At 46.1% G+C, this 72,089-nt stretch overlaps 1 protein-coding gene across 1 annotated transcript; it reads right to left on the reverse strand.

Moving 5' to 3' along the window:
• Positions 1-12,657: 12,657 nt before the first annotated feature.
• LOC138674828 (olfactory receptor 10C1-like) lies at positions 12,658-51,397 on the reverse strand. Its single transcript, XM_069762644.1, has 4 exons — positions 51,207-51,397; positions 50,353-50,551; positions 49,300-49,387; positions 12,658-13,601 (listed from the first exon to the last, which is right to left on the reverse strand). Exons 1-4 carry the CDS (start codon positions 51,395-51,397, stop codon positions 12,658-12,660), a joined length of 1,422 nt encoding a protein of 473 aa, XP_069618745.1.
• Positions 51,398-72,089: the final 20,692 nt, after the last annotated feature.

Consider the following 72,089-nt stretch of genomic DNA (forward strand, 5'->3'; position numbering starts at 1 on the left):
TACCCCCACATATGGGGTACCAGCATACTCAAGACAAACTGCGCAACAATTACTGGGGTCCAATTTCTCCTGTTACCCTTGTGAATCTAAAAAAATGCTTGCTAAAACATAATTTTTGAGGAAAGAAAAATGATTTTTTATTTTCACGGCTCTGCATTGTAAACGTCTGTGAAGCACTTGGGGGTTCAAAGTGCTCACCACATATCTAGATAAGTTCCTTGGGGGGTCTAGTTTCTAAAATGGTGTCATTTCTGGGGGTTTCTACTGTTTAGGCACACCAGGGGCTCTGCAAACGCAACGTGACACCCGTAGACCATTCCATCAAAGTCTGCATTTCAAAAGTCACTACTTCCCTTCTGAGCCCCGACGTGTGCCCAAACAGTGGTTTACCCCCACTCATGGGGTATCAGCGTACTCAGGAGAAACTGGACAACAACTTTTGGGGTCCAATTTCTCCTGTAACCCTTGGGAAAATAAAAAATTCTGGGCTAAATAATTATTTTTGAGGAAAGAAAACGTATTTATTATTTTCACGGCTCTGCATTATAAACTTCTATGAAGCACTTGGGGGTTCAAAGTGCTCACCACACATCTAGATAAGTTCCTTTCGGGGTCTAGTTTCCAAAATGGGGTCACTTGTGGGGGGTTTCTACTGTTTAGGCACATCAGGGGCTCTGCAAACGCAACGTGACGCCCGCAGAGCATTCCATCAAAGTCTGCATTTCAAAACGTCACTACTTCAATTCCAAGCCCCGGCATGTGCCCAAACAGTAGTTTACCCCCACATATGGGGTATCACCGTACTCAGGAGAAACTGGACAACAAATATTGGGGTCAAATTTCTCCTGTTACCCTTGGGAAAATTAAAAAATTCTGGGCTAAATAATTATTTTTGAGGAAAGAAAACGTATTTATTATTTTCACGGCTCTGCATTATAAACTTCTATGAAGCGCTTGGGGGTCCAAAGTGCTCACCACACATCTAGATAAGTTCCATTCTGGGTCTAGTTTCCAAAATGGGGTCACTTGTGGGGGGTTTCTACTGTTAAGCCACATCAGGGGCTCTGCAAACGCAACGTGACGCCCACAGAGCATTCCATCAAAGTCTGCTTTTCCAAACGTCACTACTTCACTTCCGAGCCTCGGCATGTGCCCAAACAGTGGTTTACCCCCACATATGGGGTATCACCGTACTCAGGAGAAACTGGACAACAAATATTGGGGTCAAATTTCTCCTGTTACCCTTGGGAAAATTAAAAAATTCTGGGCTAAATAATTATTTTTGAGGAAAGAAAACGTATTTATTATTTTCACGGCTCTGCATTATAAACTTCTATGAAGCACTTGGGGGTTCAAAGTGCTCACCACACATCTAGATAAGTTCCTTTGGGGGTCTAGTTTCCAAAATGGGGTCACTTGTGGGGGGTTTCTACTGTTAAGCCACATCAGGGGCTCTGCAAACGCAACGTGACGCCCACAGAGCATTCCATCAAAGTCTGCATTTCAAAACGTCACTACTTCACTTCCGAGCCCCGGCATGTGCCCAAACAGTGGTTTACCCCCACATATGGGGTATCAGCGTACTCAGGAGAAACTGGACAACAACTTTTGGGGTCAAATTTCTCCTGTTACCCTTGGGAAAATAAAAAATTGCAGGCTAAAAGATCATTTTTGAGAAAATAATTTTTTTTTTTTATTTTCATGGCTCTGCGTTATAAACTTCTGTGAAGCACTTGGGGGTTCAAAGTCCTCACCACACATCTAGATTAGTTCCTTTGGGGGTCTAGTTTCCAAAATGGTGTCATTTCTGGGGGATCTCCAATGTTTAGGCACACAGGGGCTCTCCAAACGTGACATGGTGTCCGCTAATGATTGGAGCTAATTTTCCATTTAAAAAGCCAAATGGCGTGCCATCCCTTCCGAGCCCTGCCGTGCGCCCAAACAGTGGTTTACCCCCACATATGGGGTATCAGCATACTCAGGACAAACTGGACAACAATATTTGGGGTCCAATTTCTCCTATTATCCTTGGCAAAATAGGAAATTCCAGGCTAAAAAATCATTTTTGAGGAAAGAAAAATTATTTTTTATTTTCATGGCTCTGCGTTATAAACTTCTGTGAAGCACCTAGGGGTTTAAAGTGCTCAATATGCATCTAGATAAGTCCCTTGGGGGGTCTAGTTTCCAAAATGGGGTCATTTGTGGGGGAGCTCCAATGTTTAGGCACACAGGGGCTCTCCAAACGCGACATGGTGTCCGCTAACAATTGGAGCTAATTTTCCATTCAAAAAGTCAAATGGCGCGCCTTCCCTTCCGAGCCCTGCCGAGTGCCCAAACAGTGGTTTACCCCCACATATGAGGTATCGACGTACTCGGGAGAAATTGCCCAACAAATTTTATGATCCATTTTATCCTACTGCCCATGTGAAAATGAAAAAATTGAGGCGAAAAGAATTTTTTTGTGAAAAAAAAGTACTTTTTCATTTTTACAGATCAATTTGTGAAGCACCTGAGGGTTTAAAGTGCTCACTAGGCATCTAAATAAGTTCCTTGGGGGGGTCTAGTTTCCAAAATGGGGTCACTTGTGGGGGAGCGCCAATGTTTAGGCACACAGGAGCTATCCAAACGCGACATGGTGTCCGCTAACGATGGAAATAATTTTTCATTCAAAAAGTCAAATGGCGCTCCTTCCCTTCCGAGCCTTACCATGTGCCCAAACAGTGGTTTTCCCCCACATGTGAGGTATTGGTGTACTCAGGAGAAATTGCCCAACACATTTTAGGATCCATTTTATCCTGTTGCCCATGTGAAAATGAAAAAATTGAGGCTAAAAGAATTTTTTTGTGAAAAAAAAGTACTTTTTCATTTTTACGGATCAATTTGTGAAGCACCTGGGGGTTCAAAGTGCTCACTATGCATCTAGATAAGTTCCTTGGGATGTCTAGTTTCCAAAATGGGGTCACTTGTGGAAGAGCTCCAATTTTTAGGCACACGGGGGCTCTCCAAACGTGACATGGTGTCCGCTAAAGAGTGGAGCCAATTTTTGATTCAAAAAGTCAAATGGCGCTCCTTCCCTTCCAAGCCCTGCCGTGCGCCCAAACAGTGGTTTACCCCCACATATTAGGTATCAGCGTACTCAGGACAAATTGGACAACAACTTTCGTGGTTCAGTTTCTCCTTTTACCATTGGGAAAATAAAAAAATTGTTGCTAAAAGATAATTTTTGTGACTAAAAAGTTAAATGTTCATTTTTTCCTTCCATGTTGCTTCTGCTGCTGTGAAGCACCTGAAGGGTTAATAAACTTCTTGAATGTGGTTTTGAGTACCTTGAGGGGTGCAGTTTTTAGAATGGTGTCACTTTTGGGTATTTTCAGCCATATAGACCCCTCAAACTGACTTCAAATGTGAGGTGGTCCCTAAAAAAAATGGTTTTGTAAATTTCGTTGTAAAAATGAGAAATCGCTGGTCAAATTTTAACCCTTATAACTTCCTAACAAAAAAAAATTTTGTTTCCAAAATTGTGCTGATGTAAAGTAAACATGTGGGAAATGTTATTTATTAACTATTTTGTGTCACATATCTCTCTGGTTTAACAGAATAAAAATTCAAAATGTGAAAATTGCGAAATTTTCAAAAATTTCGCCAAATTTCCGTTTTTATCACAAATAAACGCAGAATTTATTGACCTAAATTTACCACTAACATGAAGCCCAATATGTCATGAAAAAACATTCTCAGAACCGCTAGGATCCGTTGAAGCGTTCCTGAGTTATTACCTCATAAAGGGACACTGGTCAGAATTGCAAAAAACGGCAAGGTCTTTAAGGTCAAAATAGGCTGGGTCATGAAGGGGTTAAGGGAAAAAAATCTTTCCCCCAAAAAGTATTTTTTAGCCCCCAGTTTTGTATTTTCCCAAAGGTAACAGGAGAAATTGGACCCCAACAGTTGTTGTCCTATTTGTCCTGAGTACGCTGATACCCCATATATTGGGGTAAACCCCTGTTTGGGCACACGGGAGAGCTCGGAAGGGAAGAAGCACTGTTTTACTTTTTCAACGCAGAATTGGCTGGAATTGAGATCGGACGCCATGTTGTTTTTGGAGAGCCCCTGATGTGCCTGAACAGTGGAAACCCCCCAATTATAACTGAAACCCTAATCCAAACACTCCCCTAACCCTAATTCCAAAGATAACCCTAACCACACCTCTAACCCTGATACACCCCTAACCCTAATCCCAACCCTATTCCCAACTGTAAATGTAATCTAAACCCTAACCCTAACTTTAGCCCCAATGCAAACTGTAGCCCTAGCCCTAACCCTAGCCCTAACCCTAGCCCTAACCCTAGCCCTAACCCTAGCCCTAGCCCTAACCCTAGCCCTAACCCTAACCCTAGCCCTAACCCTAGCCCTAACCCTAGCCCTAACCCTAGCCCTAACCCTAACCCTAGCCCTAGCCCTAACCCTAACCCTAACCCTAGCCTTAACCCTAACCCTTGCCCTAACCCTAACTCTAGCCCTAACCCCAACCCTAACCCTAGCCCTAACCCTAACCCTAGCCCTAACCCTAGCCCTAACCCTAACCCTAGCCCTAACCCTAGCCCTAACCCTAACCCTAACCCTAGCCCTAACCCTAGCCCTAACCCTAACCCTAGCCCTAACCCTAACCCTAGCCCTAGCCCTAACCCTAACCCTAGCCCTAACCCTAACCCTTGCCCTAACCCTAATCTTAGCCCTAACCCTAGCCCTAACCCTAGCCCTAACCCTAACCCTAGCCCTAACCCTAGCCCTAACCCTAACCCTAGCCCTAACCCTAGCCCTAATGGGAAAATGGAAATAAATACATTTTTTTAATTTTTCCCTATCTAAGGGGGTGATGAAGGGGGGTTTGATTTACTTTTATAGTGGGTTTTTTAGCAGATTTTTATGATTGGCAGCCGTCACACACTGAAAGACGCTTTTTATTGCAAAAAATATTTTTTGCGTTACCACATTTTGAGAGCTATAATTTTTCCATATTTTGGTCCAAAGAGTCATGTGAGGTCTTGTTTTTTGCGGGACGAGATGACATTTTTATTGGTAACATTTTCGGGCATGTGACATTTTTTTATCGCTTTTTATTCCGATTTTTGTGAGACAGAATGACCAAAAACCAGCTATTCATGAATTTCTTTTGGGCGGAGGCGTTTATACCGTTCTGCATTTGGTAAAATTGATATAGCAGTTTTATTCTTCAGGTCAGTATGATTACAGCGACACCTCATTTATATCATTTTTTTATGTTTTGGTGCTTTTATACGATAAAAACTATTTTATAGAAAAAATAATTATTTTGGCATCGCTTTATTCTCAGGACTATAACTTTTTTATTTTTTTGCTGATGATGCTTTATGGCAGCTTGTTTTTTGCGGGACAAGATGATGCTTTCAGCGGTACCATGGTTATTTATATCTGTCCTTTTGATCGCGTGTTATTCCACTTTTTGTTCGGTGGTATGATAATAAAGCGTAGTTTTTTGCCTCGTTTTTTTTTTTTTTCTTACGGTGTTTACTGAAGGGGTTAACTAGTGGGCCAGTTTTATAGGTCAGGCCGTTACGGACGCGGCGATACTAAATATATGTACTTTCATTGTTTTTTTTATTTATTTAGATAAAGAAATGTATTTATGGGAATAATATTTTTTTTTTTCATTATTTAGGAATATTTTTTTTTTATTTTTTTTTACACATTTGGAAAAATTTTTTTTTACTTTTTTACTTTGTCCCGGGGGGGACATCACAGATCGATGATCTGACAGTTTGTACAGCACTCTGTCAGATCACCAATCTGATAGCAGTGCAGGCTGCTTCACAGTGCCTGCTCTGAGCAGGCTCTGTGAAGCCACCTCCCTCCCTGCAGGAACCGGATCTGCGGCCATCTTGGATCCGGGCTTGGAGCAAGCAGGGAGGGAGGTAAGACCCTCGCAGCAAGGCGATCACATCGCGTTGCTGCGGGGGGCTCAGGGAAGCCCACAGGGAGCCCCCTCCCTGCGCGATGCTTCCCTGCACCGCCGGCACATCGCGATCATCTTTGATCGCGGTGTGCCAGGGGTTAATGTGCCGGGGGCGGTCCGTGACCGCTCCTGGCACATAGTGCCGGATGTCAGCTGCGATAGGCAGCTGACACCTGGCCGTGATTGGCCGCGCTCCCCCCGTGAGCGCCGCCAATCGCGCTGGACGTACTATCCCGTCCGTGGTCATGGGGGCCCACCCGACCTCAACGGGATAGTACATCCGATGTCAGAAAGGGGTTAAGGAGTCTTTTGAGAAAGGGCATATTCGGCCATCTTCTTCACCGTTGGGAGCGGGGTTCTTTTTTGTTGCCAAGAAGGATGGATCCTTGAGACCCTGTATTGATTATCGCCTCTTGAATAAGATCACGGTTAAATTTCAATACCCCTTGCCTTTGCTTACTGATTTGTTTGCTAGGATTAAGGGGTCTAGCTGGTTTACTAAGATTGACCTTCGAGGGGCATATAATCTTATTCGTATCAAGCAGGGTGACGAATGGAAAACTGCATTTAATACGCCTGAAGGCCATTTTGAATACCTTGTGATGCCATTTGGACTCTCTAATGCCCCATCTGTGTTCCAATCCTTCATGCACGATATCTTTTGGAGTTATCTTGATAAATTCATGGTTGTATATTTGGATGATATTTTGATTTTTTCCAATGATTGGGAGTCTCATGTGAAACAGGTCAGGATGGTATTTCAGATCCTCCGTAATAATGCTTGTTTGTGAAGGGGTCAAAGTGTCTCTTTGGAGTGCAGAAGGTTTCTTTTTTGGGTTTCATTTTTTCTCCCTCATCTATAGAAATGGATCCGGTTAAGGTTCAGGCCATTCATGATTGGATTCAGCCCACATCTGTGAAGAGCCTTCAGAAATTCTTGGGCTTTGCTAATTTTTATCGTCGTTTCATTGCCAACTTTTCCAGTGTGGTTAAACCTCTAACCGATTTGACCAAGAAAGGCACTGATGTGATGAATTGGTCCTCCGCGGCTGTTTCTGCCTTTCAGGAGCTTAAACGCCGATTTACTCCTGCCCCTGTGTTGCGTCAGCCAGATGTTTCTCTTCCATTTCAGGTTGAGGTTGACGCGTCTGAGATTGGGGCAGGGGCCGTTTTGTCTCAGAGGAATTCTTGATGAAACCGTGTGCCTTCTTTTCTCGGAAGTTTTTGCCTGCGGAACGCAATTATGATGTCGGCAATCGGGAGTTGTTGGCTATGAAGTGGGCATTTGAGGAGTGGCGACATTGGCTTGAGGGGGCCAAGCACCGTATTGTGATCCTGACCGATCATAAGAATCTGATTTACCTCGAGTCTGCCAAACGGCTGAATCCTAGACAGGCTCGATGGTCCCTGTTTTTCTCCCATTTTGATTTTGTGGTCTCGTACATTCCTGGTACTAAGAATGTTAAGGCGGATGCCCTCTCTAGGAGTTTTTTTCCTGATTCCCCTGGGGTTCTTGAGCCGGTCGGCATTTTGAAGGAAGGGGTGATTCTTTCTGCCATCTCCCCTGATTTGCGATGGGTTCTTCAGGAATTTCAGGCTGATAAGCCTGACCGCTGTCCTTTGGGGAAACTGTTTGTTCCTGATAGATGGACTACTAAAGTGATTTCTGAGGTTCTGTGTTGGCTGGCCATCCTGGGATTTTTGGTACCAGAGATTTGGTTAGTAGGTCCTTTTGGTGGCCTTCTTTGTCGCGGGATGTGCGTTCTTTTGTGCAGTCCTGTGGGACTTGTGCGCGGGCCAAGCCTTGCTGTTCCCACGCTAGTGGGTTGCTTTTGCCATTACCGGTCCCCGAGAGGCCCTGGACACATATTTCTATGGATTTTATTTCCGATCGTCCTGTTTCCCAAAGAATGTCGGTTATCTGGGTTGTCTGTGACCGATTTTCTAAGATGGTTCATTTGGTGCCTTTGCCTAAATTGCCTTCTTCTTCTGATTTGGTTCTGTTGTTTTTTCAGCATGTGGTGCTTTTGCATGGTATTCCGGAGAATATTGTGTCCGACAGAGGTTCCCAGTTTGTTTCTAGGTTTTGGAGGGCCTTTTAGGCCAAGCTGGGCATTGATTTGTCTTTTTCTTCTGCATTTCATCCTCAGACAAATGGCCAGACTAAGCGAACTAATCAGACCTTGGAGACCTATTTAAGATGCTTTGTGTCTGCTGATCAGGATGATTGGGTGGCTTTTTTGCCATTGGCCGAGTTTGCCCTTAATAATCGGGCCAGTTCGGCTACTTTGGTTTCGCCTTTTTTTTGTAATTTTGGTTTTCATCCTCGTTTTTCTTCTGGGCAGGTTGAGCCTTCTGACCTTCCTGGTGTGGATTCTGTGGTCGACAGGTTGCAGCAGATTTGGGCTTATGTGGTGGACAATTTGGTGTTGTCTCAGGAGGAGGCTCAACGTTTTGCTAACCGTCGTCGGTGTGTTGGTTCCCGGCTTCGGGTTGGGGATCTGGTCTGGTTGTCTTCCCGTCATGTTCCTATGAAGGTTTCTTCCCCTAAGTTTAAGCCTCGATTTATTGGTCCTTATAGGATTTCTGAGATGATTAATCCGGTGTCCTTTCGCCTGGCGCTTCCGGCCTCATTTGCTATTCATAATGCCTTCCATAAATCTTTGTTGCGGAAATATGTGGAGCCCGTTGTTCCCTCTGTTGATCCTCCGGCCCCTGTATTGGTCGATGGGGAGTTGGAATATGTTGTTGAGAAGATTTTGGATTCTCGTTTTTTGAGGCGGAAGCTTCAGTACCTTGTCAAGTGGAAGGGTTATGGCCAGGAGGATAATTCTTGGGTTTCTGCCTCTGATGTCAATGCCGTTGATTTGGTTCGTGCCTTTCAACGGGCTCATCCTGATCGGCCTGGGGGTCTGGTGAGGGTTCGGTGACCCCTCCTCAAGGGGGGGGGTACTGTTGTGAATTCAGCTTTTGGGCTCCCTCCGGTGGTTGTAGAGGGTAATGCAGTTGTGCCTGGATTGCAGGAGTGGACATGTATATCTATATCTACTAATTTCAGGACTGACTGGGGTATGTAGCTTTGCAGGATCCTTTAGTCAGTGCCAGTTGTCCATTGTTCTTGAAGGATTCACTTCTCTGCTGGTCTTTCCAGTTTGCTGTGTTTTTCTACAAAGATAAGTCCTGGCTTTGTTTTTGCTGTCCACCTGCAGTGGACCTTATAGTTCTGTGCATTTTCATGTTTTTGTCTTGTCCAGCTTGGTCTGTGAAGGATTTTTTGCAGCCTAGCTATTTCTCTGGAGATGCAGATATACCCCCCATGTCTTTAGTCAGATGTGGTGATCCGTATTTACTGCGGTGGATATTTTCTAGTGTTTTTATACTGACCGCATAGTACTCTGTTCTATCCTTTCTTTTTAGCTAGTATGGCCTCCTATGCTAAAATCTGATTTCATATCTGCGTATGTTATTTCCCTCTCCTCTCACAGTCAATATTTGTGGGGGGCTATCTATCCTTTGGGGATTTTCTCTGAGGCAAGATAGGTTTCCTGTTTCTGTCTTTAGGGGTAGTTAGATCTTAGGCTGTGCCGAGGGGTCTAGGGAGTGTTAGTTACCCCCCACGGCTGCTTTTAGTTGCGCTGCTAGGTTCAGGGTTTGCGGTCAGTACAGGGACCACCTTCTCCAGAGTACGTCTCATGCTGCTCCAAGGCCACCAGATCATAACACAGGAGCACGCTTGCCCTGCTTCTAGTGTGCTATCAGAAAGAGTCTTCAATGCTGCTGGTTCAATACTGACCGAAAAAAGGTCATGTCTGGCTACCCAGAATGTTGATGATCTAACCTTCATTAAAATGAACCAATCATGGATTTCCAAATATTTTGCCCCACCTTCCCCTGCTGACACGTAGCTTGCCTGAAAAATATCTTGCTTTTGGCCTCCTCTTACTGCCTTCTCCAATTCCTCCATTTGCAGCTGCTGAATGTCCACCATTGGCCATATTTATACCTCCCTAAATGGGCTGACTCCCCCCACAGGGCCATGGTCACCACCTGGTGCAAGCACCCGTTCGAGCGCCGTTTGACTGTACAGGTGGGTGGGCCCACTCTTGGGCAACGGCACTGGCACAGGGTCCCTCAGAGTACAATGAAGTGTCTCTGACGGTGGTGGTGCACAACTAATGTCAGACACACCGTCGTAATATGAGGGGCCTGTGCCAGTACCACCGCCCACGAGAGAGTGTTCCCCCCAGCTCGAACAGTGCTCTACCACTTGCAATACTTACCTCTCCCTGCTCCACCACTGTGTAGTCTGTGCTGTTAAATGCTTCAATGGTACTCCCAATACAAATTTGTTGAAATGATAGATGATAATTAAAATATACAGGGGCCCTGGCCTCCATTTAGACCAGTTAATACTGTGCGCCTACTACCACTGTCTGCTACTCAGCAGAGGAGCCCACCCCTGTACCTAGCTATGCCGCCTGTTTATTTATGAACAATTATTTGGCAGACATTTAGCCCAATTTTTTGGGGGGGCTACTATCTGTGTCTGCGCCACTCATTATAGTTGTCCTCCACTGAACAAAGCAATGCCGCCTGTTTAGTCCTGTTACCAAGTTTGATCTGCATTTAGCCTACTTTTTTATTTGGGCCTACTAACTGTGTCTGCGCCACTCATTACAGTTGTCCTACACTGAACAAAGCTATGCTGCCTGTTCAGTCCTGTTACCAATTTTGAACTGCATTGAGCCTACTTTTTTATTTAGGCCTGCTAACTGTGTCTGCCACTCATTAGAGTTGTCCTCTACTGAACAAAGCTATGCCGCCTGCCTACCAATTTTGAACTGCATTTAGCCTACTTTATTCTTTAAGCCTATATCTGTGTTTCCTCCTCATCCTGCCCATTGCCCAGCCACTGCTAAATGAGTCTGCTGGTACATTGACCCAGACCACTACATTCCCTTTGCACTCTACACAGCCTGAATCTGACCCGGCTGAAAGTCAGGTTCCCCTTCCCGCATACTACACCACCTTACATGGGGACAAAGAGGAAGGTGCAGATGAAAGTGCAGGTTGCTTCATCAGGTGGGCGGTTTACTCGTTGGCGACGTCACTGGCACAGGGCCCCTCATAGTACGCAAAAGTGTCTCTGGCAGTGGGAGTCGCCACCTACCATAAAACATACCACCGTACTTTGAGGGGCCCTGTGCCAGTGCCAGTGCCAACGAGTGGGACCCCCCTGCTTGCTCTGGATCACAGCACTTGCAAAGTTGAAATACTTACCTCTCCCTGCTCCACTGCCGTGACGTATTCCGCGTTTCTTGGGCCCACGAAAATTTTGAGCCAGCCCTACCCCCCCACAACTTTAACCAAGTGACCCCTGTTTTCAATGCGTAACTATTATTATAAAGTAAATTAAGATTGACAAGCTTAAGAAACAAGAATTGATGTTTTTTGGCATCAAAATGGGCACTGTAGGTGTTTTCCTGTCCTCCACTCACTGCCGACTTTGATGCCCCATTGACTTGCATTGGGTTTCGTGTTTCGGTCGGCCCCCGACTTTTTGAAATAATCAGCCAATTTCACTTGACCCGACTTTTGACAAAGTCGGGTTTTGCGAAACCCGACTCGATCTGAAAAAAGTAAAAGTCGCTCAACTCTAGTGAGAGGCAAAGAAGGGCATGTATTTTCCTTCCTGACACAAACGCCTCCCAGCCATCAGTCAGGGCCCCCGTGCGCCGGGCGCCGCCTCCACTTCCTTCTTGAGCATCCCCGACGCCTGCGCTGTAAGTTTTTTTTCGGGCATGCAGCAGTTTGCGCTGCCCTTCGACTCCCATCACATGATGGGAACTTACAGCGCAAGCGCCAGGGATGTTAATGAAGGAGGTGGAGGCTGCGCCCGGTGCACGGGGCCCTGACTGATGGCTGGGAGGCGTTTGTGTCAGGGGGGAAAAGACATGCCCCCTGACAAACTACAGATATGAAAGGTAAATTCTAAAAACAAATAGTTCAGCATTAGCAGGGACCCCAAGTAAAAGAGCCACCTTGACAGAATGCAGCATTAGTGCTGCACAAGAAGGCTCTTTTAGTTAAAAATGCCGGGAGGAGGTGACAAGTACCCTTTAAGATAAAATGTTGTCATCACAGGTACTAATAAAAATGTTGTCTCACCCTCAAAAAAATAAGCCATTCCACAGCTTCGTGGAAGAAAAATAAAAATGTTACGGGTCTTGTAAAATGGTTTCACAGCTCTAAAAAACACCAAAATATAAAAGAATAGCTGGACATGCTTGATATTGTCATAGTCATATTGATAAGGAGAATCATATTACATGGTCATTTTTACCACAAAATGTTCACCATAAAAACAATTCCCAAAAAAACAATGTCTGAATTGTGTTTCTTTTTTTCACAATTTCACCAGACTTGGATTTTTTTCACCCATTTTTGAGTACACTGTGTGGTAAAATTAATGGTGTCACCAAAAAGTACAGCTCAGCCCTCAAAAAACAAACACTCATATGAGTTATGACTCACAGAAGAAGGGGATGAAAAAGACGGAAATGCAAAGACAGAAATTTGCTACAGGGCAAAGGGGTTAATAAAATTATTTAATTAACCATAGTGTTTATAACAATTTTAAAAAGTATCCAGTATCTATCATGACCAAATTAGAAAGCAAGTTTGAGTTTATGAAAAACTTTTTTAAAGTCTTTGTTCCTAAGGGTGTATATAATAGGATTAAGCAGTGGAGTCAGCACGGTATAAATTAGAGATAAGGCCTTGCTCATGGTCATGAATTTTCCTTTTGTTGGAAACATGTAAACAGTGATTAATGTCCCATAGAATAAGGAAACCACAATGAGGTGGGAGCTGCAGGTGGAGAAGGCTTTATGTCTACCGCTGTGGGATGGGATCTTCAGAATGGTGATAGCAATGCACACATAGGACATCAAAATTATTGCAAAAGGTCCTACAACAACAAAAAATCCTAATATAAGAACCTGGTTATGAATTCTGGATGTATCAGAGCAGGAGAGCTGCAGTATGGGCTCTAGGTCACAGTAGAAATGGTCGATAACGTGTGGTCCACAGAAATACAAATTAGGAATAGAAATGACGTCTGTCAGTGCCATGATAAAACCAATTAACCAAGTTATATTTACCAACCTTTCACAAAACCTGTGATTCATTATAGAGTTATATCGGAGGGGATTACAGATGGCCAGATAACGATCATAAGACATCACCGACAGTAGAAGACATTCCGAGGACTCTAAAGTAACAAAGAAACACAACTGGAATACGCAGGAGTTAAAAGACACAGCAACTTCTCCATCTAATATGGTGTGAAGAAGAGTGGGGACTACATCTGTAATCACCAGGAGGTCACACAATGACAGATGTGTGATGAAGAAGTACATGGGAGACCGGAGGGCTTTACTGACTGAAAACAAAGATATGATGAGAAGGTTTCCAAAAATGGTCCCAAAATACACAATAATAAGTAGAGGAAAAAATATAAATTTTGGGCAATGAACATTTGGAAATCCCAGAAGGATGATGGAGGTGATATTACTTGGCATCCCTTCTTGAAGACAAGGTGTTGAGAATACTTAATGCTATAAATATCAAAGATCTACTTAGTTTTTATGATCTACCATGTAAAAAAAAAACTAATATTGCATTTTTGTGGCCATAAGTTAGGTTCTGATAATGGTCAATAAAACTTTGAAGAAACATCTTTCTTGATAGTAAAAATTATATCCTAGATATAATTTGCATATTTAAGATATAAGTTTTCATATTTAATGTACATGTATACAGATTGAAAAATGTATAATAAAGGTGAGTGCCTTTTTTTTTAATTCAAAGTCACCAATTGTGCCCAGTTTTCCCCCAAAAGTTTATTTGCAATTAATACATTTGCGTGAATCTCAATATTGGAAATCCTGTAAATGGTCAGAAAATACACATTGGCGAGAAGAGAGAGAAAGAAAGGACCATGTTAAAAATCAGAACTTACACTTTATAAAAGAGAGAGAGATGATGTACAATAACAAATTGTATTGTGGTACCGTGTTAGCCAGAAAAATCGATATGAATACTTTTCTGCCCAATGATGACAGAAGTATTCTAGGAGTGATACCTTTATTGGCTAACCAGAAAGAGAGAGAAAGGGAACACTTCTAACCATAAAATCTTACTCTCTACAGGAGAGAATTGTGATGAGCATAAGAGATTACACTCTTTCAAAGAGTGGCAGAGAGGACCTTGCTGACCATAAGAACTTACATTCTACAGGAAAGAGAGAGACAGGACTCCACTGATAATAAGAGCTTACACTCTACAGGAGAGAGAGAGGACCCCACTGACCATAAGAGCTTACACTCTACAGGAGAGAGAGGGCCCCACTGACCATAAGAGCTTACACTCTACAGGAGAGAGAGGACCTCATTGACTATAAGAGCTTACACTCTACAGGAGAGAGAGGACCCCACTGATCATAAGAGCTTACACTCTACAGGAGAGAGAGGACCCCACTGACCATAAGAGCTTACACTCTACAGGAGAGAGAGGACCCCACTGACCATAAGAGCTTACACTCTACAGGAGAGAGGACCCCACTGACCATAAGAGCTTACACTCTACAGAAGAGAGAGGACCCCACTGACCATAAGAGCTTACACTCTACAGGAGAGAGAGGACCTCACTGACCATAAGAGCTTACACTCTACAGGAGAGATAGGACCTCATTGACTATAAGAGCTTACACTCTACAGGAGAGAGAGGACCCCACTGATCATAAGAGGTTACAATCTACAGGAGAGAGAAGACCCCACTGACCATAAGAGCGTACACTCTACAGGAGAGAGAGGACCCCACTGACCATAAGAGCTTACACTCTACAGGAGAGAGAGGACCCCACTGACCATAAGAGCTTACACTCTACAGGAGAGAGAGGACCCCACTGATCATAAGAGGTTACAATCTACAGGAGAGAGAAGACCCCACTGACCATAAGAGCGTACACTCTACAGGAGAGAGAGGACCTCACTGACCATAAGAGCTTACACTCTACAGGAGAGATAGGACCTCATTGACTATAAGAGCTTACACTCTACAGGAGAGAGAGGACCCCACTGATCATAAGAGGTTACACTCTACAGGAGAGAGAGGACCCCACTGACCATAAGAGCTTACACTCTACAGGAGAGAGAGGACCCCACTGACCATAAGAGCTTACACTCTACAGGAGAGAGAGAGACCCCACTGATCATAAGAGCATACACTCTACAGGAGAGAGCGGACCCCACTGACCATAAGAGCTTACACTCTACAGGAGAGAGAGAGACAGGACTCCACTGATAATAAGAGCTTACACTCTACAGGAGAGAGAGAGGACCCCACTGACCATAAGAGCTTACACTCTACAGGAAAGAGAGGACCCCACTGACCATAAGAGCTTACACTCTACAGGAGAGAGAGGACCCCACTGACCATAAGAGGTTACACTCTACAGGAGAGAGAGGACCTCACTGATCATAAGAGCTTACACTCTACAGGAGAGAGAGGACCCCACTGACCATAAGAGCTTACACTCTACAGGAGAGAGAGAGGACCCCACTGACCATAAGAGGTTACACTCTACAGGAGAGAGAGGACCTCACTGATCATAAGAGCTTACACTCTACAGGAGAGAGAGGACCCCACTGATCATAAGAGCTTACACTCTACAGGAGAGAGAGGACCTCACTGACTATAAGAGCTTACACTCTACAGGAGAGAGGACCTCACTGATCATAAGAGCTTACACTCTACAGGAGAGAGAGGACCCCACTGACCATAAGAGCTTACACTCTACAGGAGAGAGAGGACTCCACTGACCATAAGAGCTTACACTCTACAGGAGAGAGGACCCCACTGACCATAAGAGCTTACACTCTACAGGAGAGAGGACCCCACTGACCATAAGAACTTACATTCTACAGGAAAGAGAGAGACAGGACTCCACTGATAATAAGAGCTTACACTCTACAGGAGAGAGAGGACCCCACTGACCATAAGATCTTACACTCTACAGGAGAGAGAGGAGACCGCTGACCATAAGAGCTTACACTCTACAGAAGAGAGAGGACCCCACTGACCATAAGATCTTACACTCTACAGGAGAGAGAGGAGACCGCTGACCATAAGAGCTTACACTCTACAGGAGAGAGGACCCCACTGACCATAAGAGCTTACACTCTACAGGAGAGAGAGGACCCCACTGACCATAAGAGCTTACACTCTACAGGAGAGAGAGGACCTCACTGACTATAAGAGCTTACACTCTACAGGAGAGAGAGGACCCCACTGACCATAAGAGCTTACACTCTACAGGAGAGAGAGGACCTCACTGACCATAAGAGCTTACACTCTACAGAAGAGAGAGGACCCCACTGACCATAAGAGCTTACACTCTACAGAAGAGAGAGGACCCCACTGATCATAAGAGCTTACACTCTACAGGAGAGAGAGAAGACCTCACTGACCGTAAGAGCTTACACTCTACAGTAGATAGAGGACACCACTGACCATAAGAGCTTACACTCTACAGGAGACAGAGGACCCCACTGACCATAAGAGCTTATACACTACAGAAGAGAGAGGACCCCACTGACCATAAGAGCTTACACTCTACAGGAGAGAGAGGACCCCACTGACCATAAGAGCCTACACTCTACAGGAGAGAGAGGACCCCACTGACCATAAGAGCTTACACTCTACAGGAGAGAGGACCCCACTGACCATAAGAGCTTACACTCTACAGGAGAGAGAGAGGACCCCACTGACCATAAGAGCTTACACTCTACAGGAGAGAGAGGACCCCACTGACCATAAGAGCTTACATTCTACAGGAGAGAGAGGACCCCACTGACCATAAGAGCTTACACTCTACAGGAGACAGAGGACCCCACTGACCATAAGAGCTTATACACTACAGAAGAGAGAGGACCCCACTGACCATAATAATTTACTCTTTACAAAAAGAAAACTTTATCCAGTGACTCTGATGATGGAAAATGAGTCTCACATAAAAACTGTGCTCCACTGAAAACTTCTGATCTGCCATGTCCCAAGTACTGACCACCACTGTACAAGATATGGCCATCCATAATATTTCATAAATGCGTGGCATGATGATGAGGGCCATGCGGCAACACAAAATTGTTATACCACTCTTTTCCTTTTTCAGTTTTTTCGCTTAGCAAATCGAATCTCAAAATGTTTAAATTACCAAATTTTAGGAAATTAGTTTCAAACTTGATCCTTCGCAATCCAATCCAGTCATCTCTATTCTTTAACCTAACACATGACATGTTCATTAGATGGTGAGAAAGAAAAATACATTGATGAAGAAATCAGTAACTAGACACTTAACGAAGCACATGCTAATGAACACGTCGCGTTAGGTCATGTGTTCTGCTTCACGATATCTTGAAACATCTTGGTTTGAGCAATCCAAAAAAGTTCTCTATCTGTAAAAAGAAAATAAACAATTTTGTAACCATTGCAAGTTATTTTGAAGGAAAAATATTTCTGTTTGCTATTATTATTATTAGCTTTTGCAGCTAAAACTTGGTATTTGCGAATTTTGTATGATTTTTAAAGAAAGGCAATTATTTAATATTGGGATTGATCACTCATGCTTAGTATATAATTAAGGATAAATTCACTCTAAAATCTCTCATTCCAACATACTCATAGACTTAATGGAGTTGTTCTGTTGCTCCATAGACATACATTGTAAAAGTCACTTCAAGCTCACTCATAAACTACAGCGTCAGCCGGCACATTGGAAAAGCTATATCCTTCTCACACTATGAGAAACTTTTGCAACCCCTCACACTTAAAACCTGTGCCACTGACCCCCATCACCCTGCTTCCCTTCTCTGGGGCACTTTGGAATGCCCACTCTGTCTGCAACAAGCTCCACATGGTCCATGATCTCTTCACTTCCTGCAACCTTCCCTTCCTGGCCCTCACTGAGACCTGGCTGACGCCCCCTGACACGGCCTTGCCGGCAGCACTGAGTTACGGTGGCCTTCAATTTACCCACACTCCTCGCTCTGGCAACAGATAAGGTGGAGGAGTGGGTATCCTTTTTAAAAACTGCTCCTTCAAACCTATCCAACCCCCACCCTCCTTTATCCTCCCTTCTTTCGAGGTTCACTCTGTCCGTATTTACGCTCCCTCCAATCTCCAAATGACTGTCATATACCGACCACCTGGCTCAGCCACTGCCCACATCGACAAATTCTCCACCTGGCTCCTTCAATTCTTCTCTGCCGACCTCCCCACCATCATCATGGGCGACTTTAAAATCCCTACTGACACCCACCAGCCAGCAGCCTCCAAACTACTGGCCCTTACTTCATCCTTTGGACTTTGTCAGTGGTCCTCCACAGCTACCCACACAGATGGACATACACTAGACCTCATCTTCACCCACCTTTTTTCCTTATCTAATCTCACAACCTCTCCCTTCTCCCTACCTGACCACCACCTACTCTCCTTCTCATCCTTTTCCTCCTCACCTGCCCCCCAGGTCCAGCCATTACCACATCCTCGCAGAATCCTCACAAACCTAGACATTCACAGACTCTCAGACTCTCTCCTACCCCTGTCCTTCATATCTTCACTCCATGACACGGACAGCGCCACCACTTTCTATAACACAACCCTCACATCAGCCATAGACTCAGTCGCCCTTCTCATGCATGGCAAAGTGCGACGAACCAATAGGCAACCCTGGCATAACAATGTCACAAAAACTTCGACAAGCATCCAGGGTCACAGAGCGGCGTTTGAAGAAAACACGCCTGCCAGACGACTTCACTGCTTTCAAACAAGCTACACTTGACTTCAAATCAGCCCTCACCTCTGCTAAACAGACCTATTTCACTAACCTTGTATCTTCACTATCCTACAACCCAAAAACAACTGTTCAGCACATTTAACTCTCTCCTCCACCCACCACTGCCACCTCCAACTCCCTTCATCTCCTCCGAGGACTTTGCCACCTACTTCAAAAACAAGATCGACCAAATAAGGCAAACCTTTACTTGTCCACCACCCCAACCACTCCATATACCAGACCTCTGCCCTTCCCTAATAACCTCCCTCTCCAACATCACTGAAGGAGAGCTTACTGGCCTCTTTTCCAAATCTCACCTCACAACCTGTGCACTTGACCCCATCCCTTCCCACCTGCTCCCCAACCTCACTAACACGCTCATTCCAGCCCTAACCCATCTCTTCAACCTATCGCTCTCTTCTGGTACCTTCCCCTCTGCCTTCAAACAAGCCACCATCACACCCATCCTCAAAAAAACTAACCTTGACCCAACTGCTATGCCCAGCTACCGCCCCATATCACTGCTCCCGTTTGCTTCAAAACACCTTGAGCAGCATGTCCATGCTCAACTTTCCTCCCACCTCTCATCTAACTCTCTCCTTGACAACCTCCAATCTGGCTTCGGCCCCCACCACTCCACCGAAACTGCCCTGCCAAAAATTACTAATGACTTAGTCAAAGCCAAAGCTAACAGACAGTTCTCCATCCTCCTCCTTCTTGACCTGTACTCTGCTTTTGACAGTCAATCACTGCCTACTGCTACAAATTCTTTCTTCCCTTGGCATCAAAGACCTTTCCCTGTCCTGGATTGCCTCATACCTATCCAACCGCACATTTAGCGTTCCCACTCCATCCTCATCCCGCCCTCTCTCTGTTGGAGTCCCTCAAGGCTCTGTCCTAGGGCCCCTACTTTTTTCCATCTACACCCTTGTGGACAATTCATAAAGTCCCATGGCTTCCAGTACCACCTGTATGCGGATGACACTCAGATCTACCTCTCTGGCCCAGTTGTCACCTCTCTGCTGTCCAGAATCCTGAAGTGTCTATCAGCCATATCCTCCTTCTTCACCTCTCGCTTCCTAAAACTCAATGTAGACAAAACCGAATTCATCATCTTTCCCCCACCTCATGTATCCCCCCTACCCGATCTATCTATTATGGTAAACTGCATCACATTCTCTCCCGCACCTGAAATCCGCTGCCTCGTGGTAACTCTCGACTCTGCCCTGCCCTTCACACCTCACGTCCAAGCTCTTGCCACCTCCTGTCGCCTCCAACTCAAAAAAATTGCCAGAATCCGTTCCTTCCTCAGCCCACAATCTACCAAAACTCTTGTGAATGCTCTCATCATCTCCTGCCTCGATTACTGCAACAACCTCCTGTGTGGCCTCCCCGCTAACTCTCTTGCACCACTCCAGTCTGTCCTCAACTCTGCTGTCCGGCTAATCCACCACTCTCCTCGCTACTCCCCTGCTTCTCTCCTCTGCAAATCCCTCCACTAGCTCCCAATTCCCCAACGAATCCAGTTCAAACTGCTAACACTGATCTACAAAGCCATCCACAACCTGTCCCCTCCCTATATCTCTGAACTAATCTCCCAATATCTTCCCTCACGTAATCTCCGATCCTCCCAAGACCTCCTACTCTCCTCCACACTTATTCGTTCCTCACACAACCGCCTCCAAGATTTCTCCCGAATATCTCCCATCCTCTGGAATTCCATGCCTCAACACGTCCGATTATCCACCACCCTCAGATCCTTCAGACGGAACCTGAAAACCTATCTCTTCAGGAAAGCCTACAGCCTACAATAACCGAGCCGCCGCCAGAGCCGCCGCCTCACTGCTGCCGCCAGAGCTGCCACCTCACCACCGCCAGAGCCGCCTCCTCGCCCCTACCTTCTGTCTCTTCCCTACTATCCCATAGAATGTAAGTCCTCAAGAACAGGGTCCTCTCCCCTCTGTACCAGTCTGTCACTGTAAATCTGTTTACTGTAAAAAATATCTACAACCCTGTATGTAACCCCTTTCTCATGTACAGCACCAAGGAATTAATGGTGCTATATAAATAAATAAAAATAATAATAATAAGAGGACCACAACAGCGCTGTAAACTGGGATAGATGGTGATTGGTGAGTATATTAACACATCTACCTTACACTACATAAACATTTACACAAGTTTAAGGAATAAAAAAATAATACCGCTAAGTCTTCACCACTGCTCCCCGTGTCTGATGTTGTCTGCAGTGCTAGTCTCACATCAGTAGTGCTGAATGCAATATCAGAACTCAGCAGCTCTGCAGATGTAGACAGTAGGGTTGAGCGACCTTTACATTTATAGGATCGGGTCGGGTTTCACGAAACCCGACTTTTTCAAATGTCGGGTCGAGTGAAATCGGCCGATCCTATAAAAAAGTCGGGGTCGGGGTCGGCCGAGACCCGAAACCAAATGCAGTGCATTGGGTTTCCATGGTTCCCAGGGTCTGAAGGAGAGGAAACTCTCCTTCAGGCCCTGCGATCCATATTTTAGTGTAAAATAAAGAATTAAAATAAAAAATATCGCTATACTTATCCTCTGACGCGCCCTGGTACTAACCGGGAACCTTCCTCCTTCGAATCAGCGCTTCCAGGACCTTGAGGTGACGTCGCGGTGACGTCGCGGCTTGTGATTGGTCGTGCGACTGCCCATGTGACCGCTCACGCGACTAATCAGAAGCCGTGACATCACCGAAGGTCCTTCAAGCGCTGATTCTTAGGAAGGAAGGCTGTCGGAAAGAAGCAGGGCGTGTCCGAGGGTGAGTATATTCCTATTAGGTATATACTCACCCTCGGACGCGCCTTGCTTCTTTCCGACAGCCTTCCTTCCTAAGAAACAGCGCTTGAAGGACTTTCGGTGATGTCACGGCTTCTGATTGGTCGCGCGAGCGGTCACATGGGCGGTCGCTCAACCAATCACAAGCCGCGACGTCACCGCAAGGTCCTGGAAGCGCTGATTCGAAGGAGGAAGGTTCCCGGTTAGTACCAGGGCGCGTCAGAGTGTAAGTATAGAGATATTTTTTATTTTAATTCTTTATTTTACACTTAAATCTGAATTCCGATACCAATTCCCGATATCTTAAACATATCGGGAATCGGTATCGGAATTCCGATTCCAGATTCAGAAGATCGCCGACTTCATGGCCGACCCCACACTGGGGTCGGGTCGGGTTTCATGAAACCCGACCTTGCCAAAAGTCGGCGACTTCTGAATATTACCGACCCGTTTCGCTCAACCCTAGTAGACAGCTTGAGCCAAACTCAAGCAAACAGCTGCTAAACTCATTGACTTTTGTACAGGACTTTATTTGATCAAATTCTGAACTGGCCCAATGTGATCATATTGCTAATGTGCAAACAAACCAATTCCACATTTTTTATTTTTTTATTTTCTCACTTTGAAAATCAAAAGATTTTTTATTAGGATTAGAGATGGGAGGACACATGAATGTTCGAGTTTGGCCGAATAATTACATAAAGTTCAGGTTAGGGTGTCGTGCATATACCAGGGTGACAAACACCTGGTTTTCGGGCAGCTGAACCCAAACAGTAACACTGACTTCCTGATGAAGTCCATATTTGGTGCCCGTGGCCGAACAGTAGGTGTTCGTAACAGACTCTGAACTTTACTCTTCAGGTTCGCCCATCTCAAACTAAGATCTCTTTAAGTTTATTTTTATCAATTTACCCTTCATGGTTACCCTACTGACCAGATTTTCACTCATATATACAACTTTGGACTCACAATCTCTGAATATAGATACATTTATTTATTGTTATATATATATATATATATATATATATATATACAGATAGATATAGATATAAATATATATATGTGTATATTTATATAATACTTTTTTCAAAATCCAGAAATAAATATAAGTATAATTGCCAACATTGAAGTTTCCATGTGTTTGTTCATAATGCTTGAATATTTTGTTTAGCCTCAATCTTATTTACAAATTTTCCACCTAGTTTTCTCTTTTTAGTTTCCTGACATTTCCAAAAATACTTTTATATATTTCACGTATTGAAACAATTAGGCTTATTGTTTTTTTTCCAATTTAAATGAGTTTTTGATCATAGTCCACATTCCCAAATATCATCTAATCAACCAATGTACCATTATTGAGGTAAAACTTTCCCAAACATATTATTATTGATATGATAATCAATATCCAAATTATCCAAATCTAGTTTCCTACACTTTCAAAAAATAGAAAATTGCTTACAAATTGAATTTCCCCAATTTTTCTTTTTCTATGATTTCTTGTTGTAATTGAAGTTGAACTTTTTAATTTGAGTGTAATTGAATTTTACAAAAATGTACAAAAATCTGTCATATTCACTTGATGATTGATATTGTAAGGGGTCGAGTTCCCGCTTCTGCACAGTGGGAATCTCGAGCCATCTCCGCTGCGGTCTCTCATTCCTGTCCAGCCGCAGTGGAGTCTGCTCAGCAAGGACGTCTGTCCCAGCGTCTTGCTCAGTCTCACTCTGTTCTGAGAGTTACAGCTGCTTCTCCAGTCTCTGCCATTAAAGCCAGTACTGGTCAGCAGCGAGTGGACTTCTCTGGGACTAAGTCCTTATTTGCACACACTGAGCATGCCCAGGGCAAGATCTCCCGTTGGAGATCGAGGGTCATGTGCTCAGGCTCTGCGGCACATTCCATTGGTCCTCTTGGCAGGTCTTGGAAGGGCAAAAGTTCTGTGGCCACTTCCTGTGCTGCAACTATATAACCTGGGCATGACCGCACGGCCATGCGCTAGTATTGTCTCATAATGATATATGTGTGTGTGTAGATGAATGTATGTCGATGGATGAAAGCTCCTAAATATCCCTCCCTAGAGTTGTTGACTGCTCGCGGATGTTGGTAGCTATCTAGCGCCCGACTAACCATCTGCACGATACACACATTACAGCGTCCTCTTGCTGTGTCCGCCTGTACGGCGCCGTGCGCTTGCCTTGCGCTTTCCATACCCAAGCCTGTGTGGTTGGTGGCGTCCGTCAGTGCGGCATTGCTCGCACTCCTGTGCATTTATATATTTATATTTAGTTTCCTTTCACACCCAGTTGTGGTGTAGTGCCAGCGAGGGTCTAATCGGACTTCAATCCCAGTTGGGGTTAAGTACGCTGACTACTCGCTCGCGCTTTAGGTGCGGTACCGCGATCCTGTGACGCAACAGGATTGCTCCCTTCACGCTGGGTGAGGTTGAACCCACGTGTATACTTTAGTGTACCGCCATATAGTCTGTATTTACTAGCAGCAGGTTTTCACCTGCACGGTGGACCCCGGACTGCGAACGCATCTATATCACCTATCTTGGTGCGTTCCGCCAGTCCTAACATAATACTAGCGCCAGGGTCTGGCTAGTAAATGACGGACGACCAGCGTTTACAGAGGCACATCCAGCATCTGGAGGGAAGGTTGGCGGCTCTTGAGCGTACAACCTCAGCTGTGGATGTCACTGCTGTAGCTGATCAGGCTGCTAGCGTAGCCGCAGCCAGTTTGTCCGCTGCCACCCCTGCTCCGACTTTATCCCGTCTCCCGCTTCCTGACAAGTTTGCTGGCGACAGTAAACATTGTCGCGGATTCGTGAGCCAGTGCTCCATACATCTTGAGCTCCTGGCGTCACGTTTCCCTACGGAACGGGCAAGAGTGGGATTTATCCTATCTCTCTTGTCGGGCAGGGCGTTGGAGTGGGCAACGCCACTCTGGGAGCGAGATGATCGTGTGGTACAGAGTGCTCCTCTCTTCTTGGACACTCTGAAGCAGGTCTTTTTAGGACCTCGTGTTACCCACGACACCGCACTCCAGTTATTGTCTATTACACAGGGTTCGTCCGTGGTCAGCCAGTTTGCCATCCAGTTCCGGACTCTAGCGTCTGAGTTAGAGTGGCCAGACAAAGTTCTTATTCCGGTGTTCTGGAGGGGACTGGCAGACCATGTGAAGGACGCCTTGGCCACTAAGGAGATACCTGCCACACTGGAGGAACTTATTACCGTATCTACCCGCATCGATCTCCGTTTTCACGAGCGGAGGTTGGAGCGGACCCAGTGTAGGCAGAGGTTTCGGCTGGCTCCAACTTTCGCCAGACCTCTTGAATCCCTTGTCTTGGCGTCAGATTCCCATGAGGCCATGGAGGTTTCTCGAGCGGGACCTAAGTCTCTGGCCGCTCGAGTACCCGTGGTTTGTAAAAACTGTCAACAACATGGACATTACGCCAATAAATCCGCGGCGGTCGGGAAACGATCGCGTCTAGTAACTATTGGGGGAGGTTCACTAGACACAGCTGCTTTCTCCTCCAAACTGTCTTTTAAAGGGACAATCCTGTTAGGCTCCTCCACTCTGACAGTCGAGCTTTGTGTGGATTCAGGAGCAGAGGGAAACTTCATGTCCTCTGCTTTTGCTTCACGCCATGCTCTACCACTAGTCATGCTCGCCAAACCAGTAACGGTTAGAGTTGTGAATGGGGCGACACTTCCTCTGCAAATCACACACCAGACAGTTCCGTTCTCGCTGTCCATGTTCCCTTCCCACCAGGAAATTATTTCCCTTCTTGTCCTACCCGAGGGAATGGATGAGATTTTGCTGGGAATACCCTGGCTCCGTTTCCACTCCCCACATATTGAGTGGTCCTCAGGGAGAATATTGGGTTGGAGTAAATCTTGCATGGGCAGGTGTGTGAGTGAGTGTGTACAGGTATCTACTACCGAGGTACCCGCAGACCTCTCATCACTTCCAAGGTATTATTGGTGTTATGCAGACGTATTCCCAAAAAAGGCTGCTGAGACCCTACCGCCTCATCGCCCTTACGACTGTCCTATTGCCCTCTTGCCTGGAGCCGAACCTCCTCGGGGAAGGGTATATCCCCTCTCTCTCCCAGAGACGGAGGCTATGTCTCAATACATTCAGGAAAATTTGGCAAGAGGGTTTATAAGGAAGTCGGTGTCTCCGGCAGGGGCGGGATTCTTCTTCGTGCAGAAGATGAACGGGGAGTTACGTCCTTGCATCGATTACAGGGGTCTCAATGCTATCACTATTAAGAACAAATACCCGTTGCCCCTGATATCGGAGCTCTTTGACAGATTAAGGGGAGCTAAAATTTTCACCAAATTAGATCTGCGGGGTGCCTACAATCTGATTCGCATCCGTGAGGGGGACGAATGGAAAACGGCTTTCAATACCAGGGATGGGCACTATGAGTACCTGGTGATGCCTTTTGGGCTCTGTAATGCCCCAGCCGTTTTTCAGGACTTTGTCAACGATATCTTCCGGGATATGCTTTCCACCTCGGTCGTAGTCTATCTGGATGATATTCTCATCTTTTCTCCAGATATTGACTCCCACCGGGGAGATGTTGGCAGAGTCTTCGAACTCCTACGGGCGAATTCCTTATATGCAAAGTTGGAGAAGTGTGTGTTTGAGCAGGAGTCCTTGCCTTTACTGGGCTATATCATCTCGGCCCAGGGATTGGCTATGGATCCTGCCAAACTACAAGCAGTGATGGACTGGCAGGAACCCCATTCTCTTAAAGCGGTGCAGCGCTTTATGGGGTTCATAAATTACTATCGCCAGTTCATTCCCCACTTCTCAACTTTGGTAGCTCCCTTGGTATCCCTCACCAAGAAGGGAGCGAATCCCAAATTGTGGTCCGAAGGGGTCTCCAAGGCCTTCACTTCAATAAAGTCCCATTTTGCTAGCGCTCCCATCTTACATCGCCCCGATGTGGATAAGCCATTCCTTATGGAGGTGGATGCCTCATCCGTTGGTGCTGGAGCAGTCCTCTATCAAAAGGATGCTCAGGGTCGGAAGCATCCCTGCTTCTTCTTCTCAAAGACCTTCACACCAGCGGAGAGAAATTACTCCATCGGGGATAGGGAGTTGCTGGCGATGAAGTTGGCCTTTTCGGAGTGGAGACACCTCTTGGAGGGAGCTCGGTTCCCATTCCAAGTCTTCACGGATCACAAGAATTTGGTCTATTTACAAACAGCCCAGCGGCTGAATTCTCGTCAGGTCAGATGGTCCTTGTTTTTCTCCCGTTTCCACTTTACCCTACATTATCTCGCCGGGGAGAAGAACATTCGTGCTGACGCTCTCTCTCTCTCCTTTGTGTCAGCTGAGGAGGAGGAGGACGAGCCTCGGCTCATTGTCCCTGCGGAGAGTCTGAGAACCGTAGCTCCGGTTTCGCTAGAGTCTGTGCCCCCGGGCAAAACTTTTGTTCCCATCAATTTGCGACCGGAGGTTCTCTCTTGGGCTCATTCGTCCAGAGTGGGTGGACACTTTGGGGCAAAGAGGACATCTGAGTTACTGGCGAGAAAGTACTGGTGGCCACATATGGTTCGTGACGTCGGAGACTACGTTCGGGCATGTGTCTCTTGTGCCAAGAATAAGTCTACCCGTCAACGGCCAGCTGGTTTGTTATACCCTCTGCCGGTGGCAGACAGGCCCTGGGAGATGGTCGGGATGGATTTTGTAGTGGGTCTGCCCAAGTCTCGTGGCTGTACCATTATTTGGGTAATCATAGTAACATAGTAACATAGTAACATAGTTAGTAAGGCCGAAAAAAGACATTTGTCCATCCAGTTCAGCCTATATTCCATCATAATAAATCCCCAGATCTACGTCCTTCTACAGAACCTAATAATTGTATGATACAATATTGTTCTGCTCCAGGAAGACATCCAGGCCTCTCTTGAACCCCTCGACTGAGTTCGCCATCACCACCTCCTCAGGCAAGCAATTCCAGATTCTCACTGCCCTAACAGTAAAGAATCCTCTTCTATGTTGGTGGAAAAACCTTCTCTCCTCCAGACGCAAAGAATGCCCCCTTGTGCCCGTCACCTTCCTTGGTATAAATAGATCCTCAGCGAGATATTTGTATTGTCCCTTTATATACTTATACATGGTTATTAGATCGCCCCTCAGTCGTCTTTTTTCTAGACTAAATAATCCTAATTTCGCTAATCTATCTGAGTATTGTAGTTCTCCCATCCCCTTTATTAATTTTGTTGCCCTCCTTTGTACTCTCTCTAGTTCCATTATATCCTTCATGAGCACCGGTGCCCAAAACTGGACACAGTACTCCATGTGCGGTCTAACTAGGGATTTGTACAGAGGCAGTATAATGCTCTCATCATGTGTATCCAGACCTCTTTTAATGCACCCCATGATCCTGTTTGCCTTGGCAGCTGCTGCCTGGCACTGGCTGCTCCAGGTAAGTTTATCATTAACTAGGATCCCCAAGTCCTTCTCCCTGTCAGATTTACCCAGTGGTTTCCCGTTCAGTGTGTAATGGTGATATTGATTCCCTCTTCCCATGTGTATAACCTTACATTTATCATTGTTAAACCTCATCTGCCACCTTTCAGCCCAAGTTTCCAACTTATCCAGATCCATCTGTAGCAGAATACTATCTTCTCTTGTATTAACTGCTTTACATAGTTTTGTATCATCTGCAAATATCGATATTTTACTGTGTAAACCTTCTACCAGATCATTAATGAATATGTTGAAGAGAACAGGTCCCAATACTGACCCCTGCGGTACCCCACTGGTCACAGCGACCCAGTTAGAGACTATACCATTTATAACCACCCTCTGCTTTCTATCACTAAGCCAGTTACTAACCCATTTACACACATTTTCCCCCAGACCAAGCATTCTCATTTTGTGTACCAACCTCTTGTGCGGCACGGTATCAAACGCTTTGGAAAAATCGAGATATACCACGTCCAATGACTCACCGTGGTCCAGCCTATAGCTTACCTCTTCATAAAAACTGATTAGATTGGTTTGACAGGAGCGATTTCTCATAAACCCATGCTGATATGGAGTTAAACAGTTATTCTCATTGAGATAATCCAGAATAACATCCCTCAGAAACCCTTCAAATATTTTACCAACAATAGAGGTTAGACTTACAGGCCTATAATTTCCAGGTTCACTTTTAGAGCCCTTTTTGAATATTGGCACCACATTTGCTATGCGCCAGTCCTGCGGAACAGATCCTGTCGCTATAGAGTCCCTAAAAATAAGAAATAATGGTTTATCTATTACATTACTTAGTTCCCTTAGTACTCGTGGGTGTATGCCATCCGGACCCGGAGATTTATCTATTTTAATCTTATTTAGCCGGTTTCGCACCTCTTCTTGGGTTAGATTGGTGACCCTTAATATAGGGTTTTCATTGTTTCTTGGGATTTCACCTAGCATTTCATTTTCCACCGTGAATACCGTGGAGAAGAAGGTGTTTAATATGTTAGCTTTTTCCTCGACCATTTTTCTAAAATTGTGCATTTGGTGCCGCTTCCTCGGTTACCTTCTGCACGGGCCTTGGCAGCGTTGTTTGTTAAACATATCTTTCATCTTCACGGTATGCCAGACAAGATTGTCAGTGACCGAGGTCCCCAGTTTGCGTCTCGGTTCTGGAGAGAGCTTTGTCATCTTCTCAGTATCGAGTTGAATCTCTCTTCGGCTTATCATCCCGAGACGAATGGGTTGGTACAGAGAGCCAACCAGACCTTGGTCACATATCTGCGACATTTTGTCTCTGCTAAGCAGGATGACTGGGCATCTTTGCTACCGTGGCGGAGTTTGTTCTTAACAACGCTGTCGCTGATTCCACTGGACAGACTCCATTCTTCCTTAACTATGGTCAGCATCCGCGGGTACCTGTGCCCATGCCCGTGTCTTCCGCCGATTCCAGGGTGGCAGACTGGGCTGTGGAGGCACGGGACATTTGGGATCGCACTCAGGATGCCATTCGGGCTTCCAAGGAGAGAATGAGGTCCTCTGCCGATGCACATCGGCGCCCCGCTCCAACCTTTGCTCCTGGCGATTTGATGTGGCTCTCTGCCCGTAACATCAGGTTGCGAGTTGAGTCTACCAAGTTTGCGCCTCGCTACTTGGGTCCTTTCAAGGTCCTCGAACAGGTTAATCCTGTGGTTTACCGTCTGGCCCTTCCTCCACGCCTTGGTATCACTGACACCTTTCATGTGTCCCTCCTTAAGCCCGTCTACATGTCCCGGTTTTCTGAGTCTTCTACTGGGACTTCGGGTTCGTCTACGGACGATTATGAGGTGAACGCTATCTTGGGCTTCAAGGTGGTTTGTGGCAAAAAATTTTATTTGGTGGACTGGAGGGGTTACGGTCCTGAGGAAAGATCCTGGGAGCCTGCTGAGCACATCCGGGCTCCGCAGCTCATTGCTGCCTTTGAACGTAGCGAGGCCCAGGGAGGGGGGGGTCCTAGGAGGGGGGGTAATGTTAGGGGTCGAGTTCCCGCTTCTGCACAGGGGGAATCTCGAGCCACCTCCGCTGCGGTCTCCCATTCCTGTTCAGCCGCAGTGGAGTCTGCTCAGCAAAGACATCGGTCCCAGCGTCTTGCTCATTCTCACTCTGTTCTGAGAGTTACGGCTGCTTCTCCAGTCTCTGCCATTAAAGCCAGTACTGGTCAGCAGCGAGCGGACTTCTCTGGGACGAAGTCCTTGTCTGCACATACTGAGCATGCCTAGGGTAAGATCTCCCGTTGGAGATCGAGGGTCATGTGCTCTGGCTCTGCGGCACATTCCATTGGTCCTCTTGGCAGGTCTTGGAAGGGCAAAAGTTCTGTGGCCACTTCCTGTGCTGCAACTATATATACTGCGCATGACCGCACGGCCATGCGCTAGTATTGTCTCATAATGATATATGTGTGTGTGTAGATGAATGTATGTCGATGGATGAAAGCTCCTAAATATCCCTCCCTAGAGTTGTTGTCTGCTCGCGGATGTTGGTAGCTATCTAGCGCCCGACTAATCATCTGCACGATACACACATTACAGCGTCCTCTTGCTGTGTCCGCCTGTACGGCGCCGTGCGCTTGCCTTGCGCTTTCCATACCCAAGCCTGTGTGGTTGGTGGCGTCCGTCAGTGCGGCATTGCTCGCACTCCTGTGCATTTATATATTTATATTTAGTTTCCTTACACACCCAGTTGTGGTTTAGTGCCAGCGAGGGTCTAATCAGACTTCAATCCCAGCTGGGGTTAAGTACGCTGACTACTCGCTCGCGCTTTAGGTGCGGTACCGCGATCCTGTGACGCAACAGGATTGCTCCCTTCACGCTGGGTGAGGTTGAACCCACGTGTACAGACTTTAGTGTACCGCCATATAGTCTGTATTTACTAGCAGCAGGATTTCACCTGCACGGTGGACCCCGGACTGCGAACGCATCTATATCACCTATCTTGGTGCGTTCCGCCAGTCCTAACAGATATTAATTTTGTTCTTACATTGGTAAAGAAAAAAATTACATCTAGTCATTCATTTTCCTTACTATTTATTGACATTCTTAGCCCGTTTTATACATACACTGCTCATAAAAAGCTTAGAATCTTGGACCAGTGGATGCACTTGCAGCGCATAACAGCAGAAGTCCTTATGTTGTCACCACATCTTCTCCCTGCCACTATGTGTAATTCCATTTTTGAATAAAGAATCACGACTGGTACAGTGAGTGCTGCCTTCTTTTTCAGTTGGACAAAAGTTAAGGATATTTGGCTTTCTTGTTAAATTTATGAAAAACATAAAAAGTTCACACTACAGTGATACTTTATTGTGAAAGTAGGGCATTTAAGTAGAAGCATGCAATGGTAATTTCCTCATCTCAAACAATTTATTGAAACAAAAGCCAACAACAATGGTGGGTATACTCCAACAAAAAATGTCAATGTCTCAATAACTTGTCATGTGGTCTTGAGCATCAACCACAGATTGGCAACGATGTCTCATGTTTTTAACAAGTTGAGTTATTGTCCGTTAAGGCATGTCATCCCACTCTTCTTGAAAGGAAGCCTAGAGGTCATAGAATTTTTGGGGTACAGAGTTATGAGCCTCTACACAGTGATTTTGCTGATCCCATAGGTTTTTTTATGAAATTCAGGTATGAAGAAAGTACAGGCTGCTCCATTTCAGGTACCTCAGTCATCCCCTAAAGGTGCAGCATTGATGAACTGGAGCATTGCTGTGTATGAATATGAAATTAGGCCTGTGTTGTTCGTGAAGAGACACAATGGATCGATTATTGAGGTTATTCAAATAATAGGGGCTTGTACTGTACCATTCACAAAGTGTAAGGCAGTTCAATATTGACTAGATGCCCACACTATAGCACCACCACAGAAGGCTCGTCTGGTGGCAACAGTGGTTTATGCCTAGCGATCTATTTCACATCTTCAACATTATTGGTGGCTATCATTTCTGCTCAGGGTGAAATGACATTCATCAGTGAACACCACTGAGGTCCACTGGTCCCTTGCGCAGAGTAGATGCTCCCTGGCCCTTGCCTATGCCTGGTGGTGTGGTCAGCAACCATTGCAGGTCATGCAGACCACGCTGATGTAAATGTTTTTGAATGATCGGATGTAACACTTGGGTGAATCTTTCCTCACTTAAATGTGCCTGGAGTTGTGTGGCCTTCATCATCCAGTTCCGAAGGGCATTGCTCACAATGATGAGGTCGTCAGTGTGGCATGTAGCCAAAACACGTCCACGTCTTTCTCTATCTCTGTTGCAACCTGCTCATAACTCTGTGACGCTCTTTGCTCAGTGGCCACTTCCATCTGTGAAGTTTTCAAGTAGGGTGTTCTCAATGTTGAAGTACTGTGGGTCAAGTGTTAGGTGTCGTCTTGGTCTCATGATGTCAAAATGTGAACTTAGGGATCCTAGTTAATGATAAACTTACCTGGAGCAGCCAGTGCCAGGCAGCAGCTGCCAAGGCAAACAGGATCATGGGGTGCATTAAAAGAGGTCTGGATACATAGTAACATAGTAACATAGTTAGTAAGGCCGAAAAAAGACATTTGTCCATCCAGTTCAGCCTATATTCCATCATAATAAATCCCCAGATCTACGTCCTTCTACAGAACCTAATAATTGTATGATACAATATTGTTCTGCTCCAGGAAGACATCCAGGCCTCTCTTGAACCCCTCGACTGAGTTCGCCATCACCACCTCCTCAGGCAAGCAATTCCAGATTCTCACTGCCCTAACAGTAAAGAATCCTCTTCTATGTTGGTGGAAAAACCTTCTCTCCTCCAGACGCAAAGAATGCCCCCTTGTGCCCGTCACCTTCCTTGGTATAAACAGATCCTCAGCAAGATATTTGTATTGTCCCCTTATATACTTATACATGGTTATTAGATCGCCCCTCAGTCGTCTTTTTTCTAGACTAAATAATCCTAATTTCGCTAATCTATCTGGGTATTGTAGTTCTCCCATCCCCTTTATTAATTTTGTTGCCCTCCTTTGTACTCTCTCTAGTTCCATTATATCCTTCCTGAGCACCGGTGCCCAAAACTGGACACAGTACTCCATGTGCGGTCTAACTAGGGATTTGTACAGAGGCAGTATAATGCTCTCATCATGTGTATCCAGACCTCTTTTAATGCACCCCATGATCCTGTTTGCCTTGGCAGCTGCTGCCTGGCACTGGCTGCTCCAGGTAAGTTTATCATTAACTAGGATCCCCAAGTCCTTCTCCCTGTCAGATTTACCCAGTGGTTTCCCATTCAGTGTGTAATGGTGATATTGATTCCTTCTTCCCATGTGTATAACCTTACATTTATCATTGTTAAACCTCATCTGCCACCTTTCAGCCCAAGTTTCCAACTTATCCAGATCCATCTGTAGCAGAATACTATCTTCTCTTGTATTAACTGCTTTACATAGTTTTGTATCATCTGCAAATATCGATATTTTACTGTGTAAACCTTCTACCAGATCATTAATGAATATGTTGAAGAGAACAGGTCCCAATACTGACCCCTGCGGTACCCCACTGGTCACAGCGACCCAGTTAGAGACTATACCATTTATAACCACCCTCTGCTTTCTATCACTAAGCCAGTTACTAACCCATTTACACACATTTTCCCCCAGACCAAGCATTCTCATTTTGTGTACCAACCTCTTGTGTGGCACGGTATCAAACGCTTTGGAAAAATCGAGATATACCACGTCCAATGACTCACCGTGGTCCAGCCTATAGCTTACCTCTTCATAAAAACTGATTAGATTCGTTTGACAGGAGCGATTTCTCATAAACCCATGCTGATATGGTGATGAGAGCATGATGAGAGCATTATACTGCCTCTGTACAAATCCCTAGTTAGACCGCACATGGAGTACTGTGTCCAGTTTTGGGCAGCGGTGCTCAGGAAGGATATAATGGAACTAGAGAGAGTACAAAGGAGGGCAACAAAATTAATAAAGGGGATGGGAGAACTTCACTACTCAGATAGATTAGCAAAATTAGTATTATTTAGTCTAGAAAAAAGACCACTGAGGGGCGATCTAATAACCATGTATAAGTATATAAGGGGACAATACAAATATCTCGCTGAGGATCTGTTTATACCAAGGAAGGTGACGGGCACAAGAGGGCATTCTTTGCGTCTGGAGGAGAGAAGGTTTTTCCACCAACATAGAAGAGGATTCTTTACTGTTAGGGCGGTGAGAATCTGGAACTGCTTGCCTGAGGAGGTGGTGATGGCGAACTCAGTCGAGGGGTTCAAGAGAGGCCTGGATGTCTTCCTGGAGCAGAACAATATTGTATCATACAATTATTAGGTTCTGTAGAAGGACGTAGATCTGGGGATTTATTATGATGGAATATAGGCTGAACTGGATGGACAAATGGCTTTGTTCGGCCTTACTAACTATGTTACTATGTTACTATGAACAGCATGATGTGTAAGACTGTTTAAATATCAATTTCAATTGAACCTTGACATATACTAGGCAAATTCATGAATCAAATACCTCTTTTGATTTTTTTTCCTTTAAGCTCCTTATTAGAGAACAGCAAGTTGTGCAAAAAAATACTGAAACTTTAAATAATTGGACATGTGAATACAAAGGTTTAGAGGTTACATAATGTTCACCTGAATAGGTAAGAGTGCAGTTTGGATTTATACTGAAACTTTGTCCAAAAGTCAAATGTCCCTAATATTTCATGAGTAGTGTATTTATCAAAAACTTATGATGGCAGCAAAATTCTATGTAAAGATCAACAGTCACACAGGCTCACCTCAGCTTTATCTATTCCGTGCAGACTTCTAAATATCAATTATCTAAAACACAAGTGAAGAACAGAGCGCAGCCAGGATCATAGCCAAAGAGGTAATCTGATAATAATGCATTAATATATGGTCAATTTATACAGCGATCAGTTGAAAGTGCAAGATCCAGTGAGATATCCAGAAATCTCCCTTGTGTACACCATGTATGCATACCACAGAAATTAATTAATTCAACTGAGGTTTAATCTTTGTGAATTTTATATTTTTACATGTGTTGAAAGGTAAGAAAATATAATTAAAAAAATGAAAATATTGCAAAGATATAGTTTCAAGGTCCACAAAATAATAAAAATTAATGTCCGAATCAATAGAGAATCGATGTTTATTGTATACACTAAAATCAAAGTATGGCCATGTATACCGTCATCAATCAGAAAATAAACTTGTTGCTTTTGAAATATGTTGCACAACAGAATATTATGTCATGGAAGCAGAACTTTGTGTGCTACCATTCAGCCTCCTCCATATGATGTAGCCATGTGCATGAAGGTGAGCAGACGTCATACTCATGTGCACGAGACCTTACAGATTTTGTCCGACAATTCAAAGTTTCCATGCATGCGGTCCTATTTGGAAAAGCTGACTAGTAGGGTTGAGCGAAACGGGTCGGCCAGATTCAGAAGTCGCCGACTTTTGGCAAAGTCGGGTTTCATGAAACCCGACCCGACCCCTGTGTGGGGTCGGCCATGAGGTCGGCGATCTTCTGATCTGGAATCGGAATTCCGATACCGAGTTCCGATATGTTTAAGATATCGGGAATCGGTATCGGAATTCATATTTAACCCCTTCATGACCCAGCCTATTTTGACCTTAAAGACCTTGCCGTTTTTTGCAATTCTGACCAGTGTCCCTTTATGAGGTAATAACTCAGGAACACTTCAATGGATCCTAGCGGTTCTGAGATTGTTTTTTCGTGACATATTGGGCTTCATGTTAGTGGTAAATTTAGGTCAATAAATTCTGCGTTTATTTGTGATAAAAACGGAAATTTGGCTAAAATTTTGAAAATTTCACAATTTTCACATTTTGAATTTTTATTCTGTTAAACCAGAGAGATACGTGACACAAAATAGTTAATAAATAACATTTCCCACATGTTTACTTTACATCAGCACAATTTTGGAAACAAAATTTTTTTTTGTTAGGAAGTTATAAGGGTTAAAATTTGACCAGCAATTTGTCATTTTTACAACGAAATTTACAAAACCATTTTTTTTAGGTACCACCTCACATTTGAAGTTAGTTTGAGGGGTCTATATGGCTGAAAATACCCAAAAGTGACACCATTCTAAAAACTGCACCCCTCAAGGTACTCAAAACCACATTCAAGAAGTTTATTAACCCTTCAGGTGCTTCACAGCAGCAGAAGCAACATGGAAGGAAAAAATAAACATTTAACTTTTTAGTCACAAAAATTATCTTTTAGCAACAATTTTTTTATTTTCCCAATGGTAAAAGGAGAAACTGAACCACGAAAGTTGTTGTTCAATTTGTCCTGAGTACGCTGATACCTCATATGTGGGGGTAAACCACTGTTTGGGCGCACGGCAGGGCTTGGAAGGGAAGGAGCGCCATTTGACTTTTTGAATCAATAATTGGCTCCACTCTTTAGCGGACACCATGTCACGTTTGGAGAGCCCCCGTGTGCCTAAAAATTGGAGCTCCCCCACAAGTGACCCCATTTTGGAAACTAAACGCCCCAAGGAACTTATCTAGATGCATAGTGAGCACTTTGAACCCCCAGGTGCTTCACGAATTGATCCGTAAAAATGAAAAAGTACTTTTTTTTCACAAAAAAATTCTTTTCGCCTCAATTTTTTCATTTTCACATGGGCAGTAGGATAAAATGGATCATAAAATTTGTTGGGCAATTTCTCCCGAGTACACCGATACCTCACATGTGGGGGTAAACCACTGTTTGGGCACTCGGCAGAGCTCGGAAGGGAAGGCGCGCCATTTGACTTTTTGAATGGAAAATTAGCTCCAATTGTTAGCGGACACCATGTCGCGTTTGGAGAGCCCCTGTGTGCCTAAACATTGGAGCTCCCCCACAAGTGACCCCATTTTGGAAACTAGACCCCCCAAGGAACTTATCTAGATGCATATTGAGCACTTTAAACCCCCAGGTGCTTCACAGAAGTTTATAACGCAGAGCCATGAAAATAAAAAATAATTTTTCTTTCCTCAAAAATGATTTTTTAGCCTGGAATTTCCTATTTTGCCAAGGATAATAGGAGAAATTGGACCCCAAATATTGTTGTCCTGTTTGTCCTGAGTACGCTGATACCCCATATGTGGGGGTAAACCACTGTTTGGGCGCACGGCAGGGCTCGGAAGGGATGGCACGCCATTTGGCTTTTTAAATGGAAAATTAGCTCCAATCATTAGCGGACACCATGTCACGTTTGGAGAGCCCCTGTGTGCCTAAACATTGGAGATCCCCCAGAAATGACACCATTTTGGAAACTAGACCCCCAAAGGAACTAATCTAGATGTGTGGTGAGGACTTTGAACCCCCAAGCGCTTCACAGAAGTTTATAACGCAGAGCCATGAAAATAAAAAAAAAAAATTATTTTCTCAAAAATGATCTTTTAGCCTGCAATTTTTTATTTTCCCAAGGGTAACAGGAGAAATTTGACCCCAAAAGTTGTTGTCCAGTTTCTCCTGAGTACGCTGATACCCCATATGTGGGGGTAAATCACTGTTTGGGCACATGCCGGGGCTCGGAAGTGAAGTAGTGACGTTTTGAAATGCAGACTTTGATGGAATGCTCTGTGGGTGTCACGTTGCGTTTGCAGAGCCCCTGATGTGGCTTAACAGTAGAAACCCCCCACAAGTGACCGCATTTTGGAAACTAGACCCCGAAAGGAACTTATCTAGATGTGTGGTGAGCACTTTGAACCCCCAAGCGCTTCATAGAAGTTTATAATGCAGAGCCGTGAAAATAATAAATACGTATTCTTTCCTCAAAAATAATTATTTAGCCCAGAATTTTTAAATTTTCCCAAGGGTAACAGGAGAAATTTGACCCCAATATTTGTTGTCCAGTTTCTCCTGAGTACGGTGATACCCCATATGTGGGGGTAAACTACTGTTTGGGCACATGCCGGGGCTTGGAATTGAAGTAGTGACGTTTTGAAATGCAGACTTTGATGGAATGCTCTGCGGGCGTCACGTTGTGTTTGCAGAGCCCCTGATGTGCCTAAACAGTAGAAACCCCCCACAAGTGACCCCATTTTGGAAACTAGACCCCGAAAGGAACTTATCTAGATGTGTGGTGAGCACTTTGAACCCCCAAGTGCTTCATAGAAGTTTATAATGCAGAGCCGTGAAAATAATAAATACGTTTTCTTTCCTCAAAAATAATTATTTAGCCCAGAATTTTTTATTTTCCCAAGGGTTACAGGAGAAATGGGACCACAAAAGTTGTTGTCCAGTTTCTCCTGAGTACGCTGATACTTCATGAGTGGGGGTAAACCACTGTTTGGGCACACGTCGGGGCTCAGAAGGGAAGTAGTGACTTTTGAAATGCAGACTTTGATGGAATGGTCTGCGGGTGTCACGTTGCATTTGCAGAGCCCCTGGTGTGCCTAAACAGTAGAAACCCCCCACAAGTGACCCCATTTTAGAAACTAGACCCCCCAAGGAACTTATCTAGATATGTGGTGAACACTTTGAACCCCCAAGTGCTTCACAGACGTTTACAACGCAGAGCCGTGAAAATAAAAAATCATTTTTCTTTCCTCAAAAATTATGTTTTAGCAAGCATTTTTTTAGATTCACAAGGGTAACAGGATAAATTGGACCCCAGAAATTGTTGCGCAGTTTATCCTGAGTATGCTGGTACCCCATATGTGGGGGTAAACTACTGTTTGGGCACACGTCAGGGCTCGGAAGTGAGGGAGCACCATTTGACTTTTTGAATACGAGATTGGCTGGAATCAATGGTGGCGCCATGTTGCGTTTGGAGACCCCTGATGTGCCTAAACAGTGGTAACCCCTCAATTCTAACTCCAACACTAACCCCCCCACACCCCTAACCCTAATCCCAACTGTAGCCATAACCCTAATCACAACCCTAACCACAACCCTAATTCCAACCCTAACCCTAAGGCTATGTGCCCACGTTGCGGATTCGTGTGAGATATTTCCGCACCATTTTTGAAAAATCGGCGGGTAAAAGGCACTGCGTTTTACCTGCGGATTTTCCGCGGATTTCCAGTGTTTTTTGTGCGGATTTCACCTGCGGATTCCTATTGAGGAACAGGTGTAAAACGCTGCGGAATCCGCACAAAGAATTGACATGCTGCGGAAAATACAACGTAGCGTTTCCGCGCGGTATTTTCCGCACCATGGGCACAGCGGATTTGGTTTTTCATATGTTTACATGGTACTGTAAACCTGATGGAATACTGCTGCGAATCCGCAGCGGCCAATCCGCAGCCAAATCCGCACAGTGTGCACATAGCCTAATTCTAAAGGTATGTGCACACGCTGCGGAAAACGCTGCGGATCCGCAGCAGTTTCCCATGAGTTTACAGTTCAATGTAAACCTACGGGAAACAAAAATCGCTGTGCCCATGCTGCGGAAAAACTGCACGGAAATGCAGCGGTTTACATTCCGCAGCATGTCACTTCTTTGTGCGGATTCCGCAGCGGTTTTACAACTGCTCCAATAGAAAATCGCAGTTGTAAAACCGCAGTGAAATGCGCAGAAAAACCGCGGTAAATCCGCCATAAATCCGCAGCGGTTTAGCACTGCGGATTTATCAAATCCGCAGCGGAAAAATCCGCAGAGGACCAGAATACGTGTGCACATACCGAGACCCTAACCATAACCCTAACCCTAGCCCTAACCCTGACCCTACCCCTAACCCTACCCCTGACCCTACCCCTAACCCTAACCCTACCCCTAACCCTAACCCTACCCCTAACCCTACCCCTAACCCTACCCCTAACCCTACCCCTAACCCTACCCCTAACCCTAACCCTACCCCTAACCCTAACCCTATTCTAACATTAGTGGAAAAAAAAAATTTCTATATTTTTTTATTGTCCCTACCTATGGGGGTGACAAAGGGGAGGGGGGTCATTTATTATTTTTTTTATTTTGATCACTGAGATATAATCTATCTCAGTGATCAAAATGCACTTTGGAACGAATCTGCCGGCCGGCAGATTCGGCGGGCGCACTGCGCATGCGCCCGCCATTTTGGAAGATGGCGGCGCCCAGGGAGAAGACGGACGGGACCCCGGCTGGATCGGTAAGTATGATGGGGTGGGGGGGGACCACGGGGGGGGATCGGAGCACGGGGGGGGAATCGGAGCGCGGGAGGGGTGGAACGGAGCACGGGGGGCGTGGAACGGAGCACGGGGGGGCTGGAATGGAGCACGGGGGGTGGAACGGAGCACCTTGGGGGGTGGATCGGAGTGCAGGGGGGGTGATTGGAGCACGGGGGGGTGATTGGAGCACGGGGGGAGCGGACAAGAGCACGGGGGGGAGCGGAGCACTGGACGGAGGGGAGCCGGAGCAGTGTACCGGCCAGATCAGGGGGCTGGGGGGGGCGATCGGTGGGGTGGGGTGGGGGAACATTAGTATTTCCAGCCATGGCCGATGATATTTCAGCATCGGCCATGGCTGGATTGTAATATTTCTCCCGTTATAATAGGTGAAATATTACAAATCGCTCTGATTGGCAGTTTCACTTTCAACAGCCAATCAGAGCGATCGTAGCCACGAGGGGGTGAAGCCACCCCCCCTGGGCTAAACTACCACTCCCCCTGTCCCTGCAGATCGGGTGAAATGGGAGTTAACCCCTTCACCCGATCTGCAGGGACGCGATCTTTCCATAACGCCACATAGGCGTCATGGGTCGGATTGGCACCGACTTTCATGACGCCTACGTGGCGTCATGGGTCGGGAAGGGGTTAAGTGTAAAATAAAGAATAAAAATAAAAAAATATTGATATACTCACCTTTGGACGTGCCCTGGTTCTGACCGGCAGCCTTCCTTCCTAAGAATGAGTGCCTGAAGGGCCTTCGATGACGTCGCAGCTTGTGATTGGTCGCGTGAGCGGTCACATGGGCGGTCACGCGACCAATCACAAGCCGCGACGTCATCTAAGGTCCTTCAGGCGCTAATTCTTAGGAAGGAAGCATCCGAGGGCGCGTCTGAGGGTGAGTATATTCTTAATAGGTATATACTCACCCTCGGATGCGCCCTGGTTCTAACCCGCAGCCTTCCTTCCTAAGAATCAGCGCCTGAAGGACCTTAGATGACGTCGCGGCTTGTGATTGGTCACATGACGCCCATGTGACCGCTCACGCGACCAATCACAAGCCGCGACGTCATCGAAGGTCCTTCAGGTGCTGATTCTTAGGAAGGAAGGCTGCCGGTGAGAACCAGGGCGCGTCCGAGGGTAAGTATATCAATATTTTTTATTTTGATTCTTTGTTTTACACTTAAATATGGATCCCAGGATCTGAATGAGAGTTTCCGCTCCTTCAGACTCTGGGAACCATTAGAAACCCAATGCACTGCATTGGGTTTCGTGTTTCGGCCGACCCCGACCCCGACTTTTCTATAGGATCGGCCGATTTCACTCGACCCGACTTTTGAAAACGTCGGGTTTCGTGAAACCCGACCCGATCCTATAAAAAGAAAAGTCGCTCAACCCTACTGACTAGATTAATGTATGGTTTTGTGGGAAAAAAATCAACATAACCTGAATTTCATTTGCAGTATTTATATCCTAGTTCTTATAATGTTTGGAAGAAACTGAGGAAGCAAATGTTCCAAATGTGCGTCAAGGCGCAGGTGTCTAGGTGATTCGCCCGTGAAAATATATCCCTTATGGGATCATAATGAAAATGTCTCAACTCTGATCTTATATACAAAAGTGAAAATAAGTAATTGATAAACTGTCGATTTTGCAACTTTTCTCACCTACAAAGAATACAGAGGTCTGTAATTTTCATTGTAGGTACACTTCAACTGTGAGAGGCAGAGTATAAAAAGAAATAAAAAACAGAAAATCACATTGTATAATTTTTAAATAATTCATTTCCATTTTATTGCATGAATTAACTATTTGGTCACCTGTCAACCTGAAGGAATTCTGGTTCTCACAGACCAGTTAGATTTTATCTAAGAAGCCCTCCTAGTATGCACTCATGACCTGTATTCATTGCACCTGTTTGAACTCATTACCTGTATAAAAAAACACCTGTCAACATAATCACACTCCAAGCTCTTTACCACTGTTGAGAAAAAAAAAGCTGTCTAAAGAAACCAGGGACAGAATTGAAGACCTGCACAAGGCTGGGGTGGGCTACAAGACAATAGGCAAGCAGCTTGGTGAGCAAGCAACAACTGTTAGCACAATTATTAGAAAATGCCGGAAGCACAAGATGACTATCAATCTTCATCAGTCTGGTGCTCTAATCAAGATATCTCCTCAAGGGGTAAAAGCCCAGAACTACATTTGAGGAACTGGTGAATGACCTAAACAGAACTAGGACCACAGTCTCAAACATTATCATTAGTAACACACTATGCTGTCCTGGATCAAAAATCCTGCAGGCCATGCAAGATTCCCCTGCACACGTCAGCAAATGTCCTGGACCAATTGCCGTTTGCCAATGGCTGTTTGGATGAACCAGTGGAAGCATATGAGAAGGTTATGTGGTCAAATGAGACCAAAAAATAACTATTTGGCTTCATTTCAATTTGCTGTGCTTGGAGAAAAAAGAAGGATAAGTGTACCCAAAGAACAACGTCTCAACCGTTAAACATGGTGGAGGAAACATCATACTTTGGGAGTGTATAGTTGACAGGACAACTTCACCGTATTGAAACGAGGATGGATGACCTCATGTATCTCGAGATTTTGACCAACAAGGTCCTTCTTTCAGTAAGAGCATTGAAGATGGCTCTTGGTTGGTTCTTCCAGCATGACAATGACCCGAAACACACAGGCAGGGCAACTCTGGAGTGGCTCTGTTAAGAAGCACTTCAAGGTTCTGAAATGGCCTAGCCATTCTCCTGAGCTGTACCCAATAGGAAACCTTTGAAGGAAGCTGAAACTCAATGTTGCCAAGCGACAGCCCTGAAGCCTGAAAGATTGGGATAAGATCTAGATAGAGGAGAGGGCCAAAATCCCGACTGCAGTGTGTGCAAACTTGCTCATGAACTACATGAAATATCTGACCTCTGTGATTGCAATGGTTTGTTTATCAAATATTTAGTTGTTTTTCTGTAGTATCAAGTACTTACTTCATTCAACAAAATGCAAATTAATCATGTGAAAATCAGATTTTTTTTAGAATTTGAAAAAGAGTGGTATTCACCTGCGCTGTCTACAAAAACGAACAATAAAATGAAAAATAGATGAATAAATGAATAAGAGAGCACTTACTTAATGAGTAATCATTGGTTATGCAGTGGATGTTGCAATGGGTCCTTAAAGTACTACCAGAATCTTAGGGGAATGAGGAGAGAAAAAAAAAAAAAAAAAAGGGGGTAAATGTTTGTATTGGTGAATATAGTGAGACTAAATAGATTTATAATATATACTCACTCAGATATTAAATGGAAATGTGCAATGAAGAGACGTGATCCCTGTGTATCTGCAATTGATGCGGGTATTGTGATGACCACAGTTGCTTAATCTTCAGAGGTTTATAGTAGATGCCCCTGCTTAGATAAATGTACAACCTTTATAGGTAATGGTGGTTTTAAATAAATGTGGTCTAGTTTTCCCAGTACACAATAAACTTACTGCTGGTGGGAGTAGTGCAGGATTCCGTTAGGTTAAGGTAGTAAGATGACCGTCAGATGCTGGCTGACAAGGATTACTGTGATTAGAATGGATTGCCCATATGTTGAGATGAGGAGAAATGCTCCCCTAGTATGTTGGAGCACTAATATGCCACAATTGCTATGTGCACATAAAATATGCTATACTCACTGTGGTGCTGAGTGCGGAGGGAAGCGGTTCCGGAAAGTCTGAGCCACCGCTAGGTGTACCACTATGACAGAGCGGTGGGTTAAGGAGAGAGTGGCGGCAGAAGCCGTGCGACCGCGAAACCTTGCGTGCCCCGGCCGGATGCAGCGCTGAGGTAGCGGTCGGAGAGGGTGGGCAGAGCTGCTGGTGACGTCACCACGCTACGGGGCTAAAGAGGACAGGTGTGCAAGTATAGCTAGTCAGCAAACCAATGCATTTCAAGGGCTCAGGCCCTCTTCATCAGGGTTAACCATGTAGTTCATGAGCAAGTTTGCACACACTGCAGTCGGGATTTTGGCCCTCTCCTCTATCTAGATCTTATCCCAATCCGGAAAGTCTGAGCCACCGCTAGGTGTACCACTATGACAGAGCGGTGGGTTAAGGAGAGAGTGGCGGCAGAAGCCGTGCGACCGCGAAACCTTGCGTGCCCCGGCCGGATGCAGCGCTGAGGTAGCGGTCGGAGAGGGTGGGCAGAGCTGCTGGTGACGTCACCACGCTACGGGGCTAAAGAGGACAGGTGTGCTAGTATAGCTAGTCAGCAAACCAATGCATTTCAAGGGCTCAGGCCCTCTTCATCAGGGTTAACCCTGGGTTAACAATTTTGTTTTAGCCCCAGATTTTATATTTTCACACAAGATGTGGGTTAAAATGGCACCAAAATTTGTCCCACAATTTCTACTGAACGTAGCAATACCCCATATGTGGCTGTACAGTACTGCTTACCCATACAGAGAGACTCTGGAGGAACAGAACTCTATTTGCTTCCTGGGGCTCAGATTTTCCAAGAACAGTTTGAGGACTCCATATACAGAGCCCCTAATTGCTAGAAGAACAGACTCCCTCCTCAAGTGACCTCATTTTGGGGTCACTGTGCCTTGCCACAATTCTGCCTCTGAGCTCCTTGGCCAGTTCCTTTGACCTCATGATTCCCATTTGGTCTGACATGCACTGTGAGCTGTGAGGTGTTATATAGACAGGTATGTGCCTTTCCAAATCAAGTCCTATCAGTTTAATTACACACAGCTGGCCTACAGTGAAGGAGTAGAACCATCTCAAGGAGGATCACAAGGAAATGGACAGCATGGGACTTACGTATGAGTGTGTGAGCAAAGGGTCGGAATTAATGATGAGCGAGTAAACTAGTTGCTCTGGTTTTCCCGAGCACGCTCAGGTGACCTCCAAGTAATTGTTATTGCTCAGAGATATAGTTTTCATCGCCTCAGTTGCATGATTTGCGGCTTCCAGATACGCTGAATACTAGTGTTGAGCATTCCGATACCGCAAGTATCGGGTATCGGCCGATATTCGCGGTATCGGAATTCCGATACCGAGTTCCGATATTTTTGTGATATCGGGAATCGGTATCGGGATTTAGATTAATGTGTAAAATAAAGAATACAAATAAAAAATATTAATATACTTACCCTCGGACGGGTCCTGGTTGTCACCGCTGCAATCGCCATGTTTTCCTTCCTATGAATGAGATTGTTAAGTACCTTCGATGACGTCGCGGCTTGTGATTGGTCGCTGAGCGGTCATGTGACCGCTCACGCGACCAATCACAAGCCGCAACATCATCGAAGGTTATTAACGCGCTCATTCCTAAGAATGAGCGCGTTAAGGACCTTCGATGACGTCGCGGCTTGTGATTGGTCGCTTGAGCGGTCACATGACCGCTCAGCGACCAATCACAAGCCGCGACATCATCGAAGGTCATTAAAGCGCTCATTCTTAGGAAGAAAAGCATGGCGTTTGCAGCGGTGACAACCAGGGCCCGTCCGAGGCTAAGTATATCAATATTTTTTATTTTATTCTTTATTTTACACATTAATATGGATCCCAGGGCCTGAAGGAGAGTTTCCTCTCCTTCAGACCCTGGGAACCATTACGGATACCTTCCGATATTTGTGTCCCATTGACTTGTATTGGTATCGGATATCGGTATCGGCGATATCTGTAGAAGGACGTAGATCTGGGGATTTATTATGATGGAATATAGGCTGAACTGGATGGACAAATGTCTTTTTTCGGCCTTACTAACTGTGTTACCATGTTACTATGTTACCATCCGTTACCGATACTTTCAAATATCGGACAGTATCGCTCAACACTACTGAATACATGTGGGAATTCTCTAACAAACAGGCATTCCTCACATATATTCAGCGTACCTGGCAGCCGTAAATCATGCAACTGAGGCGATGAAAACTATATCTCCGAGCAATAACAAGAGAGAGATCACCTGAGCGTGCTCGGGAAAACCTGAGCAACGAGTATACTCGCTCATCACTAGTCGGAATACTTATGACCATGTGATATTTCTGTTTTTCTATTTTAATACACTTGAAAAAGATTCTATATTTCTGTTTTTTCAGTCAAGATGGGGTGCAGAGTGTACATTATTGTGAAAGAAAGTCTGAATACTTTCCGTACCCACTGTGTATAGTTTAGGTATACTGTGGGGCTTAGAAGGGAGAGGGGGCATTTGGATTTGGGAGCGATGAATTTGCTGAATTTCTTTTGGAGAGTGAGGAGCCATTTTGCTTTTCTAGAGCCTTTGTGCTACCAGTAACATGGAAGCCTCTTATATTTCCATTATTAGATGACAGACCTGAGTGGGACTTGCTTTTTTTGTGGATTGAGTTGAAGCTGTTATTAGGAAGATTTTATGTAACGTTTTGGATGACATTTATCCGGCTCTCTACGCTGAGCACTTACTTTGGGGTTTCCATCTAATTCTGAGTGACATGATTCAGATGAAACCCCAAGGGATCCATTCATTATAATGAGGCAGCAGAGTTACTCTGGCCTCTGTTTAGCGGTGTAATTCTTTTGAGAAGTGCACAAAACTGTGTCCAACAGCGCTTTTATGCAATGCTAAAAAGATGGACGCCGCTGAATCACAGGTCAGACGGCATCCACAGTGCTTCCATCTGCCTCATTATAGGGAATGTTCCACTGGGGGTTCTGTCTGAATCACGTATTTCAGAGATTTAGACAGAAACCCCGCTGTAAGCGCTCAGCGCAGAGAGCAGGATAAATGTGCGCCGAGTCTTACTGCTATCTTTGGAAGGCAGAATTAAAAAATCAAAAGTAGGTGAAGAATTGTTTTTAATTATTTTTTACACCGCTCCTCATGTGATATAAGTGATTAGGTGACTTTATTCTTGAGGTCGGTGCTATTACAGCGATACCAGATTTATATCGGGTTTTATATTTGGCTGCTTTTTATTGCAAAAAAATATTTTTGCATCACCACATATTGAGAGCTATGATTTTTACATATTTTTGCCTACAGTGTTATGTGAGGGCTTGTTTTTTGTGGGACGAGTTGACGTTTTCATTGATACCATTTTGGGCACATGCCATTTTTTGATTGATTTCTATTCGGATTTTTGGGAGGCAGAATGAACAAAAACCAGCAATTCAGGAATTTCTATTTTTTTTGAGGGGGCGTCCGCCATTCCGTTTGTGGTAAAATTGATAAGGCACTTTTATTCTTTAGGTCAGTATGATTACAGCAATAACTCATTTATATTTTTTATGCTTTGGTGCTCTTACACAATAAAAACTACTTTATAGAAAAATATTATTATTTTTGCATCGCTATATTTTGAGAGCTTTAAAGTTTTTTTTATTTTTATGCTGATTGAGCTGTATTGTGGCTTGTTTGTTTGCGAGACAAGACTACATTTTCAGCAGTACCATGTTTATATATACGTATCCATCATTTTAAGTGCGTTTTAGTCCACTTTTTGTACTGCGGTATGATGATAAAGCACTGGTTTTTGCCTTTTTTTATTGTGTTAACTAAAGGGGTTAATTAGTGGGACAGTTTTATGCGATACAATACGATACACTTTATTGATCCAGGGGAAATTTACAGTATTACAGCAGCAATACAAAGAGCAGTACATAAAATATTTGGACACAAATCTTGCACAGCTATACCAACATTATATAACAAATAAATGTGGGTGGTCCAGGTATATAAGTCACTGTTAATTAACATTAGTATACCAGCAATCAGTCATTGTTGTCTACCACACTTAAGAAATTATTATACATCCCCAAAGCAGTAGGTACAAACTATTTCCTGAATTTATCCTTTTTGCACCTTAGTAGGATTAGACAGTATTAGGGCTAGCGGAACGCACCAAATAGTTAGAAAGATAAGGTGCGTTCACAGCCCGGGATCCACTGTGCAGAGATGGAACCTGCTGCTAAGTAATGACGGACTATATGGCGGTACAATATGGATTCACACACGGGTTGACTTCACCCAGTACGAAGAAAGCGAAACATGTTGCATCACAGGGCCACGGTACCGCACAAAGAGCTCAAGCAAGGAGTCACAGAACTCTACCGCTAGACTCGGGATTACAGTACTACTAGACCTCTTGTGCTCGACACCGTAACTGGGGTGTCAGCGTAGCTGAATTAATAATTTAGATGCATGGGAGTGCGTGCAGTACCGCTCTGGAGAACGACACTAACCACCCAGGTTTGGGTAAGGAAAGTGCTGTGAAAGCGCACGGCAATTTGACGCTGTTTTGTGGGTCACGTGCTGATAGCTAAGTCGGCGCTAGATAGCAATCATCTACCTTACGTGAGCAGTCATACACAAGGGAGGAGATAATTAATGAGCGACTTTCACACGTCAACACACACACGTTTACAAGTGTACACTAGTGCATGGCTAGTGACTGCTGAGCTGAGCGGCCATGCGAACCTTTTACAGCGGCAGTGCTGCAAGGCCTTCCAGATGGACCAATAGGAGCCGCAACAGGACATGAGCATGTGACCCCTGACCTCCAATGAGAGGTCATCCCGAGGGCATGCTCAGTGAGGGAAAAGCAGAACTTAGTCCCAGAAAGACCTGCTCGCTACTGAACATTGCTGGCTTCAAGGACAGAGCCTGGAAGGGCAGTAGTAACCAGTCGTCCAGTATCAGTCTGAGCTAGATGCTGGGACTGACGTCTCCAATGAGCAGACTCCACTGCAGCTGGAGAAGAATGGGAGACCGCAGCGGAGATGGTTCGAGATTCCCCCTGTGCAGAGGTGGGAACTCGACACTTAACATTACCCCCCCTCCAAGGCCCCCCTCCTTGGACCTCGCTACGCTCGAAGGCAGCAATAAGCTGTGGAGCTCGAATGTTCTCAGCAGGCTTCCAGGACCTGTCCTCTGAGCCATAACCCTTCCAATCCACCAAATAGATTTTTTTGCCACGTACCACCTTACATCCCAAAATAGCATTTACCTCGTAATCATTGCTAGATGAACCAGTTGTCTCGGCAGATGACTCAGAAAACCAGGAGATGTATACGGGCTTCAAGAGGGAAACATGAAAGGTGTCAGTGATACCTAGGCATGGAGGAAGGGCCAGACGGTAGACCACGGGGTTCGAGGACCTTGAAGGGACCCAAGTAATGAGGTGCAAACTTAGTGGACTCAACTTGCAGCCTGATGATACGGGAGGAGAGCCACATGAAGTCGCCAGGAGCAAAGGTCGGAGCGGGGCAACGATGTGTATCGGCGGATGTTCTCATTCTCTCCTTGGAGGCTCGAATGGCATTGTGAGTGCGCTCCTAAATGTCCCATGCCTCCACAGCCCAGTCTGCCACCCAGGAGTCGGCGGAAGACATGGGCATGAGCACAGGGACACGCGGATGCTGGCCATAATTTAGGAGGAATGGAGTCAGCTATGACATTGTTAAGCGCAAACTGTGCCACGGTAGCAAGGATGCAGAGTCTTCCTGCCTGGCAGAAACAAAATGTCATAAATATGTGACCAGGGTCTGATTGGCCCTCTCAACCAACTCATTCATTTTGGGATGATATGCCGAGGAGAGATTCAACTCAATACTGAGTAGACAACAAACTCTCTCCAGAATCGAGATGCAAACTGGGGACCCCGGTCTCTGACAATTTTGTCCGGCATACCATGTAGGCGAAAGATATGTTTAATGAACAACACTGCCAGAGCCCGTACAGAAGGTTGCCGTGGAAGAGGCACCAAATGAACCATTTTGGAAAAATGGTTGGTGATCACCCAGATAATGGTGCAGCTACGAGACTTGGGTAAGCCCACCACAAAATCATCCCAACCTTCTCCCAGGGCCTGTCCGGCACCGGCAGGGGGTAAAGCAACCCAGCTGGCCATTGCCGAGGAGACTTATTGGCGCAAGAGACACACACCCGAACATAGTCTGTGACGTCACGAGCCATATACGGCCACCAGTATGTCCTCGCAAGTAGCTCATAGGTCCTTTTGGACCCAAGATGTCCACCCACCCTGCAGGAGTAAGCCCAAGAGAGAACCTCTGGATACAGGCTGGATGGTACAAAAGTCTTGCCCGGAGGCACAGACTCTAGCAAAACTGGGGCTACAGTTTTCAGGCTGTCGGTGGGGACAATAAGCTGAGGCTCCTCTTCCTCCCCCTCAGATGATACAATGGAACATGAGAGAGCGTCAGCATGAATGTTCTTCTCCCTGGAAAGAAAACAAAGGGTGATATGAAACCGGAAGAAGAACAAGGACCATATAGCCTGGTGAGAATTTAACCGCTGGGCTGTCTGCAAGTACACCAAATTCTTGTGGTCTGTGAAGACTTGGAAAGGAAAACAAGCCCCCTCCAAGAGATGTCTCCAGTCTGAGAAGGCCAACTTCATGGCTAACAACTCCCTGTCCCCGATGGAATAATTGCTCTCCACTGGTGAGAAGGTCTTAGAAAAGAAGAAGCAAGGATTCTTCCGACCTTGAGCATCCTTTTGGAAAAGGACTGCTCCAGCACCAACGGATGAGGCATCCACCTCCATTATAAATGGCTTATCTACATTGGGGTGATGTAGGATGGTTGCGCTAGCAAAGTGTGACTTAATGGAGTGAAAAGCCTTGGAGACCTCCTCAGACAACAATTTGGGATTTGCTCCCTTATTGGTGAGGGCAACCAAGGGAGCTACCAAAGTTGAGAAGTGTGGAATTAACTGGCGATAGTAATTAATGAACCCAATAAAGCGCTGCACCACTTTAAGAGAATGGGGTTCCTGCCAGTCCATCACAGCCTGTAGTTTGGTCCATCCCTGGGTGGAGATAATATAGCCCAGGAAAAGTTAAGGACTCCGGCTCAAACACACATTTCTCAAACCTTGCATAGAGGGAATTTGCCAGTAAGTTGTCGAAGACTCTGCAAACATCTCTCCGGTGGGAGTCAATATCTGGAGAGTTAATGAGAATATCATACAGATAGACTACGACCGAGGTGGAGAGCATATCCCGGAAGATGTTGTTAGTAAAGTCTTTGAAAACAGCTGGGGCTTTACAGAGCCCGAAGGGCATCACCAGATATTCATAGTGCCCATCCCTGGTGTTAAAAGCCGTCTTCCATTCGTCCCCCTCACATATGCGAATCAGGTGGTAAGCACCCCGCAGATCTAATTTAGTAAATACCCTTGCTCCCCGAAGCCTATCAAAGAGCTCAGATATCAGGAGCAGAGGATACTTATTCTTAATGGTGATGGCGTTAAGACCCCTGTAGTCTATGCATGGACGCAATTACCCATTCTTCTTCTGCATGAAGAAGAACCCTGCCCCAGCAGGAGACACTGACTTCCTAATGAATCCTCTTAACAAATTTTCCTGGATGTACTCTGACATTGCCTCCATCTCTGGGAGAGATAACGTATAGACTCGACCCTGGGGAGGCTAAGCACCAGGGAAGAGGTCAATAGTACAGTCATAGGGGTGGTGAGTAGGGTTGAGCGACTTTTACTTTTATAGAATCGGGTCGGGTTTCACGAAACCCGACTTTTTCAAAGGTCGGGTCGAGTGAAATCAGCCCATCCTATAAACAAGTCGGAGTCGGGGTCAGCCGAAACACGAAACCCAATGCAGTGCATTGGGTTTCCAATGGTTCCCAGGGTCTGAAGGAGAGGAAACTCTCCTTAAGGCCCTGGGATCCATATTTAAGTGTAAAATAAAGAATTAAAATAAAAAATATTGCTATACTGACCCTCTGACGCGCCCTGGTACTAACCGGCAGCCTTCCTTCCTTAGAATCAGCGCGTGAAGGGCCTTAGATGACGTCGCGGCTTGTGATTGGTCGCGCGACCGCCCATGTGACCGCTTGCGCGACCAATCACAAGCCACGACTAGGGTTGAGCGACCTTGACCTTTTTAGAGTCGAGTCGTGTTTCGCGAAACCCGACTATCTTAGAAGTCGAGTCGAGTGGAATCGGCCGATTATCGCGAAAAGTCGGGTATCGCCCGAAACACGAAACCCAATGCAAGTCAATGGGGGAGCATAGTCGGCAGTGAGTGGAGGCCAGGAAAACACCTACACTGCCCATTTTAATGGCAAAAACATCCATTCTTGTTACAGAAGCTTGTCAATCGTAATTTACCTTATAATATTGGAAGGCATTTGAAATTGGGGGTCATTTGGCTAAAGTTGTGGGGGGTAGGGCTGGTTCAAGTAATTAGTGGGCCCAGTAAATCTGTGGAGCAGGGAGAGGTAAGCATTTCAACTTTGCAAGTGCTGTGATCCTGAGCAAGCAGGGGGGGCCCACTCGTTGGCATTGGCACTGGCACAGGGCCCCTCAAAGTACAGCGGTGTGTTTGCACGGCGGGGGCGCCTCCCACCGGCAGCAACACTTTTGCGTACTATGAGAGGCCCTGTGCCAGTGACGTCGCCAACTAGTATTCCTCCCCCCACCTGATGAAGGAACCTGCACTTTCATCTGCACCTTCCTCTTTGTCCCCGTGTAAGGTGGTATGGTATGCGGGAAGAGGAACCTGACTTTCAGCAGGGTCACAATCTTGCTGTGTAGCGTGCACAGGGAATTTAGCGTTATGGGTCAATGTACCAGCAGACTCATCTATCACTGGCTGGGCAATGGGCAGGATGAGGAGGAAACACAGATATAGGCCCAAAGAATAAAGTTGGCTAAATGCAGTTCAAAATTGGTAACACAGGACTAACCAGAGGGCATTGCAGTGGAGGACAACTGGAATGAGAGGCTGACACAGAGAGTTGGCCCAAATCAGTAAGTAGTCGAAATGCAGTTCAAAATTGGCAACCGTAGTAAACAGGCGGCACAGCTTTGTTCAGTGGAGGAGAACAGCAAGGAGTGGCAGACACCGATAGTAGGCCCCAACCCAACTAGTAGGCCAAATGCAGTCTAACATTAACAACTACTTAACGAGAGCCTGAAAATGGAATTTCAGGACAGGAAACCAGGAGAACAGCAAGGAGCGGCAGACACTGTTAGTAGGCCCCAAACCAACTAGTACGCCAAATGCAGTTGTTCCATTTAACCACTATTTAACAAGAGCCTGAAGATAGAAGCTCAGGAAAGGCAACCTGGAGAACACCTTGGAGTGGAACACACCGTCTCTACACCCCATACCCAATTTGTAGGCCTAATGCAGTGTAGTTTCCAACAACTACTAAACGAGAGCATTAAGATCGAAGCAATGGAGAGGAAACCTGGGGAACACCTTGGAGTTGAACACACCATCTCTCTACACCCCATACCCAATTTGTAGGCCTAATGCAGTGTAGTTTCCAACAACTACTAAACGAGAGCATTAAGATCGAAGCAATGGAGAGGAAACCTGGGGAACACCTTGGAGTGGAACACACCATCTCTCTACACCCCATACCCATTTTGTAGGCCTAATGCAGTGTAGTTTCCAACAACTACTAAACGAGAGCCTGAAGATAGAAGCTCAGGAAAGGCAACCTGGAGAACACCTTGGAGTGGAACACACCGTCTCTACACCCCATACCCAATTTGTAGGCCTAATGCAGTGTAGTTTCCAACAACTACTAAACGAGAGCATTAAGATCGAAGCAATGGAGAGGAAACCTGGGGAACACCTTGGAGTTGAACACACCATCTCTCTACACCCCATACCCAATTTGTAGGCCTAATGCAGTGTAGTTTCCAACAACTACTAAACGAGAGCCAGAAGATCGAAGCAATGGAGAGGAAACCTGGGGAACACCTTGGAGTGTAACACACCATCTCTCTACACCCCATACCCAATTTGTAGGCCTAATGCAGTGTAGTTTTCTACAACTACTAAACGAGAGTCGGAAGACCGAAGCAATGTGGACGAAACCTGGGGAACACCTTGGAGTGGAACACACCATCTCTCTACACCCCATACCCAATTTGTAGGCCTAATGCAGCGTAGTTTCCAACAACTACTAAACGAGAGCCTGAAGATAGAAGCTCAGGAAAGGCAACCTGGAGAACACCTTGGAGTGGAACACACCGTCTCTACACCCCATGCACAATTTGTAGGCCTAATGCAGTGTAGTTTCCAACAACTACTAAACGAGAGCCTGAAGATAGAAGCTCAGGAAAGGCAACCTGGAGAACACCTTGGAGTGGAACACACCGTCTCTACACCCCATACACAATTTGTAGGCCTAATGCAGTGTAGTTTCCAACAACTACTAAACGAGAGCCTGAAGATAGAAGCTCAGGAAAGGCAACCTGGAGAACACCTTGGAGTGGAACACACCGTCTCTACACCCCATACCCAATTTGTAGGCCTAATGCAGTGTAGTTTCCAACAACTACTAAACGAGAGCATTAAGATCCAAGCAATGGCGAGGAAACCTGGGGAACACCTCGGAGTGGAACACACCATCTCTCTACACCCCATACCCAATTTGTAGGCCTAATGCAGCGTAGTTTCCAACAACTACTAAACGAGAGCATTAAGATCGAAGCTCAGGAAAGGCAACCTGGAGAACACCTTGGAGTGGAACACACCGTCTCTACACCCCATACCCAATTTGTAGGCCTAATGCAGTGTAGTTTCCAACAACTACTAAACGAGAGCATTAAGATCCAAGCAATGGCGAGGAAACCTGGGGAACACCTCGGAGTGGAACACACCATCTCTCTACACCCCATACCCAATTTGTAGGCCTAATGCAGCGTAGTTTCCAACAACTACTAAACGAGAGCATTAAGATCGAAGCAATGGAGAGGAAACCTGGGGAACACCTTGGAGTGCAACACACCATCTCTCTACACCCCATACCCATTTTGTAGGCCTAATGCAGTGTAGTTTTCTACAACTACTAAACGAGAGTCGGAAGACGGAAGCAATGTGGACGAAACCTGGGGCACACCTTGGGGCGGCAGACACCGTTAGTAGGCCCTACCAAAGTTGTACCCCCAATGCAGTTTTAAAATTCCTAGAGGCTGAAAACAAGACTATTGACGCTCAGCTTTTTTCAAAGGAACACAGCTGAATTGAGTGGCGCAGACAGACACAGGTAGTAGGCCTTAAACCAAAAATGTGGCTCACTGCAGCTTAAAAAAGGTTACAGGGGTACAAAGACAGCATTGCTCTGGGCAGTGGAGGACAATTTCAATAGTGGACCGCAGACAGACTTTGTACGCCTACTATTGAAAAAAGGATGCTCTATGCAATAAAAAATAGGTTCCAAGGGTACACGGGCAGCAGTGGTCGGGTCAGTGTAGGAGTAGTAGAAAGAAGGGACTGCAGACAGGCTTCGAAGGCCTAGCATAACAAAATAGAGCTGTTGGCAATTTAAAATTGGTTCCAGGGGTTCACGGGCAGCAGTAGAATGGTCAGTGGAGGCCTTGTGGAAGGAGCGACCGCAGACAGGCTTCGAAGGCCTAACATAAAATGGGCTGGCTGTAGGCAATTTAAAATTGGTTCCAGGGGTACACGGGCAGCAGTAGACAGGTCAGTGGAGGCATAGTGGAAGGAGGGACCGCAGACAGGCTTCGAAGGCCTAACATAATAAAATTGGAAGGCTGTAGGCACTTTATAATTGGTTCCAGGGGTACACGGGCAGCAGTGGTCTGGTCAGTGGAGGCCTAGTGGAAGGAGGGAATGCAGACAGGCTTCGAAGGCCTAACATAAAAAATTGGGATGTAGGCAATTTAAAATTGGTTCCAGGGGTACACGGGCAGCAGTAGACAGGTCAGTGGAGGCCTAGTGGAAGGAGGGACCGCAGACAGGCTTCGAAGGCCTAACATAATAAAATGGGCTGGCTGTAGGCAATTTAAAATTGGTTCCAGGGGTACACAGGCAGCAGTAGAATGGTCAGTGGAGGCCTTGTGGAAGGAGGGACCGCAGACAGGCTTCGAAGGCCTAACATAATAAAATTGGAAGGCTGTAGGCACTTTATTATTGGTTCCAGGGGTACACGGGCAGCAGTGGTCTGGTCAGTGGAGGCCTAGTGGAAGGAGGGAACGCAGACAGGCTTCGAAGGCCTAACATAAAAAAATTGGGCTGTAGGCAATTTAAAATTGGTTCCAGGGGTACACGGGCAGCAGTAGACAGGTCAGTGGAGGCCTAGTGGAAGGAGGGACCGCAGACAGGCTTCGAAGGCCTAACATAATAAAATGGGCTGGCTGTAGGCAATTTAAAATTGGTTCCAGGGGTACACGGGCAGCAGTGGTCTGGTCAGTGGAGGCCTAGTGGAAGGAGGGACCGCAGACAGGCTTCGAAGGCCTAACATAATAAAATTGGAAGGCTGTAGGCACTTTATAATTGGTTCCAGGAGTACACGGGCAGCAGTAGAATGGTCAGTGGAGGCCTTGTGGAAGGAGGGACCGCAGACAGGCTTCGAAGGCCTAACATAATAAAATTGGAAGGCTGTAGGCACTTTATAATTGGTTCCAGGGGTACACGGGCAGCAGTGGTCTGGTCAGAAGAGGCCTAGTGGAAGGAGGGAACGCAGACAGGCTTCGAAGGCCTAACATAAAAAAATTGGGCTGTAGGCAATTTAAAATTGGTTCCAGGGGTACACAGGCAGCAGTAGACAGGTCAGTGGAGGCCTAGTGGAAGGAGGGACCGCAGACAGGCTTCGAAGGCCTAACATAATAAAATGGGCTGGCTGTAGGCAATTTAAAATTGGTTCCAGGGGTACACGGGCAGCAGTGGTTTGGTCAGTGGAGGCCTAGTGGAAGGAGGGACCGCAGACAGGCTTCGAAGGCCTAACATAATAAAATTGGAAGGCTGTAGGCACTTTATAATTGGTTCCAGGAGTACACGGGCAGCAGTAGACAGGTCAGTGTAGTAGTAGTTGAAAGAACGGGCCGCAGACAGGCTTCGAAGGCCTAACATAATAAAATTGGACAGGCTGTAGGCAATTTAAAATTGGTTCCAGGGGTACACGGGCAGCAGTGGTCTGGTCAGCGGAGGCCGATTGTAATGAGTGTCTGCCAGTTAGTAGTCCAAAACAATAAATAAATGTGAATGTCTCGCATTAAAACAAAACGAAAACACTAAAGGGTGTAATCATTGGGTTCAGGGGTGGGATCCTCTGCGTAGTTTCAGACCTACTAATTTAGCGCAAAGTATTTACCGTGGTAAATAGAGGACACTGCCCCTGACTATGTTAAGTTCCATCATACATGTCAACATAATGGTATTGTCAGTGGCAGGAATGGAAGGATGTCAGCGCATAGACTAAACATTGGTGGAAGTGTGAGAGATAACTGTGGAAGTGGTAGAGCAATGTTTGACCGGGGGGTGGGTGAACTCTCTTTGTGGCCGGCGGTACAGGCCCAGGGCCCCTCATGTTACAACAGTGTGTCTGACGTTGGGTGCGCACCAACACTGCCAGAGACACTTTATTGTACTATGAGGGACCCAGTGGCAGTGCCGTCGACCAAAAGCGGGCACACCCACCTCTTCAGACAAACAGCACTCTCACGGGTGCTTGCGCCAAGTCGCGATACCACGGCCCCGTGTGGGGAGTTTGGCCATTTAGGGAGGTGTAAACATGTCGTATGCTTGACAATCAGCTGCAGCAAATTAGACATTAGATAAGTAATTCACAGCAGTCCACAGGCAAGAGCTTTTCATAGGAAAGCTAGGTGTCTGCCGGGCAAGGTGGGGAAAAAGAATTCGAAATCCAGTTGTGGTTCATTTTAATGAAGGTTAGATCATCTACATTTTGGGTAGCCAGACGAGTCCTTTTTTCGGTTAATATTGAACCTGCAGCACTGAATACTCTTTCTGATAGGACACTAGCTGCCGGGCAAGCAAGCTCCTGCAATGCATATTCTGCCAATTCTGGCCAGGTGTCTAATTTTGATGCCCAGTAATCAAATGGGAATGACGGTTGAGGTAGAACATCGATAAGGGATGAAAAATAGTTAGTAACCATACTGGACAAATGTTGTCTCCTGTCACTTTCAATTGATGCAGCAGTACCTGTCCTGTCTGCGGTCATAGCAAAATCACTCCACAACCTGGTCAGAAAACCCCTCTGTCCAACGCCACTTCTGATGTGTGCACCCCTAACACTCCTGGTCTGCTGCCCCCTGGAGCTCGTGTGAGAACGATCACATGCGCTGTGTGCTGGGAATGCCTGAAGCAAACGGTCAACAAGAGTTGATTGTTTGGTTGCTAATATTAGTTCCAAGTTCTCATGTGGCATAATATTTTGCAATTTGCCTTTATAGTGTGGATCAAGGAGGCAGGCCAACCAGTAATCGTCATCGTTCATCATTTTAGTAATGCGTGTGTCCCTTTTGAGGATACGTAAGGCATAATCCGCCATGTGGGCCAAAGTTCCAGTTGTCAAATCTGCGGTTGTGATTGGTTGAGGGGCAGTTTCAGGCAAATCTACGTCACTTGTGTCCATCAAAAAACCAGAACCCGGCCTTGCCACGCCACCAATTTCCAGTGCCCCCGGGAAAGCTTCCTCATTAAAAATATACTCATCTCCATCATCCTCCTCGTCCTCCACCTCCTCTTCGCCCGCTACCTCGTCCTGTACACTGCCCTGACCAGACAATGGCTGACTGTCATCAAGGCTTTCCTCTTCCTCTGGTGCAGACGCCTGATCCTTTATGTGCGTCAAACTTTGCATCAGCAGACACATTAGGGGGATGCTCATGCTTATTATGGCGTTGTCTGCACTAACCAGCCGTGTGCATTCCTCAAAACACTGAAGGACTTGACACATGTCTTGTATCTTCGACCACTGCACACCTGACAACTCCATGTCTGCCATCCTATTGCCTGCCCGTGTATGTGTATCCTCCCACAAAAACATAACAGCCCGCCTCTGTTGGCACAGTCTCTGAAGCATGTGCAGTGTTGAGTTCCACCTTGTTGCAACGTCTATGATTAGGCGATGCTGGGGAAGGTTCAAAGACCGCTGATAGGTCTGCATACGGCTGGAGTGTACAGGCGAATGTCGGATATGTGAGCAAAGTCCACGCACTTTGAGGAGCAGGCCGGAGAACCCAGGATAAGTTTTCAATAAGCACTGCACCACCAGGTTTAAGGTGTGAGCCAGGCAAGGAATGTGTTTCAGTTGGGAAAGGGAGATGGCAGCCATGAAATTCCTTCCGTTATCACTCACTACCTTGCCTGCCTCAAGATCTACTGTGCCCAGCCATGACTGCGTTTCTTGTTGCAAGAACTCGGACAGAACTTCCGCGGTGTGTCTGTTGTCGCCCAAACACTTCATAGCCAATACAGCCTGCTGACGCTTGCCAGTAGCTGGCCCATAATGGGACAACTGGTGTGCAACAGTGTCAGCTGCCGATGGAGTGGTTGGCCGACTGCGGTCTGTGGAAGAGCTGTCTCTTCTGCAGGAGGACGAGGAGGAGGAGGGGGTGCGAACGCCTACAGCCAACTGTTTCCTAGACCGTGGGCTAGGCACAACTGTCCCGAAATTGATGTCCCCTGTGGACCCTGCATCCACCACATTCACCCAGTGTGCCGTGATGGACACGTAACGTCCCTGGCCATGCCTACTGGTCCATGCATCTGTAGTCAGGTGCACCTTTGTACTCACAGATTGCCTGAGTGCATGGACGATGCGCTGTTTAACATGCTGGTGCAGGGCTGGGATGGCTTTTCTGGAAAAAAGTGTCGACTGGGTAGCTTGTAGCGTGGTTCAGCGTACTCCATCAGGGCTTTGAAAGCTTGGCTTTCAACTAACCGGTAGGGCATCATCTCTAACGAGATTAGTCTAGCTATGTGGGCGATAAAACCCTGTGTACGCGGATGCGAGGATAAGTACTTCCTTTTTCTAACCAGAGTCTCATGTAGGGTGAGCTGGACTGGAGAGCTGGAGATCGTGGAACTTGCGGGTGTGCCGGTGGACATGGCAGACTGAGAGACGGTTGGAGACGGTATTGTTTCCACCGGTGCCCTAGATGCAATATTTCCTCCTACAAAACTGGTGATACCCTGACTGCTTTTGGCTGGCAAAGAAACCTCCACAGATACTGCCGTTGGTGCGGAAAATGGTGGCCTTACAGTGACAGAAGGGATGTTGCGTTGCTGACTAGCTTCATTGGCCGAGGGTGCTACAACCTTAAGGGACGTTTGGTAGTTAGTCCAGGCTTGAAAATGCATGGTGGTTAAATGTCTATGCATGCAACTTGTATTGAGACTTTTCAGATTCTGACCTCTGCTTAAGCTAGTTGAACATTTTTGACAGATGACTTTGCGCTGATCAATTGGATGTTGTTTAAAAAAATGCCAGACTGCACTCTTCCTAGCATCGGATCCCTTTTCAGGGATTGCAGACTGAGCTTTAACCGGCCTCCAACAGGTTTTGGCTTTGACACGCGTTTTGGGCCAGATACGGGCCCGGCAGATGGAACTTGTTGCGATGTTGATGCCTGCTGCGGCCCCTCCTCCACCTCCGCTTCTGAACTACTGCTGCCTGCACCCTGTTCCCCCAATGGCTGCCAATCGGGGTCAACAACTGGGTCATGTATTACCTCCTCTTTCGTGTGCAACTTCATCTGTGTCACCGTGTCGGTCGGTGGTATAGCGTTCGTGACGGGGCAACATAGTCTCATCAGGGTCTGATTGTGGATCAGTACCCTGAGAGGGCAATGTTGTGGTCTGAGTCAAAGGACCAGCATAGTAGTCTGGCTGTGGCTGTGCATCAGTGCACTCCATGTCAGAATCTACTTGTAATGGGCATGGCCTGTTAAGTGTTTCACTTTCTAAGCCAGGGACGGTATGTGTAAAGAGCTCCATGGAGTAACCCGTTGTGTCGCCTGCTGCATCCTTCTCTCTTGTTGTTGTTTTTGCTGAAGAGGACAAGGAAGCGACTTGTACCTGACCGTGAACATCCACAAGCGACGCGCTGCTTTTACATTTACCAGTTTTAGAAGAGGAGGCAAAAGAGCTAGAGGCTGAGTCTGCAAGGTAAGCCAAAACTTGCTGTTGCTGCTCCAGCTTTAAAAGCGGTTTTCCTACTCCCAGAAAAGAGAGCGTTCGAGGCCTTGTGTAGCCAGACGACGAACCTGGCTCCACAGCTCCAGACTTAGGTGGAATATTTTTTTTCCCACGACCACCTGATGCTCCACTACCACTACCATCATTACCAGCTGACAATGAACGCCCACGGCCACGACCTCTTGCACCAGACTTCCTCATTGTTTTAAGAACTTAACCAAAGTAACTTTATTTGTTGCTGTCAAACAACTTACACGGTGAGCTATAACTTCAGTATGATTTCAATATCCCTTTACAGGTTGGTGAGACCACAAGGAAAATCAGGCACAATGTTACACACTCTGTTTTCTGTGGCACCAAATCACAGAGATGCCACACACGCAGGACTGTCCTCAAGCACAAATGTCAATATTAATCTCCCACTGTTTTAATTTTTTTTTTTTTTCAGGGAGACTTTATAAACAAAATAAAATAAAATAATTTTAAAAGGAAGAATTTGGAAACCAAATAAAATAAAAAGATTTTTTCAGGGACAATTTAGAAACCAAATAAAAAAACAAAAAAAGGCTTTCTATGGCCCACTGAGTGAGAAATGGCACACACAGGAGTCAGGAGTGGCACACAAGCCCAGAGGCCAATATTTTTCTCCCACTGATTGATGTACTGATTTTTTCAGGTAGATTTGGGAACCCAAATCAAGCAAAAAAATAAATAGGCTTTCTATGGCCCACAATTGGAGAGAGAGAGAGATGGCACACCCAGGAGTCAAGACTGGCACACAAGCAGAAAGGGCAATATTAATCTCCCACTGTTTTACTTTTTTTTTTCAGGGAGACTTTAGAAACAAAAAAAAAATAAAATGATTTTTTCAGGAAGAATTTAGAAACCAAATAAAATAAAATGATTTTTTCAAGGACAATTTAGAAACCAAATAAAAAAAAAAAAAAAAAAGGCTTTCTATGCCCCACTGAGTGAGAGATGGCACACACAGGAGTCAGGAGTGGCACGCAAGCCCTGAGGCCAATGTTTGTCTCCCACTGATTGATGTAGTAATTTTTTCAGGTAGATTTTAGAACCCAAATCAAGCAAAAAAATAAATAGGCTTTCTATGGCCCACTGAGTGAGAGATGGCACACACAGCAGTCAGGAGTGGCACACAAGCCCTGAGGCCAATATTTTTCTCCCACTGATTGATGTAGTGATTTTTTCAGGTACATTTTAGAACCGAAATCAAGCAAAAAAATAAATAGGCTTTCTATGGCCCACTATTTGTGAGAGAGATGGCACGCTAAGGACTGGCACACAAGCCCAGAGGCCAATATTAATCTCCCACTTTTTTTTTTTTGGTTCCAGGGAAAATTTATAAACCCAATAAAAAAAAAAAAAATAGGCTTTCTATGGCCCACTATCTGAGAGAGAGAGATGGCACGCTTAGGACTGGCACACAAGCCCAAAGGCCAATATTAATCTCCCACTGATTGATTTATTGATTTTTTCAGGTAGAATTTAGAACCCAAATAAAGCAAAACAAAAAAAAAAATGGGCTTTTTATGGCCCACTGAGTGAGTGATGATGCACGCAGGAGTCAGGAGTGGCACACAAGCCCTGAGGCCAATATTTTTCTCCCACTGATTGATGTAGTGATTTTTTCAGGTAGGTTTTAGAACCAAAATCAAGCAAAAAAATAAATAGGCTTTCTATGGCCCACTGAGTGAGAGATGACACAGACAGGGATGGCACTCTAGCAGAAATCTCCCACAAAAAAAAAATAAAAACAGGAACTGTCGTTCAATTACTATCTCCCTGCAGTAATCTCAGCCAGGTATGGCAGGCAGCAATAAGGAGTGGACTGATGCACAAATTATATAAAAAGTGTGGACAAACAAACAAGATAGCTGTGCAGAACGGAAGGAACAACAGGATTTGTGCTTTGAAAAAAGCAGTTGGTTTGCACAGCGGCGTACACACAGCAATGCAGCTATCAGGGAGCCTTCAAGGGCAGCCCAATGAGCTACAGCGCTGAGAAAAACAAAAAAAAAAATGTAGCCTCCACTGTCCCTGCACACCGAAGGTGGTGCTGGACAGTGGAAATCGCTACAGCACAAGCGGTTTGGTGGTTAATGGACCCTGCCTAACGCTATCCCTGCTTCTGACGAAGCGGCAGCAACCTCTCCCTAGGCTCAGATCAGCAGCAGTAAGATGGCGGTCGGCGGGAACGCCCCTTTATAGCCCCTGTGACGCCGCAGACAGCAAGCCATTCACTGCAATGCCCTTCTCTAAGATGGTGGGGACCAGGACCTATGTCATCACGCTGCCCACACTCTGCGTTCACCTTCATTGGCTGAGAAATGGCGCTTTTCGCGTCATTGAAACGCGACTTTGGTGCGAAAGTCGCGTACCGCATGGCCGACCCCACACAGGGGTTGGATCGGGTTTCACGAAACCCGACTTTGCCAAAAGTCGGCGACTTTTGAAAATGAACGACCCGTTTCGCTCAACCCTAGCCACAACGTCACCGAAGGTCCTTCAAGTGCTGTTTCTTAGGAAGGAAGGCTGCCGGAAAGAAACAGGGCGCGTCCGAGGGTGAGTATATACCTAATAGGAATATACTCACCCTCGGACGCGCCCTGCTTCTTTCCGGCAGCCTTCCTTCCTAAGAATCAGCGCTTGAAGGACCTTTGGTGATGTCGCGTCTTGTGATTGGTCGCTCGAGCGGTCACATGGGCAGTCGCGCAACCAATCACAAGCCGCGACGTCATCTAAGGCCCTTCACGCGCTGATTCTAAGGAAGGAAGGCTGCCGGTTAGTACCAGGGCGCGTTAGAGGGTCAGTATAGCAATATTTTTTATTTTAATTCTTTATTTTACACTTAAATATGGATTCCGATACCGAGTTCCGATATTGCAAACATTTCCCCTGAAGAAGGATCACTCCGAAATGCGCGTCGGGGTAGATTGGAGTCGGCACGTCCCCTCTCCTGCATCATTGGTATGTTATTGATTTAAGCCCTCTATACCTAACATTGGTGCATGTACATATAATTGTACAATCCGTTGCTTGCGTGTTCCTGGTTCAATATACGAGACATCATTATTAATACTGAACATGCAGGAATATGGACACGATTATTATTTTTACCTGGTGTTTTGAATTTTGGCGGCTGCTTTAGGGATGTCAGCTGAAATCTGTGCACTCCATGTATTCTGTTGTTATCCCCAATTATATGATTTGGTTAATATTATGATTGGATGTTTTCATTATTTTTGCCTGGTGTGTTTTCCTTGTGTTCATCAATTCGCTCAGGAATGACGAGCAGAGATAAAATTTTCTGATTAGATGGCGACATAAACTGAGAAAAAGGGATGGTCTGGTGTTTTGTCTGTGAGAGCAGTTTCGACCCATTTACCACTCGTACAGTTACTGGTTGAGCTAACATTACCAGGGGAATTGCGTGACATTGGGCGAAGGCAGAAAACATAAAATTGCCCTATGCCCCAGAATCTACACAGAGCTCTACCAAGTGGGTAAATGAGCCTATAGTAATTGTCCCCTTAAAGGACAATTTGGAGGCAAACTTCGCCATGTCTAGTGTACCTCCACCTACTACCTCTAGATGCTGACATTTCCTCGCCCGCTGGGGACATCTGGTGGCAAGATGTCCTGACAGCTGGCAAAAATGACAAACCTGGAGTGCACAAGCGGTCCGGGACTTAGGTCCTGCTCGTGACACTACCATAGCCTCATGTGACTCAGGGGCCTGGACTGGAGATTCCAAAGGCTGGCGAAGGTGGGAGCCAGCTGAAACCTCTGCTTACACTGGGCTCGCTCTAACCTCCGCTCATGAAAATGAAGGTCAACACAAGTGGATACAGCTATTAACTCTTCCAGTGTGGCGGGAAGCTCCCTAGTGGCCAGAAAGTCCTTCACGTGGTCAGCCAGCCCCCTCCAAAATATCGGAATAAGGGCTTTATCAGACCACTCCAGCTCAGATGCTAGGGTGCGAAAGTGGACGGCAAAATGGCTGACTAATGATGAGCCCTAAGTCAATGCCAACAGTTGGAGCGCCGTATCATGGGTGACACGAGGTCCTAAAAAGACCTGTTTCAGAGTGCTCAGGAACAACGGAACAATCTGCACCACATGATCGCCACGCTCCCACAGCGGTGTAGACCACTCCAACTCCCTGTCCAACAGGAGAGACACAATAAATCCCACCTTAGCTCGCATTGTGGGGAAATGTGGGCCAGAAGCTCGAGATCTATAGAGCACTGGCTCACGAAACCCCTACAAGGTTTAATATCACCAGAAAATTTTTACATTCTTCATATTCTTCTTATTCAACTATTATTCTTCATGTTCTACTTCTTCATCACATTCTTATTTGTGACAGGCATTCCTGTAGTTGTTATATATAAAAGTTTAAGTTAACACCTTCCATTCTGCCTGTCACAAAAGATTTACAACAGGATTTGTCCGCGTTCAGTTTTGCCTGCAGCATCAGGTTTTTTCCAGGGGCACCACGAGGAGGAACGGACTCTTCTTCTGCTTATAATTTAGATAATATCTTTTGCTCTGATTTTTAGTCTTATGCTTAATGTTCTTCTGCTTTTTGTTCTGCAGCTTCTTGTTCTTCTGCTTCTTGGTTTCTGTCTCTTGTTCTTCTGTATTTTTGTGGTTGTCTTCTTGTTCTTTGTCCTTTTGGTCATCTTCTTCAGGGTCATCTTCTTGGTCTTCTTCGGGGTGGTCTTCAGGGTCATCGTCTCCAGGGTCGTCATCTCCGGGGTCGTTATCTTCTTCGGGGTGGTCTCCAGGGTCGTCATCTCCAGGGTCATCATGTCCGATGTCGTCGTCTCCAGGGTTGTCGTCTTCTTCGGGGTGGTCTTCAGGGTCGTCGTCTTTAGGGTCGTAGTCTCCGGGGTCATCGTCTCCAGGGTCGTCTTCTTCAGGGTGGTCTTCAGGGTCGTCGTCTTTAGGGTCATCCATTTCAAAAAGCTTGAACTTGGAAATGTAGCAGAAGGTACAAGAAGGCTGAGGAACTGCCAAGAACCAGCTGACGGTACTGGAACCAGGATGGGTAGCAGAAAGTATAAGAGTCAAAGACACTGCCGAGAACCAGCTGACAGTACTGGAACCCGGATGGGTAGCCGAAGGGACAAGAGCCAATGGAACTACCGAGGACCAGCTGATGGTACTGGAACCCGGTTACTAAGCAGTAGGTACACGTGCCAGAAAGCACTTCCAAGGACCACCAGACGTTGGTGGAACTCGGATACCGAGAAGGAGGCACCTAAGCCAAAGGCTCTGCTTGGAACCAGCTGACGGTACTGGAACCCAGGGGGACCTATGCAAGATTGACATCCAAAGAACCAGCTAATGGTGCTGGAACTCAGATAGGCAGCAGAAGGTCCACGTGAAAAAAATTGCAAGGCCGCGAGCCGGCCGGTGTTACCAAAAACCCACAGTCCTACAAGGGGAGCTTGTCCTATTGGCACTACAGAACAAGCCTTGATTGCCAGATCTCGCAGGCAACATAAGAAGCACCTAAACTGCAGGGACCATAGAGTCGGCTATCCCGACCTCAACCCTCCATGACAAAGTATTGGAGGCAAAGTGACCTTGACACTACCCAGAAACAGCTGGTGTGCTGTAACCAGGCTGGGCAGGAGGGAGTACCCGTGCCAAAGACACTGCCGAGAACCAGCTGACGGTAGTGGAACCGGATGGGTAGCAGAAGATACAAGAGCCAATGGAACTACCGAGGACTAGCTGATAGTACTGGAACCTGGTTACTAAGCAGGAGGTACCCATGCTAGAAAGCACTACCAAGGACCACCAGACGTTGGTGGAACTCAGATACCCAGATGGAGGCACCTAATCCAAAAGGCTCTGCCTGGAACCAGCTGATGGTACTGGAACCAGGATGGATAGCAGAAAGTACAAGAGTCAAAGACACTGCCGAGAACCAGCTGATGGTACTGGAACCCGGATGGGTAGCAGAAGGTACAAGAGCCAATGGAACTACCGAGGAGCAGCTGATGGTACTGGAACCCGGTTACTAAGCAGGAGGTACCAATACCAGAAAGCACTACCAAGGACCAGACGTTGGTGGAACTCGGATACCGAGAAGGAGTCACCTAAGCCAAAGGCTCTGCCTTGAACCAGCTGACGGTACTGGAACCCAGAGGGTCCTATTCAAGATTGACTTCCAAAGAACCAGCTAATGGTGCTGGAACTCAGATAGGCAGCAGAAGGTCCACAAGAAAAAAAAATTGCTAGGCCACAAGCCGTCCGGAGTTACCGAAAACCCACAGTCCTACAGGGGGAGCTTGTCCTATTGGCACTATGGAACCAGCCTTGATTGCCAGATCCCGCAGCCAACATAGGAAGCACCTAAACTGCAGGCACCATAGAGTCGGCTAACCCGACCGCAACACGACAGGACAACATATTGGAGGCAAAGTGACCTTCACACTACCCGGAAACAGCTGGCATGCTGGAACCAGTCTGGGCAGGAGGGAATACCCATGCCAAAGTCACTTTGGAGCAGCAACTGGCATTGTTGTAGCCCAGGGTCAATGCTAGAAACAGAGTGGTGGCAGACGTGTTATTGGAGCAAGTTTAATATGTGTAGTAGTGTGAATGTGGAGGGAGCAGGAGAAATTGCCGCACACACAACAGGGTATCAGCTGACATTACTGAACCCCAATAACACTGGAGCATGTGTTGACTGTGCAGATGGCACTTTTGAGCAGCAACTGGTGGTGTTGGAGCCCAGGGTAAATACTAGAAACAGAGTGAAGGCAGAGGCCTAATTGAAGCTAGTTTAATATCTATAGTAGTGTGAATGTGGAGGGAGCAGGAGAAAATGCCTCAGACACAGCAGGGGATCAGCTGACGTTACTGAATTCAAATAACACTGGAGCATGTGTTGACTGTGCTAACGGCACTATTGAGCAGCCACTGGCAGTGTTGGAGCCCAGGGATTACAGGAGAAATAGAGTGTAGGCAGAGGCCTAATTGGAGCAAGTTTAATATCTGTAGTAGTGTGAATGTGGATGGAGCAGGTGAAATTGCCTCAGACACAGCAGGGGATCAGCTGACGTTACTGAACCCCAATAACATGGCAGCAAGTGTTGACTGTCCAGACGCCACTTCTGAGCATCATTTGGCAGTGTTGGAGCCCATGGTCAATGCTAGAAACAGAGTGTAGCCAGAGGCCTAATTTGAGCAAGTTTAATATCTGTTGTAATGTGAGTGTGGACGGAGCAGGAGAAATTGCCGGATACACAGCAGGGAATAAGCTGACGTTACTGAACCTCAATAACACGGCAGCAAGTGTTGACTGTGCAGACGACACTTCTGTGCAGCAACTTGCAGTGTTGGAGCCCAGGGTCCCTGTTCTACTTCTGCATGAAGAAGAACCCGGCCCCTGCAGGTGACACTGACTTCCTAATGAATCCCCTTGCCAGATTTTCCTGGATGTACTGTGACATTGCCTCCGTCTCCGGGAGAGACAACGGATAGACTCGACCCCGGGGAGACTCAGCACCAGCCAAGAGTTCTATAGGACAGTCATAGGCACGGTGAGGCAGAAGGGTCTCCACAGCTCTTTTGGAGAACACATCCGCATAGGGCCAATATTGCTTGGGGAGAGAGGATAGATCTGCGGGTACCTCTGCAGTAGCAATCTGAACGCATTTCCTCTGACATCTACCCCCACAAGATTCACCCCATCCCAAAATTCTGCCTGTGGACCACTCAATATGAGAAGAGTGGTACCGTAGCAAAGGTATTCCTAACAGGACCTCATTCCCTCAGGAATGAAGAGCAGAGAAATAATCTCCTGATGAGATGGCGACATGGACAGAGTGAAATGGATGGTCTGTTGTGTTATCTGAGAAGGTAGTGTCGACACATTCACCACTCGTACGGTAACTGGTTGAGCTAGCATTACCAGATGAATTGTGTGACGTTCGGCGAAGGCTGAAGACATAAAATTGCCCTCCGCCCCAGAATCCACACAGTGCTCTACCGAGTGGGAGAATGAACCCATAGTAATTGTCCCCTTAAAGGACAATTTGGAGGCAAACATCGCCATGTCTACTGTACCTCCACCTGCTACCACTAGACGCTGACGTTTCCTCGACCGCTGGGAACATCTGGTGGCAAAATGTCCTGACTAGGGTTGAGCGACTTTTGTTTTTATAGGATCGGGTCGGATTTCACGAAACCCGACATTTTCAAAAGTCGGGTCGAGTGAAATCGGCCGATTCTATAAAAAAGTCGGGGTCGGGGTCGGCCGAAACACGAAACCCAATGCAGTACATTGGGTTTCTAATGGTTCCCAGGGTCTGAAGGAGAGGAAACTCTCCTTTAGGCCCTGCGATCCATATTAATTATACTCACCCTCGGACGCGCCCTGGTTGTAACCCGCAGCCTTCCTTCCTAAGTATCAGTGCTTGAAGGACCTTTCGATGACGTCATGGCTTCTGATTGGTCGCGTGAGCGGTCACATGGGCGTCACGCGACCAATCAGAAGCCGTGACGTCATCGAAAGGTCCTTCAAGCGCTGATTCTAAGGAAGGAAGGCTCCCGGTTACAACCAGGGCGCGTCCGAGGGTGAGTATAGCAATATTTTTTATTTTTATTCTTTATTTTACACTTAAATCTGAATTCCGATACCAATTCCCGATATCTTAAACATATCGGGAATCGGCATCGGAATTCCGATTCCAGATTCAGAAGATCGCCGACTTCATGGCCGACCCCACACAGGGGTCGGGTCGGGTTTCATGAAACCCGACTTTGCCAAAAGTCGGCGACTTCTGAAAATGGCCGACCCGTTTCGCTCAACCCTAGTCCTGACTGCAGGTAAACATGACAGACCTGGAGTGTACGAGCCGTTCAGGACTTAGATCTCACCCGTGACACCTCCATGGCCTCATGTGACTCAGGGACTAAGACCAGAGTTTCCAAAGGTTTGGCGAAGGTGCGAGCCAGCCGAAACCTCATGCCTACACTGGGCTCGATCTAACCTCCGCTCATAAATACGGAGGTCAATACGAGTGGACACAGCCATTAACTCCTCCAGTGTGGAGAGAATCTCTCTAGTGGCCAGAGCATCATTCACGTGGTCAGCCGGCCCCCTCCAAGATATTGGGATAAGGACTTTATATGACCACTCCAACTCAGATGCTAGGGTTCGGAAGTGGACGGCAAAAAGTGGACGGCATTGACAAGCCCTGAGTCAATGCAATCAGTTGGAGTGCCGTATCATGGGTGATTCGAGGTCCTAAAAGGACCTGTTTTAGAGTGCTAAGGAACAGCAGAGCACTCTGCACCACATGATTGCCACGCTTCCACAGCGGCGTAGCCCACTCCAATGCCCTGTCCGACAAGAGAGACATTATAATAAATCCCACCTTTGCCCGCTCTGTGGGGAAGCAAATGGCCAGAAGCTCGAGGTGTATAGAGCACTGGCTCACGAAACCCCGAAAAGATTTACCATCACCAGAAAAGGCGAGATAGAGTCAGAACAGGGGTGGCAGTGGACAAGGTTGCTGCAGTCATGCTAGCAGCCTGAACAGCAACTGCGGTAACATCCACAGCTGTGCGCTCGAGAGCCGCCAACCTACCCTCCAGTTGCTGGATGTACCGCAAGGATTGCTGTGTGTCCGCTATTTAGTATTCTGTTAAGGTTGGCAAAACGCACTGATTATATATATATATACAGTGGGGCAAAAAAGTATTTAGTCAGTCAGCAATAGTGCAAGTTCCACCACTTAAAAAGATGAGAGGCGTCTGTAATTTACATCATAGGTAGACCTCAACTATGGGAGACAAACTGAGAAAAAAAAATCCAGAAAATCACGTTGTCTGTTTTTTTAACATTTTATTTGCATATTATGGTGGAAAATAAGTATTTGGTCAGAAACAAACAATCAAGATTTCAGGCTCTCACAGACCTGTAACTTCTTCTTTAAGAGTCTCCTCTTTCTTCCACTCATTACCTGTAGTAATGGCACCTGTTTAAACTTGTTATCAGTATAAAAAGACACCTGTGCACACCCTCAAACAGTCTGACTCCAAACTCCACTATGGTGAAGACCAAAGAGCTGTCAAAGGACACCAGAAACAAAATTGTAGCCCTGCACCAGGCTGGGAAGACTGAATCTGCAATAGCCAACCAGCTTGGAGTGAAGAAATCAACAGTGGGAGCAATAATTAGAAAATTGAAGACATACAAGACCACTGATAATCTCCCTCGATCTGGGGCTCCACGCAAAATCCCACCCCATGGGGTCAGAATGATCACAAGAACGGTGAGCAAAAATCCCAGAACCACGCGGGGGGACCTAGTGAATGAACTGCAGAGAGCTGGGACCAATGTAACAAGGCCTACCATAAGTAACACACTACGCCACCATGGACTCAGATCCTGCAGTGCCAGACGTGTCCCACTGCTTAAGCCAGTACATGTCCGGGCCCGTCTGAAGTTTGCTAGAGAGCATTTGGATGATCCAGAGGAGTTTTGGGAGAATGTCCTATGGTCTGATGAAACCAAACTGGAACTGTTTGGTAGAAACACAACTTGTCGTGTTTGGAGGAAAAAGAATACTGAGTTGCATCCATCAAACACCATACCTACTGTAAAGCATGGTGGTGGAAACATCATGCTTTGGGGCTGTTTCTCTGCAAAGGGGCCAGGACGACTGATCCGGGTACATGAAAGAATGAATGGGGCCATGTATCGTGAGATTTTGAGTGCAAACCTCCTTCCATCAGCAAGGGCATTGAAGATGAAACGTGG

The sequence above is a fragment of the Ranitomeya imitator genome, chromosome 4 (genome assembly GCF_032444005.1).
Source record: "Ranitomeya imitator isolate aRanImi1 chromosome 4, aRanImi1.pri, whole genome shotgun sequence".
Taxonomy (NCBI): Eukaryota; Metazoa; Chordata; class Amphibia; order Anura; family Dendrobatidae; genus Ranitomeya; species Ranitomeya imitator.

What these genes read in the sequence shown, in the direction of transcription:
- LOC138674828 (XM_069762644.1), bottom strand. Translation starts at nt 51,397, where the DNA reads ATGCCCTTCGGGCTCTGTAAAGCCCCAGCTGTTTTCAAAGACTTTACT. An exon ending in GCAAATTCCCTCTATGCAAG is followed by an intron (nt 50,552 to 51,206) that starts GTTTGAGAAATG and finishes TTTTCTTTCCAG; the next exon opens with GGAGAAGAACATTCATGCTG. An exon ending in GGTAAATGCTATTTTGGGAT is followed by an intron (nt 13,602 to 49,299) that starts GTAAGGTGGTAC and finishes TATAGCATTAAG; the next exon opens with TATTCTCAACACCTTGTCTT.